Source organism: Schistocerca americana, chromosome 4 (genome assembly GCF_021461395.2).
Source record: "Schistocerca americana isolate TAMUIC-IGC-003095 chromosome 4, iqSchAmer2.1, whole genome shotgun sequence".
Classification (NCBI taxonomy): domain Eukaryota; kingdom Metazoa; phylum Arthropoda; class Insecta; order Orthoptera; family Acrididae; genus Schistocerca; species Schistocerca americana.
The window spans coordinates 760994444-761066532 of record NC_060122.1 but is presented as its reverse complement, the minus strand read 5'-3'; positions in this window follow the sequence as shown (position 1 = coordinate 761066532).

Below are 72089 nucleotides of genomic sequence, written 5' to 3'. Positions count from 1 at the left end.
CATAGACTATCCATACCAGTCAACTAAAAGGAAGCAAGACAGTGACTCTCTGGCACATGTCATGTAAGTAGAAAATTGATCTGAAATATTCCAAGATCACACGGAAGATCACTCACAGAATTGGATAAAGGTGTAGGCTTAACTTTGTCACCAACACCCACCCGAAAAAGGTGAGGTAACCAGACTGTCGCACACAATACCGCATTCATGCCTGTCGGGTACTGTACCAACCGCATACCGACATAAAAAATATTCGTCCATCTGCCGCTCCCCACAACAGTTTTGAACAACTGCGAGGTCGTAGAAAAACAGCTGTGAATGCAGGATTTCCAAACATGCTCGCAAAAGTATGCGACGATCGTGACTAACGTGTCGTTGGATGTTTGTCTTGCGTCCGGCGAAAGGGACATTTAACGTTTGTAAAAAGTAAATAAATAGTTTGATTCGAAATGTAATTTTGTAAAGTAGCCCTACGTTGTAGTAGGCGCAGATGACACGAGTTCGATAGTAATTATTACACGAAGTGTGACACTCCTTCATGAAAATGACGAAGAATCCAGTTTTATTATAAAAATGGAATATGTAACCTTGGTTGGTATGGAAACACTGTCTTTCTAAAAGGAATGGTATGCACTGAAGCAGTTCATAGCGAGCAATTACGTTATAATGACGTAAGAGCACGAAATCGTGACTCTAGGGATTAAATGTACTTAGCATTCGTCTACACGTAAGTTTCGACCTTTGTAAAAGCTTTTTATAAGTCACTTCTTTGATGTATGAATCATATTTTTCATTAAGAGTTTGCCAGTGAATATCCGTCCAGCCCTTGATCTTCCTGCAACTAGGTCTATCTGCTCGTTTCACTCGAAGTCGCTCCGGATGGTTACCCTTGAGTATTTAACGGTTTTTACCACCTAGCATAAGGCAAGCTGATCAGCAAGTCAACCAGTTCAACATAAAATTAAAAGGATCAGGCTTAGTCATTCTTTCTGCAAATTATATGAATATCTGGATTCAGCAAATGGAAAGTAATATTGGCTACAGGACAAGATGCAGTGTCTGTTGGAATACTACCTAAAAAGTGGTTATGTATCGTAAAAAGAGATATGTATTTAGAGATGCAGTTAACTAGTCCCATGGAAAATTAACAATGTATTGAAGTAAATATTAAGCCGCAAATATGAGATAAACAGCACTTGTTTGGAATAACTTAGCAAGCAACTGCGTTTTTCTATGCAGCACTTTTCTTTCTAATTTACTTCATTGAATATTGCTGGCGCAAACTCGAGTAGCACTAAGCACCGTAGTGTTAGTTTATTGTTAATATGACTTACTTGTATTTTTAATGTAACCCTTCAGTCCGAAAAGTTGCGAGACTGGATTAGTAAAAAAATGCGTCAAGTGTACTCGCAGTAGCGAATACGAACACCATTTGCTGTATAAGAGCATGGCGAAAATAAAAAAATTTGGCACACCGCGACTCGAACTCAGATTTCCTGCTTTACGCGACTGTTCGCCTTAATCGTTTTGGCAATACGTGCACGACTCACGGCCACACACAAATTTCCATATGTCGTCGTTCCTGCGTTACAGCCTGTACTCGTACACACATTATGTGATTCCCGAACAGGGGAGGACATGGTAATTGAAAGTCACTGCCTGGTATCGGCGGATAAATAAGATATTACAGAAGCTGTGTTGTCAAGAAGGAAGATGAAATGTGCCTTCGGAAATGGACAAATTTTCACTGTCGTCATTCACTTATACAGCTGATGGTTGTTCGTATTCGCAACTGTGAATACGTTTCATACATTTCTTAACGGCTGCAGTCGCGTGCCCTTTTCCTTCGGATGTGCATGCATGTCGGAAGGAACATTGTACTGTTCTTCTTAACAACGCAGGCACTGCATTATAGTAATGAAAAATAGAGAAGCGTTAAGATGGCTGTCTGAATGCTTCAGGTATTCCACATAGTCTCCCCTCCCCACTTGAGTACAGCGCACAGAACATTCATACAACCGATTGAAACTGTCAGAAAAGTCATTCTCTGAGATGTTGTTCAACTCGTGCGTCACCTTGGTTTGTATATCAGTTATGACGTCAAAACACTGATTTCTAGAATGTGTCGTTTTGTGGCAGGTTTTGTACTGATAACACCAATTCTCGTCACCCCTGAAGATTTTTGCCAGAAATCAATTGTCCGCTTTTGCATTTCAATTAAATCGCGGCAGGCTCTTCTTCAAAACCTGCTGGAAAATGTCTTTAGGTTTAAAGATGTTGCTCCATTGCGATTTGTGACACAACATCGTTGGCACTCTACAGCCACACGTCCACTGTTTAACACTGCCTGCTCACAGCTGACTGGTACGATGCACGTCTAATAACAGTTGTTAGATCAAGCTGCCACCGTAGTTAATGCTCTGACGTTGTTTACACGCCAGGAATAAAGTCAGTCTCTGGTCTTTTTCTGCAAGAGATGTATACCTTGAGTCATGACACACCGCTTTTTTCTCGTTGGCGGGATGTACAAAACATAAATAATGAATGAGCGAATGAAAAAAATTCCAGTGTTTTATAGTATTAGTTGCAAACAGTCTTGGGTGCAATTTTAGTCTTTTTATTTATCGACTACTCGTTTCACCTTATTTAGGCATCTTCAGGCTGATCTTAATTTGGTATTTCTTAGGAAAATTTACGCGTTATGTAGGTCTTGGAGTCACTCACGTCCATCTACAAAGTATTTACTGAAGTTAACGAAGGCGATGTTGGCCTGATGTACTCGACGATGCCCTTTCGCTACATTGTCTAAAGGATCGTCCTAAGAAATACCAAATTAAGATCAGCCTGAAGATGCCTAAATAAGGTGAAACGCGCAGTTGATAAATAAAAAAACTAAAATTGCAACCAAAACTGTTTGCAGGTAATACCAAGTATTGGCCTTTGCTTACTCTGTCGGGAACGTTCAATTATTTATCAATATCAATCACGATATCTCTTTCTTATTTTACATGAAAGTGCTGCAACGTATACCCTCAGTAATTGGTTTGTAATGGTCGGCCAATCTAAAGATGGCTGCTTCCTACAGTCGAAACTAATTATTGGATGTTGTGTAATTCAAAATGGTGTTTGTCGTCCTGATAAATTAAATAAAGATAATTATTATAAAGATCACGGAATTTCCCGAAGCGACAAATTGCCTCCTTAAATAAAAAAGTTTATTCCGTTACTGTAATTCTGTGTCAGTTTTACTGCTAACGTATACCATAGTTCGTTATTTTAATTACACCTCCACTGTCCAACGCTATTCACATTCCAAGAGAGTGAAATGATGCTACTTTCTCCACTTTGTTCTTTATTAGGTATCCGAATTCCACTTAACAAAATTAGCATTCTGCTGCCGCAACGTTTATACCACACATCCGCGGAGTGCCTGTATCTCCTTACTTCATTTCGTGTGTATCTCCACTGATTTGCAATACTAAATCCTGCATTTTTAAATATTTCAAAATTAATACTGAACATATATAAGTAGTAGTAATTTGAAAAGAAATCGTCACTTCTCTCAATATGTGTTTGTCCCAATGGGGAAACAATTTTTGGAAATAATGCTGTATATAGCTATCCCGGTCACGTTACAAGCACGCTTCACCTGAACGAAACATCTAGCAGTCCCGGCAAACGGTTATGAATATTCATGTGCTTTGCTCTTCTAGCGTCTGACGTCATGCTCAGTATCGAAGTCTCTGTATGCAGACCGCATCTTGCCAAGCACCTCCATGCTCTTCTTCTTCCATTTGCAAGAGTGTCCCTTGAAATACAAGGATACTAGAACAGTTTGTCCACAAACAGCAAGAAAGAAGGACTTGATCACAATCGTTATAAACTTCATTAGCTTAGGAAGCGTAATATGATTTGTGAAATACCAACAAAATTTTGGACCATCTTCATAACAAGAATGATTAATGACTTAACGTGTGAATCTTATAAGTGAATGATTTTTAGCACATGATTTCTGTGATTAGTTTTCAACACTAGCTGATGAAATGTGAAAAATAAAAAGTTGTTGGCATTCCAACAAAGTTCTGGATACTAGTCTTAGTAGCAGCGAGCCTCAGCCGGTTTCCATAGTTTCGTTACAGCCTCACAGCGAAAGCAACGGACTCAAAATCTACATGCTACTTCTGTGCTAGAAGTAGAACATCACTTCGAGTCGCAATATTGGTGGACATTTTCATAATTTCTGCCTCTTTCTTTGATGCCACAATACATAGCTTGTCCCCTTACACGTCCTTCTGCTCTATGACAAATGGAGACAGTTAAGTGCCATCTGTGATAACACAGAAGGAAACAGGAAGCGCACTCGTTCTGATGACTGACTTACGTCATATTGAGTAATGGCGACGGTGTATTCTAATTTATCATGCGTTTATGGTGGAGGACAGCCTTAGCAGATAGTAATGGATGGGACACAATATCGAAATAAGAGGAAATTCTAATTCACAAAAGCTTAACCGGTTTACATTACTGGTACAAATTCCAGATGCAATCGTGCCTTGAATGAAGTAGTGTCAAAGCTTGTTCGGATTGTGTTTGGTATACCAGTTAGTTATGATATCCATTAACCATAAGACCACAGTGATCGCACGTACTTCAACTCGGCATGAAACTGAAAATGATAGAAGTTAAAACCTTCCAAGACTGAACTCATGTCCAGATATGCACTGGAATGCTTTTCTAGCTAGGAGCAGTCTGTATGTCCACTTTATACTTATCGCTAAGCAGATGTCATAGGATACCAAACACAATCCGAAGAAGCTTTGACGTCATCATTCTCATACTTCGACAGCCCATAGTGTCTAAATTATCCAGAACGCCCGGTTCCCTCTTTAAAATTGACGAGATTACCGTTCCGCACAACATACTAAGGATCTGGAGTATTTTTTTAAATGCCATACATGACCTGTGTGCATATAATGTGACATTTTGCTCTCAAATTTCCGACAAAAGGAAGATTGAGACGTACTCAAGAAATGCTTATTCTTTTGTTAAAAGTGAAGTTTTAAAGAAGTTCTTTAGCCATTCTTTAATAATATTTGTCCCTATAAAAAGGTGAAATACAGAACTAATAAGGAAGATAATTAAACAAGTAAATGCAGGTACTGAAAATGAAAACCATTGAAAAGATGTTGGTGAGAAAAAAGGTCTGTTAGGCAAGTAACAGTTGGCGAAATCCTTATCCACTATTGTGAAAAAAAATGAATAGACAGTTGGCCTTCAATTCCTTCATGTAGGCAGTAATCTCTAACAAACAAAAAAGAGATTTTTGAAATATCTTTCATTTCCGTGGATGTCAACTAACTGTTGGATAATTTACTCACTTATAGCTATTTATTTATTTCGGCCATTGCTGCTAACGGATACAAGTAATCGAGACTAGTCTTAACCTTTAGACATCCATAAAACAAACTAATAAAAAATATATAGTATCTTTACCACCAACATGAATTCGGGAAAGCTCGTCCACGTAAATAAAAAAAATTAAAGTAAAAATTAAAAAAAACTTCTTGCTTCATTCAAGCAGGGTACGTTGCAAATAACAGATGTTGGTGGACAGGTAGATTCTTTCTCATTAAATTTCTAAAAGTTATCCTATAATCTAGCACCTTATCTACTAGCAACAAAGATGTGATGATCATCACAGATATGAGACTGGCTCGAGGTTGTTTTGATTAACAAAACCAAGTACATTACAATGGACGCAGTTCAGCAGAAACGAAAGCAACATAGGATATGAACCAGGGAGCAGCAAAAGAAATTGTAATTTTCTCAATACATGTAAAATTGTTGTCAGATAGGATAGCCTCTAAACACACTGTTATCTAAAGAAAAATATCGACGTTAGACCGTGGAAAGGAAAAGCAGAAAGACTTCGGCAAAACAGAAAAGGTAAAGGTCCACATAAGCATTTCCGAGGTTGCACTTCATAATGGAGGGAAACTGAAACACCTTCACAAGATATCTCGACTGAGAAAAGCTGTTCGGCAACGGAATATGTGGCCGTATGTTTGTAATTGTGAGAAAAATTGATGTACGCTATAGGGAAAACTGATAGTATATAATTTGCACCAAGATGAAACAGTTATACTGGAAGACCAAGCCGTAGAGCGAAGAACCAATGGCGGAACTAAAAGAAAAGTTTCAGGATTGAGATTAAAATTATGAATAAAAGGGTATCAATCACAAGGTTTGATGACGACGTAGCTATCCTCAGCGAAAATGACGAAGTATTACGGAAACTGTTAAATGTAAAGAACAGTCTCACGATAGAATCACGAAAGTAATATGGAATAGCAGAAATGAATTTTAGCTATAAATTTCACGACGTCGTGAAGTAATTTTGTTACCTTGGAAGCAAAATATATCGCAGACAAAACAAGGAGAATATAAGAAGCAGACTAGCACAAGCAAAGAGGGAATTCCTCGCTAAAGGGAGTCTACAAAAATAGGCTTTATTTGAGAATGAAATTTCGAGAATGTAAGTCGGGAGCACGTGATTGTATGGAAGTATTATGAACTGAGGGAAACGGGAGAGTTACCAAGCTAGTGGGATGTGGTGTTACAGAGAGATGCTGAAAATTACGTTGACTAATAAGCAATGAAGAGGTTCTCCGCAGGTACGGCGAGGAAAGTAATATACAGAAACTACTGACTTGAAAAAGAGACAGGATAATAGTATTTGCGTTAGGCATCAGGGAATAACTTCCATGATACTAGTTGGTGTTGTAGAGAGCAAAATGTGTGGTGGTCCACAACTGTTACTTTGTGAGACTTCAGTCCGAAGTACTTAAAGGAACAATGATTTTGTCAGCTTTCCTTAAAGACCCCCCCCCACCTCGTAAAGCTCAGTTAAAACCGATCAGCCATCTTCCGCAGTCAAAGGACCGGTCTGGAACGCGTGCAACAATCGGAACCTGCCTCCTCAGTATTGATTTTCGCATCGCCGGATACAGCACTTGGATCACACGCCGAATCTCCTGATTATAACGGATACCCTTGAATTATCGTATCACTTTTTAATAATTTGTATACAATTGTAATAAACGCAGTTGGATTTGTGTATGAAATAGAGGTACAAAATATTCTCAGGCTTCCAACAGCCCCATGTGCCTGGAGGACTATAACTCCTCCTCCTTTAGTCTGAGTGTACTTAGATAGATTTCCAGGAATATCACCAGGCTATCTCAACTAAATCTATTGGTGTGCCGAAGTGACTACTAGATGTCACGAGAGGCCGACCCGCATGTACAAAATAAGACGCAGAAGTATTGTGTTTGCTCGTAAGAAATCAGCAAAAGCAGAATGTGCCTGCCAGGAGAGATCGTGACTTCGGAAATGAACTAGCCCTAGTCGGCCGTTGATGATATATGACCGCGAAAACTGGAAACGCGAAACAACAATCGCAGCTGAATCAGGATCATACTTACCTCATGCACTGACGGACAGCGGCCGTCAAGTATCCCTGAGGTTGACTGTACAAAATCTCATCAAATCAGCGAAAGGAATGACTCGTGAGTTCCGATTTTCTACCAGCACTCCAGATAGCACAAAGATTGTGTGCAGGCAGTTAAAAAGAATGCGGTACAATGCCCGATCAGCTCTTCATAAGTTACACATTTCGGAAGTCAGTACTAAGCGACGCCTAGCTGGTATAAAGAGAGCCGCCACTGGACGGTGGATAACTGGAAACAAGCGCTTTGGGTGAAGAATCACGCTATACCCTGTGACAGTCCAATGAATGGGTTTGGGTCTGGCGAATGCCTACAGAACTTCACCTGCCATCATGTGTAGTGCCAGTAGTAAAATACGGAGCAAGCAGTGTTACTTTGTTACAGTATGGGATGTTTTTTTGTGGTAGGTGTATGGTCGCTGCGTACAGTAGAGGAACAGTTCTGGGGCGATGACGATGACTCCATCAGCATGACAATGCACCCTGTCATAACGCAGCATCAATGATGTCATGGTCTAGAGGATAGTATCACTCCCAAAATGGACTGGCCTGCCCGGAATTCCAACCTGAACCCATTATAAGACTTTTGCGTTGGGTTAGAACGTCTACTTCGTTCTAGAACCCAGGGTCCAACATCATTATATTGTTTGGTCTTGGTCCTTGAGGAAGAACGGATCGTCATTCCTCCACATTCAGACTCCTCATTGGAAGTGTCCCTACCAGAGTTCATACGTCATAAACCCGAAGTCCGCAATATTAATGTCCACTCTTAGATGTCCATATACTTTTGATTTGATTTACACCCACTAGCTCCCCGATGAATGATCCTAGGATGTTGATAATGAAGAAGGTGCTGAAGATTCCAATCTAACAAAAGTAAAAGCACAGTAAATTTCAAAAGTTTTGCAAGCAATAATCTTGGGACAATGCCATACAGTAATAAAAATTGATTTACATATCATCGATTAATAATATTCCAAGGGCTGAGTTGAGATGGTTTTTGGTGAGTATAACCTGCATGAGGCAATATTTGGTTGAGAGTTTCGGTCCTGACCCCACTGAAAGTTACAGACCATTCAAGAGTTAATGGCAGCATTGCTACACAAGTTGTTCCAACATGCATCGACATATTTTTTTAATTACTTTGTTTACATAGACACCATACTGCGCTACCCTTAAAATAAACCCGGATATATTTGTGGATAAACCTGCTACCAACAGTCAGTAGAGAAATATGTGCAGAAGTAACAGTGTTCCCGTACAGATGTCATGACACACGTTGTCTTTAATTGCTGCACAATGAATAAGTAAATAGGTAGTTGTAAAGACTATGGCGTATTCTAAGTTAACTATACAGCATCATCAAGTAGTGAGTGTGTCTTGAAGAATATCGATCGCTGTCTAGGTACCATCCTTCGCAATCAACAAATATTTCTCGTGTTGTATCATCTGTACAAACACCGTATAGCTGCTCCATTGTGTGCGACTCGCAATCGTTTCAGCTATTATTCATCATTTTCTAGGTCAGTCGATATCACGGCAACCAGTGGCCAGTACAATACTGGCAAATTGTTCAATAATTCTCGAAAATTTTTGAAATGGTTTCTTGAGATGCAAGTAAATAGCGGGCGTTTGAAGGCAGCGCGTGGAGTATATGGTACACCTTATACGAGTGACTCTGCCTTCTATGGCTTCCATATAACGGCTCGGTACCTGTACAGTCGTTGCCGACACGTCTTCGCCGCCTGTACACCTGCTGCGCAGTGACGTCACACTGACCTGACGTCACCGACCCCTGCGGCGGCGTCTATTCATAATGACCGAGTGGACGTGGTGCAACCTTCCGAACAAATAGGATTTCAATCTTGCCGATGCTGTCATAGTTTGGCGTTGAGAATCGGTAATAAATAGCGGCTCGTGCAGCAATATCCCGAAGGCCTAATTAATATTAAAATCTCGATGGTGGCACCGAAAGTAATAGTTTCTTGACACCAACACCGCCAAGGATATATGCGACACTCCGGGAATTACAAATGCAAATTCTCGCAGCAGCTAGTAAATTAACGTTTAATGCCATATCGTTTTTTACTGTGAGGGTAAATACTGGAAATTGAAAACAATCACTTGAGGTTTAATGAGGAGAAACGTTGTAAATTCCACAGACGTTGGATTCGCTGAAATACAATCATTTTCTCCGTTTCAGTGGTAAGTGGCAGCACATTTGCTAGTGAGGACGAGTTGTAGCCTCGAAGCTCAGCACGTTTCACTACCAGCTGGAACAGAGATTTTCCGTATCTCACTACAACTTTCTAGTAGTCCGATTTCCCTACACTCAACAGTAAAACCCGTGAATAGGCTTTCGTACCTCCCGACACTATTCACGAGATCATTTAAATGTATCACGAGGAGTGATGGCCCCAAAACATTCCCTTGGAGTACTCCCTACGCTGCTGCGCATCTGACGATTCCTCCCACCTTAACAACCACATTTTGCATTCTGTCTACAAGAAAGTCTTCGGTGCAGTCTCAGTGCCGGTCTTAATGCCGGTCATACCACGTAAACTTTTACACTCTAAGGGAAAAAAAGACACACCACGATGGGATTATCCGACTGGGACAGAAATCGGTAAATGTGATGTGCGTGTACAGGCAAACAAATGATTACAGTTTCAGAAAAATTGGATGACTTACTTATGAGAGAGAGTTTAACAAATTGAGCTTGTCGTAACGCCTTGGTCCACCTGTGGTAACCATTTATTTGGCTTGTCACTAAATGATAGTGCTGTTGGATGTCCTTCTGAAAGGGGAGATCGTGCCAAATTCTGTCCGATTAGCGAACTAGGTCCGCAACATTCCCTATTGGGGAAAGATCCGGCGACATTGCTGGTCAAGGTGGGGTTTGGAAAGCACAGTCACAAGCAGTAGAAACACTCACTGAGTGCTGACGTGCATTAGTTTACTGAAACGTAAGACCAAGACGGCTTCCCATGAAGGGCAACAAAACAGGGCGTAGAATATCACCGACCTCTTGCTCAACGTAAAGTCCCGAGCGACTGGAAAGAAGCGCAGGTGCCCTGTATATAAGAAGGGTAGAAGGACGGATCCTCAAAATTACAGACCAATATCCTTAACATCGGTTTGTTGCAGGTTTCTCGAACATATTCTCAGTTCGAATATAATGAATTTCCTTGAGACAGAGAAGTTGATGTCCATGCATCAGCACGGCTTTAGAAAGCATCGCTCCTGTGAAACGCAACTCGCCCTTTTTTCACATGATATCTTGCGAACCATGGATGAAGGGTATCAGACGGATGCCATATTCCTTGACTTCCGGAAAGCGTTTGACTCGGTGCCCCCCTGCGGACTCCTAACTAAGGTACGAGCATATGGGATTGGTTCCCAGATATGTGAGTGGCTCGAAGACTTCTTAAGTAATAGAACCCAGTACGTTGTCCTCGATGGTAAGTGTTCATCGGAGGTGAGGGTATCATCTGGAGTGCCCCAGGGAAGTGTGGTAGGTCCGCTGTTGTTTTCTATCTAAATAAATGATCTTTTGGATAGGGTGGATAGCAATGTGCGGCTGTTTGCTGATGATGCTGTGGTGTATGGGAAGGTGTCGTCGTTGAGTGACTGTAGGAGGACACAAGATGACTCGGACAGGATTTGTGATTGGTGTAAAGAATGGCAGCTAACTCTAAATATAGATAAATGCTAATTAATGCAGATGAATATGGAAAAGAATCCCGTAATGTTTGAACACTCCACTAGTAGTGTAGCGCTTGACACAGTCACGTCGATTAAATATTTTGGCGTAACATTGCAGAGCAATATGAAGTGGGACAAGCATGTAATGGCAGTTGTGGGGAAGGCGGATAGTCGTCATCGGTTCATTGGTAGAATTTTGGGAAGATGTGGTTCATCTGTAAAGGAGACCGCTTATAAAACACTAATCCGACCAATTCTTGAGTACTGCTCGAGCGTTTGGGATCCGTATCAGGTCGGATTGAGGGAGGACATGGAAGCAATTCAGAGGCGGGCTGCTAGATTTGTTACTGGTAGGTTTGATCATCACGCGAGTGTTACGGAAATGCTTCAGGAACTCGGGTGGGAGTTTATGGAGGAAAGGAGGCGTTCTTTTCGTGAATGGCTACAGGGGAAATTTAGAGAACCAGCATTTGAGGCTGACTGCAGTACAATTTTACTGCCGCCAACTTATATTTCGCGGAAAGACCACAAAGATAAGATAAGAGAGATTAGGGCTCGTACAGAGGCATATAGGCAGTCATTTTTCCCTCGTTCTGTTTGGGAGTGGAACAGGGAGATAAGATGCTTGTTGTGGTACGAGGTACCCTCCGCCACACACCGTATGGTGGATTGCGGAGTATGTATGTAGATGCAGATGTAGACCTACGACTGTGCTATAAGAAGTACTGTGGATGAGAACCAAACGGGTCTTGCTATGAAAAGAAAGGGCACCCCAGCCCATTAGTCATTGTCGTCAGGCGGTCTGGCGCGCAACATTCACCGCCTTCTGGGGCGTCTCCACACACGCATTCGGTGGGGTTCTGGGCTCAGTTATGAGCGGGACTCATCACTTAAGACGATTCTAGTCCACCCAATGAAATTCCAAGTCGATGACGTGTCTGGAGGCGTTCCAGACGGCGATGGGTTACAAACCTGTGTGTCGCCCACCGTACAGCCATGAGTGTTGGTCTGGACTACTCTTTCTTTCTGTAATAGGACCCCATTGGTTGTCATCAGCTGCAGCCATACAGTATAGCGGCACTTCGACAATATTCTATGCCCCGTTTTGTCGCCCTTCGTGGAAAGCCATTCTGGGCTAGCATTTTAGAAAGATAATGCCCGCACGCACACGGCGAGAGATTCTACTTCTCTTCGTGCTTCCCAAACAGTACGCTCGCCAGCAAAGTCACGAAATCACTCCAGAATTATGAACGCTGGGAGGATAACTGGCAGGACGCTATACCAACTCGGGATTTTGACGATCTAAAATACCAGTTGGACAGAATTTGGTACGATATCCCTCAGGAGGACATCCAACAACCTGAAAATCAATACTAAGCACAATAGCTGCTTGCATAAGGGCCAGAGGTGGACCAACGCGTTATTGACCTGCTCATTTTGTGAAGCTGTTTCCCTTGAATAAACACAATTTTTCTGAAATTGTAATCACTTGTTTGTCTATAGCCTACATGTACATCACATCTACTCATTACTGTCTCATTTGGATTTTGTGTGTGTGTGTGTGTGTGTGTGTCTGTGTGTGTGTGTGTGTGCGTGCGTGTGTGTGTGTGTGTGTGTGTGTGCGTGCGTGTGTGAGGGGGGGGGGGGAGGGGTGTGTTAGTATGTACACTCATGGAAACGGAACGAACAGCTTCACAGAACGCTTTCACATCGACACACAAGTATTTCCATGGCTGTGGGATATATCCTTCAGTATTGAAGAAAGTCATTCCTGCAGATGAGTAGTCCACTCCAGTCCTATATGTCTCCGCCTGCAGGAATAACGTACTGCTAAGCTATTAGATATGGCAAACAGAGAGGATTTAGTTGTTGTTTAAGCAAAGCTAAATGTTTGATATTACGTGGCGAGAATACTGTACCCTGATGTCATACCCTTCATGACCATGATACAAAATGGTATATTCCAGCAGGATAATTCAAATCTCATATTGCTGCTCACACCAAATGACATTCCGATACTACTTGCCTCCATGCCACAACGGATACAAGTGTATTTGTGTCTGCGGTGGTCACTAGAGATAGGCAAACTGAACACATAACAAAGGAAACAGTACAATGTAAGGCTTCGAAACGCTGTTTCGAAACAGTGAAACAGTTTGTATTTTGTAATCGTATAGGCCTACACATTACCTCATCCTGACATTTTGAGTGTCTACTGTATAAATATTCTCATAAAAACACAAAGCCGCGCGGGGTAGCCACGCGGTCTATGGCGCCCTGTCACGGTTCGCGGAATGTTCTATATTATGTGGCGAGAATACTGTACCCTGATGTCATACCCTTCATGACCATGATACAAAATGGTATATTCCAGCAGGATAATTCAAATCTCATATTGCTGCTCACACCAAATGACATTCCGATACTACTTGCCTCCATGCCACAACGGATACAAGTGTATTTGTGTCTGCGGTGGTCACTAGAGATAGGCAAACTGAACACATAACAGACGAAACAGTACAATGTAAGGCTTCGAAACGCTGTTTCGAAACAGTGAAACAGTTTGTATTTTGTAATCGTATAGGCCTACACATTATCTCATCTTGAGATTTTGAGTGTCTACTGTATAAATATTGTCATAAAAACACAAAGCCGCGCGGGGTAGCCACGCGGTCTATGGCGCCCTGTCACGGTTCGCGGAATGTTCTATATTATGTGGCGAGAATACTGTACCCTGATGTCATACCCTTCATGACCATGATACAAAATGGTATATTCCAGCAGGATAATTCAAATCTCATATTGCTGCTCACACCAAATGACATTCCGATACTACTTGCCTCCATGCCACAACGGATACAAGTGTATTTGTGTCTGCGGTGGTCACTAGAGATAGGCAAACTGAACACATAACAAACGAAACAGTACAATATAAGGCTTCGAAACGCTGTTTCGAAACAGTGAAACAGTTTGTATTTTGTAATCGTATAGGCCTACACATTATCTCATCTTGACATTTTGAGTGTCTACTGTATAAATATTGTCATAAAAACACAAAGCCGCGTGGGGTAGCCACGCGGTCTATGGCGCCCTGTCACGGTTCGCGTGGCTCCCACCCCCGCACTCCCTCCCACGTCGGAGTTTCGAGACCTCCCTCGGGCATGTGTGTGTGTGTGTGTGTGTGTGTGTGTGTGTGTGTGTGTGTGTGTGTGTTGTCCTTAGCGTTGGTTAGTTTAAGTGACTTCAGCAGTTTGGTCCCATAGAACCTTATCAAAAACAAAAACAAAAAAATAAAAAAGTAAAAGAAGAGGCGCGAGAGCGCCAATCATATTGAAGAAAGTATGAAACTTTCACTTAGGCGTCTTGGCAGTTTCGTATTTCCTGTTTCAAATGCGCTGCTTTCGTGTCATGTGACTTTCATACTTTCCAATTGGCTGAGGACAGACTTTATATGTTTGACATAACAGATTTTGCCTAACTTGTTTCCCTGTATTCTAGTGGCTAATTTTGATAGGTATTATGAGTGGTAATCTGTATGTGCTCTTGAAAAAGACTATCATGAGATATAATTTATTGAGATAGCATTCTGGGAAGCGAGGCACTGAATTAACATTTTTGGGTGTGCCACTCACACTTTTCTTACTCACAGTTAAATTTTCTACTGTTTGTCACACAGATAAGGATGCAAGCGACTGATGCACACTGATTAAAAGATTACCATAATAGACTGGAGCGTATAGCACAATGGTCAAGTATGGCAGTTATTCATAAAACTTTCGCAAGTTAGCTGGATACAGAACATAACACGTACACTTCCTAGAACTGGAAAACATGTTAAAACATTTCACTGTAACTTAAATGCAGAGATCGGTATGTTTCCTTGAAGTATGAAGTCCAGGCTAAAATTTAAAACAATTCATACAGTGTAATGCCTTTGCGATACCTATATCATGGCAGATCCGGCCCTACACCACTTAAAATTCTTGTTAACGAAGTTTGTTTCATGTACAGGTATATGGAGTTCCCTCAAGTACTGAAGTTAAGTTACTGTTGAAATGCAATTTTTACCACAATATCTAAACGCCAAAAACAAAAGTATTAAATTTTGCTGATATGCTTGAGAATTATTTATGATACACAAATATTAAGATGCCTGTAGTGTAATAACCAAACATAGCACATTTACAGAAATAAACACACGAACATATACACACTTCAATCAGATAATTATTCTCAAACACATAAATGAATAACGTACTCAAAAAAATTAAACTCACTGAATGGTGAGCAAAAATAGGTGTGCAACAAATTGAAGAAAAACGTTCTTGTATGGTAGCTACTTGTAAGATTTAGTGGATTAAACAAAATATAGCCAAATACAAATTCAATGCACATTGTCCAGAGAAGAACAAAATCAACTGAAATTTTACTGTTTCGTTTCTGCGTATGTCTATTGTATCTGTTCTAAGTTGTAGCTTAGAAATATCTATTGCATCTGTTCTGAGTTGTAGCTTAGAAATATAATTTTTGATACTTTTTCGCTTGAAAGACGGGATCGTCTGTCTGTTATTGTTTGCCCCTGCTTTGAAAATATGCGCTCACATGGAGCAGAGGTGGCCGTAATATAAACACGCCCGCTTCATTATTTCAAACAGCATAGGAAACAACACACAATTTTCTTTCCACCACAGCAATGGGTCTTGTGATCTGCGTATCAGTGACATCTTCGTATATTTATCAAGCTCGACTATACTTGCAGCTTGTGGATTGTCTACACTTTGGTTCAAGCCTCCTACAGCTTGGTGAAAGTCTTGCCAGATGTTGCCACTGCTAGAGTTCAATGTGCTCACCACAACTGGTTTGGCTGGTGGTGGATTGTCTGTAGAACACCGAGTGGATTTCTGTCATATTGCACAGCACTTGTTAATTATGGCATCTTTTGTTTCTTTTAATCGATGGAAACTCATGCTCCCTGAAGCGATGATCCAATAATGTTGCTTCACAAACAATTGCTTTATCTGCAAACTTCTGAACAAGGCAAGTACAGATTCCATCCTCAAGTTTAGCAGTTACTGCATTAATGGCTTCATTGCTGTAATTCGAATTTTTTAGTCTCAGACAGCTTTTGACAAGGTTACATTTCTTTCGCTGCTAATCTCTGTTGTGACTTACTGAGGAGGAAACAGTATTTCACAAGATTTTTCAATAACTGACCAGTCCTCATTGGACAGTTTTGTTTGTGAATCCACACTGAGGATTGCAAGGGTGCTGTGCAAAGGCTCTTTGATTTTCAAAAGCCTGTCAAACATTTCATATATGGAATTCCATCTCGTAGGACAATCTTGTTTCGGTGTTAAAACAGGGAAGCCCGTTTGCTTCTGACTTCTGTATAATTTTTCAAGTGCTTGAGGACTTCTTTTGAAAAATTCCACTGTTGGCTTCACTTTTGTCCTTGTGTCTGTAATTGGTTCAAGGCTTGATTGCACAATTAAATTCAGTGTACTATGTGCAAAACGAGGTGCATGCCACCATTTGCGCATCATCATTGCCTTCACCATATCAGGTGCATTACCTGTCGTTCAAGCTACAATTTTATTGGTAATACTTCAAGTTTAAATCACATTTTGTAATTAACTGGAAATGTTTTCAGCTGTATGCTTGTCATGGAATTTAAAACTAAATAACAAATATGACTTCAGATTGCAGTTTTCATCAATGGAGTGAGCAGCCGTGCAATATAATTCTCATTCTTCACAGGTGTCCATCCACCAGTCGTAATGTAGATGGAAGATGCAGCTTACACTCTAGATCTCACTCGCACTGGTGTGTATTCGAACACTTGAGAGAGTAAACGGTTGGAAAGCGTTTTTCTACTGTGACGTACATAGTTTCCATTTAATAAATATGTCATTTTTATAAACTCTACACTTTCAACTACATTAAATTGAAGACATTCTTTAACAACAAGTCTTGAAAACTGTTCGTCTGTTTTGGCTCGTTTGGATGAAGGCACTGGTCTTGATGCAAATCCAGTAATCTAGCCAGAACTGAACCGGGTGAAGTTCTGGGTATTTCTTGCGCAGATTGTTCATCTTGACGCCCAAGCACTGAAATAATAGATTCCTGAACAGTTGCTGTGGAAGCTGAACTGGTTTCCTCACTGCCCGGATTCATAAAAACTAGTTTCGAACGAGTTTCACTTAAATTAACTGTAGGACGCATATGTCGCAAATGTCTGTTTAAGGAAGAAGTTGAACTACTTTTGAACGACAACACTGCCTAGCACAAGTTACATTTAATTTTCTCAAAATTCATCTTCATAAAATAATCCCACACTGGGCTTCGTAACGCCATAGCTGAAGACAGAAGAGCCAACACGAAATGGAGGCGGGAGCAAACTGCAGAAGCAACGGATACGCTACTGGGATTCTCACATCCCGTTAGTAGGGATAGTAAACCCATCCTGCTAATTTCTATGCACACAAAACGGATCATTGTGGAGAATAGACACATTGACTATAGACTCACAAATAACGCCACGTAATTCAAACAAATAACAAAAGAAAAGAAAAAAAAATTTTGTTACCCTAGGTGTTTCGGACCACTACTATAAATCCACCATGCTTCCCAGCCCTTCCCGTTCACCATTACACCATCAAAGATCCGTCAATCACATCGCTTGCAATTATAAATGCATCCAATTTATGTTTATGTCTGAAAACTACCACTCTACGCCTTTTTTTCTTTAAAATGTTGTAGGTATACTTGCGTTTTTTAATATGATTACTCTACATGGATAGAGAAGCGCATGTTATAAGAGACGTGTAATTTAACTGAATGTTTTTCACATTTTTATTATTTTGAATGCGAATAGTGTGGGTTATTTTATTATTTGTTAGTGTTTATAAAGCAGATACTACGTTATTTCCGAATAGGGCAGTCAGTTAGAAACGAAGCTTTATTTTCAGAAATCTTAAGCTTGATGCTGCTGTGTGTCAAAGAGATTTCGACTCTCTTGAAATTATTTTATGAAGTGGTATGTTAAATGCGTTTCAGTATGTGTGCCGTGCCCGAATCTCGTCCGAGACAGATCAGAATGAAACATCACTGTTTCGGTTCAATTACTCCGTTACAAGCACAAGTGGACTGAAACAGCATTATTTTGAAACAACTATACAGTTTCTGTGTCTGGCTCGAGATCGAATCTGGTCCCGTTATCCGAGACAGAGCGGAATGAAACACCACTGTTTCGAAACAGTGAAACATAGCCGTTTCGAAACACTGAAGCATTTCCACGTATAGATACACTGTATCGAAACATATAAACAGTGGCCAAGTCTAGTAGTCACACCTCACACTGGTGTTGGTGACAGACATTGGACCTTACTGTTGGTGGGGAAGCTTGCGTGGCTAAGCAATACTGATAGCTGTAGCATAGGTGCAACCACAATGGAGGGATAGCGCTGTTGAGAAGCCAGACAAACGTGTGGTTCCTGAAGAGGGGCAGCAGCCTTTCCACTAATTACAGGGCAACAGTCTGGATGATTGATCTGGCCTTGTAACATCAACCAAAACGGCGTTTCTGTGCTGGTACTGCGAACGACTGAAAACAAGGGGAATTTAGAGACGTAACTTTTCCGGAGGGTATGCAGCTCTACTGCATGGTTAAATGATGATGACGTCCTCTTGGGTAAAATATTCCGGAGGTAAAATAGTCCCACATTCGGATCTCCGGGCAGGGAGGATGTTATCAGGAGAAACAAAATAGGCGTTGCACGGATCGGAGCGTGGAATGTTAGGTCCCTTAATCGGCAGGTAGGTTAGGAGATTTAAAAAGGGAAACGGATAGGTTAAAGTTAGATACAGTGGGAATTAGTGAAGTTCGGTGGCAAGAGGAACAGGACTTTTGGTCAAGTGAATACGGGGTTATAAATAAAAATTCAAATAGGGGTTATGCAGGAGTAGGCTCAACAACGAATAATAAAATAAGAACGCGGATAAGGTAGTATGGAAATGTATGATGAGACAAAAGAAATTATTGAGATAGTTAAGGGAGAAGAAAATTTAATAGTCATGGGGGAACGAAATTCGATAGTAGGAAACGGAAGAGAAGGAAAAGTAGTGAGTGAATATGGACTGGGGGAAAAGAATGAAAAAGAAAGCCGCCTAGTAGAATTCTGTACAGAGCGTAATTCAGTCAGAACTTACACTTAGTTTAAGAATCATGAAAGAAGGTTGTATACGTGGAAGAAACCTGGAAATATCAGAATGTTTCAGATTAATTATACAATGATAAGACAGAGATTTCGGAACCAGGTTTTAAATTCTGAGACATTTCTAGAGGCAGATGTGGACTCTGACCACAATTATTCGTTATGAACTGCAGATTAAAACTGAAGAAACTGCAAAAAGATAGGAATTTAAGGAGATGGAACCTGGATAAACTGAAAGGTACCAGAGCTTGTAGAGAGTTTCACAGGGAGCGTTAGGGAACGAATGACAAGAACAGAGGAAAGGAATGCAGCAGAAGAAGAGCGGGTAACTGTGAGAGATGAAACAGCGAATGAACCAAAGGATCAAGTAGGTAAAAAGACGAGGGCTAGTAGAGATCCTTGGAGAACACAAGAGATATTGAATTTAATTGAGGAAAGGAGAAAATATAAAAAAGCAATAAATGAAGCAGGTGAAAGGGAACACAAACGGATAGAAAATGAGATCGATAGGAAGTGCAAAATGGCTAAGCTGGAATGGCTAGAGGACGTAGGGATGTAGAAACATCACTAGGCGTAAGACAGTTGCTGCCTACAGGAAATTTAGAGATCCTTGAGGAAAAGAGGAGCACTTGTGTGAATATCAAGAGCTCAAATTGAAAACCGGTCCTACGCAAAGAAGGGAAAGGAGAGAGGTGGAAGGAGTATGCATTTGAGAGGAATATTATGGAAATGGAAGAAGACGTAGATGAAGATGAGGTGGGAGATTTGATACTGCGTGAAGAATTTGACAAAGCACTGAAAGATCTAGCTCCAAACAAAGCCTCCGGAGTGGGCAACATTCAGTTAGAACTACTGATAGTCTTGGATGAGCCTGCCATGACAAATCTATTCCATCTGGGTGAGCAGCATGTATGAGACAGGCGAAATACCTTCAGACTTCAGGAAGAATATAACAGTTCTTATTCCAAAGAAGGCAGGTGCTGCCAGGTTTGAAAATTACCAAACTATCATTTTAATAAGTCACTGTTGCAAAATACTAACACGAATCCTTTACAGAAGAATGGAGAACCTGGTAGAAGCCGGCCTCGGGGAAGGTCAGTTTTGGATTCCGGAGAAATGTAGGAACACGAGAGGCAATATTGATCCTACGACTTCTCGTGGAAGACAGGTTAAGGAAAGGCAAACCTACGTTATAGCATTCGTGATCTTAGAGAAAGCTTTTGACAATCTTGATTGGAATGCTCCCAAATTCTAAAGGTGGGAGGACTAAAATACAGGGAGCGAAAGGCTACTTACAATTGTACAGAAACCAGACGGCAATTATAAGAGTCGGGTGGGGAGGGGGGGGGGGGGAGGGCACGAAAGGGAAGCAGTGTTTGAGAAGGGAATGAAACAGGTTTCTTCCTATCCCCGATGTTATATCGCGTACCATGAGAAAAAGATCGAATAATCAACGAAATGATAAGTTCTACGAGTCGGGACGTTGACTGTCAGAAGCTTGAATGTGGTAGGGAAGCTAGAAAATCTGAAAAGGGAAATGTAAAGGCTCGATCAAGGTACAGTAGGAGTCAGTGAAGTGAAATGGAAAGAAAGCAATATCAACAGCAGCAGAAAATGACGTAACAGGAGTAGGATTCGTTATTAATAGGGAGGCAGGGCAGAGAGTGTGTTACTGTGAACAGTTCAGTGATGTGGTTTTTCTTATCAGAATCGACGGCAAACTGACACTGAAAATGATATTTCACATACCAACATCGAAAGCTGGAGATGAAGAGACAGAGAAAGTATATGAGGGTATTGAAAGGGTAATACAGTACGTAAAGGGAGGTGAAAATCTAATAGTCATGGGGGGCTGCAGCGCAGTTGCAGTTGTAGGGGAGGGAGGAGAAGACAAAGTTCTAGGAGAATATGGGCTTGGCGAAAGGAATGAGAGAGGATAAAGACTAATCTACTTTTGTAATAAATTTCAGCTAGTAATAGCGAATACTCTGCTCAAGAATCACAACAGCAGGAGGTATACCTGGAAAAGGCCGGATGATACGGGATGATTTCAGTTAGATTACATCATGATCAGACAGAGATTCCAAAATCAGATACTGGATTGTAAGATGTACAAAGGAGCAAATATAGACTCAAATCACAATTTAGTAGTGGTGAAAAGTAGGCTGAAGTTTAAGAGATTAGTCAGGAAGAATCAATAAGCAAATAAGTGGGACACAGAGGTGCTAAGGAATGACAAGATACGCTTGAAGTTCTCTAAGGCCACAAATACAGCAATAAGGAATAGCTCAGTAGGCAGTACAGTTGAAGGGGAATTGACATCTCTAAAAAGGGCCATCACAGAAGTTGGAAAGAAAAACATAGGCACAAAGAAGATAACTGCAAAGAAACCATGGGCAACAGAAAATGTATTTCAGTTGATTGATCAAAGAAGAAGGTATAGAAATGTTCAAGGAAATTAAGGAGTGCGGAAATACAAGTCACTGAGAAATGGAGATGAAATAAATAAGAAGTGCTGGGAAGCTAAGACGAAATGGCTGCACGAAAAATGTGAAGAAATTGAAAAAGAAATTATTGACGGAAGGACTAACTCAGCCTGTAGGACAGTCAAAACAACATTCGGTGAAATTGAAAACAAGGATGGCAACATTAATAGTGCAACGGGAATTCCACAGTTAAATGTGAGCAGAGAGCGGATAGGTGGAAGGAGTACATTGAAGGCCTCTGTGAGGGGTAAAATTTGCCTGATGGGATAGAAGGAGAAACAGGAGTCGATGTAGAAGAGATAGGGAATCCAATATTAGAATCGGAATTTAAAATAGCTTTGGAGGACATAAGATTAAATAAGGCAGGAGGGATGGGTAACATTCCATCACAATTTCTAAAATCATTGGGGAAAGTGGCAACTAAACGACTATTCACGCTGCTGTGTAGAATTTACGCGTCTGTCGACATACCATCTTACTTTCGGAAAAATATTTTCCACACAATTCTGAAGACGCAAGAGCTGACAAGTTTGAGAAATACCTCACAATCACCATAGCAGGTCATGTATCCAAGTTGCTGACAGGGATAATATACAGAAGAACGGGAAAGAAAATTGATGATGTGTTAGATGACGATCAGTTCGCTTTAGGAAAAGTAAATGTACCAGAGAGGCAATTCTGACGCTGTGGTTGAGAATGGAGGCAAGACTAAAGAAAAATCAAGACACTTTCATAGGATTTGTCGACCTGGAAAGAGCGTTCGACAGTGTAGAATGGTGCAAGATCTTCGAAATTCTGAGAAAAATAGGGGTAAGCTGTAAGGAGAGACGGGTAGTATACAATATGTACAAGAATCAAGAGGGAATAATGAGAATGGACGACCATGAACGAGATGCTCGGATTAAAAAGGGTGTAAGACAGGGATGTAGCCTTTCGCCCCTACTGGTGGTGGTGGTTAGTGTTTAACGTCCCGTCGACAACGAGGTCATTAGAGACGGAGCGCAAGCTCGGGTTAGGGAAGGGTTGGGAAGGAAATCGGCCGTGCCCTTTCAAAGGAACCATCCCGGCATTTGCCTGAAACGATTTAGGGAAATCACGGAAAACCTAAATCAGGATGGCCGGAGACGGGATTGAACCGTCGTCCTCCCGAATGCGAGTCCAGTGTGCTATCGCCCCTACTGTTCAATCCGTACCTCGAAGAAATAATGATGTAAATAAAAGAAAGGTTCAGGAGTGGGATTAAAATTCAAGGTTAAAGGACGTCAATGATACGATTCGCTGATGACATTGCTATCCTGAGTAAAAGTGAAGGAGAATTACATGATGTGCTGAATGGAATGAACAGTCGAATGAGTACAGAATATGGATTGAGAGTAAACTGAAAAAAGACGAAAGTAATGAGAAGTAGCAGAAAGGAGAACAGCGAGAAAACATCAGGTTGATCGCCGCAAAGCAGATGAAGTCACGGAATTCTGCTACCTAGACAGCAAAATAACGCATGACGGACGGAGCAAGGAGGAGACCAGAAGCAGACTAGGAATGGTGAAAAGGGTATTCCTGTCCAAGAGAAGTCCACTAATATCAAAATCGGCCTTAATTTGAGGAAGAATTTCTGAGAATGTACTTGCATTGTTTGGTTGTGAAACATAGACTGTGGGAAAACCGGAATAGAAGAGATGTAAGCGTTTGAGATGTGGTGCTACAGACGAATGTGGACTGATAAGGTAAGGAATGAGGAGGTTCTTCGCAGACTTGGGGAGGAAAGGAATATGTGGAAAATACTGATAAGGAGAAGGTACAGGATGATAGTGAAACGGTACAGTAGTTTTCGCTCTGTAAGCAGCAGGTTTCGCAGCTCGCTCGAACCGGGAAAAACAAACGGAGGCTGCTCCGCCGCCAATTTTATTGCACGACGCTGCCGTCAGGCTTCTTAATACGTATTTATATGTGCCGTGTATTATGCATTTCTTGTACGTGAATGTAAATCTGCGCATGAACTTTCCTAATCCTCCTCACACCTTTCCATAAAACGTGGCCAAATCTTAGTTGGGAAGTAGTTCTGTAATATAGTAGTGTCAACATTACTCCTGGGTAGGAGATCAGAGAGACAGCACAGGCAGGGCAAAGTCAAAGACGTTCCAGTGTCACAAGATTTGGGGTGGAAAGGTTGGTCACGGCCAAGTGGTTCGACCATCTCCTCCACCGGGGCCCAGGAAGACCTCCGGGTGCCTGCGATATTCTGGGAGTGTTACAGAAGACGGGTAAGTGAGCAGACATGCCCTCAGTGAGTCTGTCTCGATGTTCACGCGTGGAAGAGAGGTATTTGAATATTTGCACTAATTTTTTTATTTCCAGTTTCGGAATGTGTAAGGAAATGAATGTTCTCGTTTAATTTCGGAAATCTGACCGCCCTGTGTTACTGTATCTGGTCCCCAGTTTGCCCGTTATCCTCCTCACGTAATGGATGTCCGATGTAAAATATTGGGAGACTTTGGTGGTATACATTTGGCCAACGCAATTCCGTCTTGCCCGTAGAAATGTGCGTGCAGATTAGTATGTAATATACCCGAACTATAAGTTGTAAAATTGTAGTATCTGTAAACTGGAACAATTGCTGCAATCGCTGTAAAGTCGAGTGATAATATTTTAAAATACATAGGTAATCAGTTGTCATCAATCTTAAACATACCCTAAAAATCACAAAGGAGTCAAGTTAAAGGAATTCATTTAAAATAAAAGATACAGAATGCAGGGCCCCACACATAAGCGTGTGAGCTCTCCAGCCCCTTGCCTAGTATCGGACAGAAAGGGCACGCTCTCTAGGTAGCGCTCTCAAGCTCCCCTCCCCAGTTATCAGTTGCGCGCAATTTTCGTTCAGGGCTTGACTACATCAGCTTTCATCTGGCGTCCCTAGGCAAGAAGGTTTGACGGTAATCTTTCAATATAACATCTGTTAAGACATGAGGGAATGATTTATATGGTACTAGAGGGAGCTGTAAAGGGCAAAAACTGTAGAGAAAGACAAAGATTGGAATACATCCAGCAAATAACTGAGGCTGTAGCTTGCAAGTGCTACTCTGAGATAAGAGATTGGCACAGGAGCGGAATTCGTGGCGGGCCGCATCAAACCAGTCAGAAGATTGATGACTCAAAAAAAAAAAAAAAAAAAAAATTGAGCGAGCAGCAAAGGAAAAAAAAAGGAAAGTTTGGAGTTGGAATTAAAGACCATGGAGAAGAACTAAAAACTTTGTGGTTTACCGATGACACTGTATTTCTGTCGGAGACAGCAAAGGACCTGGAAGAGAGCTGAACGGAATGGACAGTGTTTTGAAAGGAAAATATACACTGAAGAGCCAAAGAAACTAGTACACCTGCCTAATATCGTGTAGGGCCCGCTCGAGCACGCGGAAGTTCTACAACACGGAGTGGAATGGACTCGACTGATGTCTGAAATAGTGCTGGAGGCAACTGACACCATGAATCCTGGAGAGCTGTCAATAAATCCGCAAGAGGCTGGGGAGTTTGGTGGCCAGCGGAAGTGTTTAAACTCAGAAGAGTTTTCCTGCAGCCACTCTGTAGCAATTCTGGACGTGTAGGGTGTCGCATTGTCTTGCTGGAATTGCCCAAGTCTACCACAATGCACAATGGAAATGAATGCATGTAGGTGATCAGACATGCTTACGTACGTGTCATCCGTCAGAGTCGTATCTACACGTATCAGGAGTCCCGTACCACTCCAACTGCACACGCCTCACACCATTACAGAGCCTCCACTAGCTTTAACAGTCCCCTGCTGAGGTGCAGGGTCCATGGATTCATGAGGTTGACCTGATACCCGTACACGTCCATCCGCTCGATACATTTTAAAACGAGACTCGTCCAACCAGGCAACATGTTTCCAGTCATCAATAGTCCAATGTCGGTGTTGACGGGCCCAGACGAGGTGTAAAGCTTTGTGTCGTGCACTCGTCAAGGATACACGAGTGGGCTCCGGAAGTCCATTATCGATAATGTTTCGTTGAATGGTTCGCACGCTGCCGTTTGTTGCCGGCCCACCACTGAAATCTGGAGCAGTTGGCGGAAGGTTTGCCTTTTCAAACTGAACGATTCTCTTCGGTTGTCGTTGGTCCCGTTCTTGTAGCATCTTTCTCCGCCCGCATCGATGTCGGAGATTTGATGTTTTACCGCATTCCTGATATTCACGGTACACTCGTGAAATGGTCGTATGGGAAATCCTCACTTCTTCGCTACCTCGGAGTTGCTGTGTCCAATCGCACAGTCTGTAACACAAGGCTCAAACTCAGTTAAATCTAGATAACCTGCCATAGTAGCAGCAGTAACCGATCTAACAACTGCGCTAGACATTTCTTGTCATATATAGGCGTTGTCGACGGCAGCGCCGTATTCTGGCTGTTTTGAATATGCATGCCTATACCAGTTCTTTGGCGCTTCAATGTAAAGCAAAACGACGATAATGGAATGTGGTCGAATTAAATTAGGTGATGCTGAGGGAATTAGATTTTCTACAGAAGATAAATTTGTTAACATCGAGTGTAGATGTACGTGTCAGGAAGTCCTTTGTGAAAGTATTTGTATGGAGTGTAGTCATGTATGGACGATAACCAGTTTAGGCAAGGAGAGAAAATAAGCTTTTGAAATATGGTGCTACAGAAGAATGCTGAAGATAGGTAGATCATTTACTAATGAGGAGGTACTGACTAGAATTGGGGAGAAGAGAAATTTGTGGTTCAACCTAACATGAAGAAGCGATTCATTGATATGACACATTCTGAATCATCAAGGGATCACGAGTATAGTACCGAAGGGAAGCGTGGAAGATAAAAATCGTGGATTGCGACCAAGAGATGGGTTTAGTAAGCAGATTCAGAAGGTTGTAGGTTGTAATAGCTACTCAGAGATGAAGAGGCTTGCTCAGGATAGAGTAGCATGGACAGCTGCATCAAACCACTATTTGGACTGAAGACCACAACAACAACAGCCAGTTACGTGGAGAACAACTCCTCGGTGTTTGATAAATGTTGGCTGGTGTTTAATCGTGCTTTCATCCGCCAGTGTATTTCGGAATGTACCCTTTTTCACAACCATCTGAATCACATTGACGAACACACTCACAAGCTCTGGGTTTGTGAGTTTCGTGTTAATGCCCAAAGAAGAGATATTCGAACTCCAAAAAGAATTGCTATCGTAAAAGTGTGCCATAATTCAACAACACTCATGCTCGATACAGTCCTGCAGTTATGACCATGGCCCCTTGTTTTTTTTTTTTAAAAAAAAAAAGAAAAAAGAACGTAAATCACCGGAGCATTGTTCCCATTATTTGCAACGCTTCGTTGCTATTCTCGACGAACTGCTTTGGAAGAGAAGCAGGATCATTCACATAATCTTTGCAGGTTATCCAAAGGGGTCCTGACGTCTTTCCCATGCTGCTCAGTAGTTTCTGTTGCACATCTATACCGCGATCACTTACGACTCTATATGTCTTTTTGTTAGTGCAACGACTGAAAGGATAAATATCATTACAATATTTCACAATAAAACCACCTTTAGGGGTCGAGTCCAGTATTTCGGTCTCCTCTGTGCCATCTGTATTAGTGCGAGAATGAGCACAGAACGATTGGATAGATGAATCTGATACGTTTTCTGATTTTTCATATGACAAATAAACGAGTATCTTAGGGTTCTTTTTGTCATATCTAGTGATAAAATTTTACTTTCAACTTCATCGAACGTTTCTCACGTTACTCTCCTCACGATCGTCTATGCTTCATTCAACTTTTACTTCTCAACAAATCTGATGCCCTCTTTACTATAGCACTAACTTCTTAATACTTGTATTGAACCCCATCGAGTCTTTCATACCGATCAAAAATTTGGTCGGCACATACCTGCTAAAGTGTATTCTACATTGATCTTGAATTAATTCCATCGATGCTCCTTCTCCTAATCCGGAGACGAACTGTTTATGTTTGATGCTCAGTTCATATATTATCTGTTTCTTGGAGGACTTTTAAATGGAAATATGTTGCTTCATTTATTTAAAAACTCCGTTCTTGCTAGTACTAAGGACGCATATTTATTCTACCATACAAGTTGCGTTTTATTCTTTTATTTATAGCATAATGACTAATTTCGTTTTGTATGATTTTTGACTTCCATTCAAAAGTGTCGTTTACATGTTCATTTTCAAGGCATTCTTCCGTTTGGTACTAATTTTTTCGGCCTAGTTTCTCTTTCACTTGCAGCACTACACATTTCTTAGTATAATATACTACTAAATATCACACCACTAATGCTTTTTTAATTAAATAAACATTAGTGGAGAACAATTAAACATCAAGAAAAGATAGCGCTGCAAGACTAAGGGAAACTAAGCCGATGACACCAGTACCAAATGCAAGAATACCTGGAAAATGAGCACGGAGACGACATTTCCGAACGAAAGCAAAAATGAGACTAAAAACCAGTTAATAAAATGCCACACATATGGTAGAATAATTGCAATGGTAGAATCATTACAAAGTATTATTTTTAAGTGCCTTAAATACTCATACACCAACTACGGTCCAGCATTGCCACAGACGGGAAGAAGGAATATTTTAAATCATTCCTTAACGTCCCTATTACCATATGTAGTCGCATGTATCAACACAGCCTTATGCACAATAACTGCCTCGTCTACTTGAAGCGAAGAAACATTTTTTGTTTGGTTCCTTTTCTGTTTCCCTCTCGAGTGAATTACCTATATACCCTAGGTGATTCTCGGATAAGACACTTGAGTAATATCATATGTCCCCAGACAAGTCACTTGTTGATCACGTGAGACTACCATGCTGTACAATGTTTCATCTCATCCTAATACCACAACATGAACAGGAAATTTATTTAACCAGATCTGTGATTCCATTCCATTCAACTGTTCTTCCAGGTCCTTTGCTGTCTCTGACAGAATTACAATGTCATCGGCGAACCTCAGAGTACATAATTACTACTGCAGTAAATGCGCTGCTAATGTGTGTAGTATCACAACACACTATAGTGTTGGTCACAGAGTGGCATTTCCAGATACGGAGCTTTCCCTCCATTTCTGCTGGCGTCTGCGAGTTGCTCCGTTTGATTAGGGAGAGAAGGAATTTCACACAACCGAATCCCATATATAGGGTGTTGTAATCACTGGCTAACCCTGCCGGACAGATATCCCTTCCAGCGCCTTTGTGTTCCAAGTGACACGCTCTGCAGGTGACGGCATGAGTAGCGCAGGCCTCGATGGTTGTCCGAAGGTGTCACCTGTTGCAGGTGGACCACGTTGCCACACCCACCATGAACGCCAACCAGAGACTACGAAGACATCGTCCGGTCAGGAGAGCCAATGGTCAACGAGTTCGTTATCACCAACTGTGGTAGCCAGTTTTGTAGATCCGAAGTAGCACTCTGTGCAGTGTTGCAACCTCGAGCTCGATGACTAGAGTTGTTGTTGTTGTGTTCTTCAGTGCAGAGACTGGTTTGATGCAGATCTCCATGCTACTCTATCCTGTGCAAGCTTCTTCATCTCCCAGTACCTACTGCAACCTACATCCTTCTGTGCAACCTACATCCTTCTGAATCTGCTTAGTGTATTTCATCTCTTGGCCTGCCTCTACAATTTTTACCCTCCACGCTGCCCTCCAATAGTAAATTGGTGATCCCTTGATGCCTCAAAACATGTCCTACCAACCGATCCCTTCTTCTAGTCAAGTTGTGCCACAAATTTCTCTTCTCCCCAATTCTGTTCAATGCCTTCTCATTAGTTATGTGATCCAACCATCTAATCTTCAGCATTATTCTGTAACACCACATTTCGAAAGCTTCTATTCTCTTCTTTTCCAAACTATTTATCGTCCACGTTTCACTTCCATACATGGCTACACTCCATACAAATACTTTCAGAAATGACTTCCTTGCCATTGTCAGTCTACGTTTTATATCCTCTCTACTTCGACCATCATTAGTTATTTTCCTCCCCAAATAGCAAAACTCTTTTACTACTTTAAGTGTCTCACTTCCTAATCTAATTCCCTTATTCCATTGTCCCCGCTTTGCTTTTGTTGATGTTCATTTTATAACCTCCTTTCAAGACACTGTCCATTCCATTCAACTGTTCTTCCAGGTCCTTTGCTGTCTCTGACAGAATTACAATGTCATCGGCGAACCTCAAAGTTTTTATTTCTTCTCCGTGGATTTTAATTCCTACTCCAAATTTTTCTTTTGTTTCCTTTACTGATTGCTCAGTATACAGATTGAATAACATCGGGGATAGGCTACAACTCTGTCTTACTCCCTTCCCAACCACTGCTTCCCTTTCATGCCCCTCGACTCTTATAACTGTCATCTGGTTTGTGTACAAATTGTAAATAGCCTTTCGCTCCCTGTATTTTACTCCTGCCACCTTCAGAATTTGAAAGAGAGTATTCCAGTCAACATTGTCAAAAGCTTTCTCTCAGTCTACAAATGCCAGAAACGTAGGTTTGCCTTTCGTTAAACTATTTTCTACGTTAATTCGTAGGGTCAGTGTTGCCTCACGTGTTCCAACATTTCTACGGTATCCAAACCTTCCCCGAGGTCGGCTTCTACCAGTTTTTCCATTCGTCTGTAAGGATTACTGTTAGTATTTTGCAGTCTGGGTTATTAAACTGATAGTTCGGTAATTTTCACGCCATTTTCAACACCTGCTTTCTTTGGGATTTGAATTATTATATTCTTCTTCAAGTCTGAGGGTATTTCGCCTGTCTCATACATCTTGCTGGCTAGATGGTAGAGCTTTGTTAGGCCTCGCTCTCCCAAGGCTGTTAGTAGTTCTAATGGAATGTTGTCTACTCCCAGGGCTCTGTTTCGACTTAGACCTTTCAGTCCTCTGTCAAACTCTTCACGCAGAATCATATCTCCCATTTCATCTTCATCTACATACTCTTCCATTTCCATAATATTGTCCTGAAGTACATCGCCCTTGTATAGACCCTCTATATACTTAAATATCTTCAACATTTCGTGGCCCTGTCGGCAACTGTGTAAATATTAATTTTAATTTGAATAAATAACAGTCTCAATTGCACCGTTTGCCTAGAATTTACCTATGTTTCAGTCGGGATAACCCATCCTTCTTCAGAATAACAGTAACTACCGTCTTTCCATAGTGGACATCGTCAAGCTGAAACTACAAATCCATAAATTATCGTCAGACTATAAAACTTATCTGGAACTGCCTCGGCCCCACTTCGCGACCGCGATGCGGCAGCCACGAGTGCTGAACTGGAACTATATATACTCCTCCCAACTTTCTGCTTTCCCTTTTTTCCTTAGAACTGGGTTTCCATCTGAGCTGTTGATATCCATACAAGTGGTTCTCTTTTCTCCAAAGGTCTCTTTAGTTTTCCTGTAGGCAGTATCTATCTTACCCTTAGTGATAATAATTCTACTCCGTCAGTTGCAGTTCTGTTCTGAATCAATCTGCAATTGCAGTTATGAAGTTATCAGGAAGTGCCATAGACTATTGAGAGATGCCATACTGGAATACGTCGTATTGGTAAATACACTTGTTATTGGAACCACCACAGCCATAGTGCTGCATCGCAGATACAGACTTAGTGTCTGAATATTTACTACTGCAACTTTTAAACTTGTTACGGACTAGGTTGAAAGGTAGCAGGTTCTTTTACGCGCCTTTCTTCCACTTTATCTATTCAGTCGAACAGACAATAACAGGCTCTATGGTCAATGAGACTATTACAGAGGGCTGTCGGTGGTTTTGATACCGAATTTAATGGTAGCTAAATGCATGAAGGCATTAGCGGTGGAGGACTGAGCACTTATTTTATCAAACAACCATGGCTGTGACAGTAGTGGCTTAATGGTAACAATTCTGAGAGTATGACAAGTCACAGGTGTCTCTAGAGGGAGGTGAGACCCAAGCTGGCACCTCTGGACAGCGGAAGCCACTGCAGAGGTCTCAGCCTAAGGCCCAGTGGTTGGGAGGGGTGGGGACGGTCACTGGCCATAGAGAGTGGAAAGCCAGGAGCAGGGGAACAGCGTATTGCTCCTGACGCCAGAGGCAAAACATTTTACTACTGCTTTCGCCGAGCTGCGATGGACTGAGGACATGGAAATTATTCCCTGCCTAGCTGAAGCACATTCTGCCGTTTCGACAAGGATCCTTGTATTGTTATCTGGGAAGCTTTCTGTAAGATTGGTATCAGTTAGGCCGGCGAAAACATTTCGCCGGAACGGACGAGATACTGGGTGGCCGAGAGTGCTGTCGCACTTTTTTTCATATGTCATTGTAGATGCACGAGCTGTGCTTTGTGGTAAATAATAATGTGTTGATTGGGAGGTGGACGGTGACGTCAGAAAACGTAACAGTGTGAGCCGTGCGTGGCTTATGTTCCCCCCATCATGTATTTTACACCCTGTTTTTAACGTACTTCCACCTCACTACGTTAATTTAAATCACTGGTGTCACTGAGTTGCTGCTTTGCCTGACCGTGAGCGGCGCTAGCAGCGCGTATCAATATATCTCCTCTCTTTGCTGGACTGCTATTACTTCCCGGTCGTTCTCTGTCGTCGCGAGTTCTGGCTGCCAGTCAGTTGGAACATGTCTGGAGCACAGTCCGGACCTGCCAGTCGGGGAGTTGGAATGTGGCACTAGTGCAGTCGGGTTGGAGCAGCAGTGAGGTCTGCGTCGACATGGCTCGCCCGACCATTGCCGCCACGCATCACTTGAGCCGGGCCACGGTCTTGGTGGATAGTCGGTCGGTCGTCCTACATGACGACGCGTTTTGACTCGTCGATCGTTCATGAGTCTGGTGTGTGTGTGTGTGTGTGTGTGTGTGTGTGTGTGTGTGCATCGACTCCCGTGCTTAGTTACTGTTGGGTATCGTTCAGGTCTTCGTGCAAGTATTTGTCAGGTTGTATGTGTAATTGGTGTTATTTCCACTGACGACTATTTTAGATGTTGTCGGCATTCTGAGAGGAGTCGGTCGGTTGGTGTGGACCAGGGAAGTTATCTCCGCGCGGTGCAGTCGGCTGGGTCCGCTGGCGGTCCCTGCGCAGTGTCGGAGCGTGTATGGAGCTATCCGATCGCTACGAGCTTCGTGGCTCACCAAACCAGGACGTCAAAGTTGAGTGGTGTTTTAAGCATCCAAGCCACGTCCATTCATGTTGTGGTTCGTTTCGGTGGTTCGCTGTTGAGGTTTTGCTGTGAGCAACATCGAGTGTTTGTATTGCTGAAATTTAGCCGCCATGCGGTGGAATTAACTATATTGGTTGAGTACAATTCATGTATACCAGCGGAATTTTCTGCCTTGTGGCCGTTAGTGTTCCGGTTACACGCCACTAAATTTCAGGCAGTGTCCTTTCCTCATCTGTTGTCGCTGTCCAACACGGTGTGTAGCTTTGACAGCTGTTCCATTGCTTGAGACTTACTGTGATTAGCGGAAGGAGGCGGAAGGAGGCTGTACGGTATATGAAGTGATATACGACTGGCGCAGGAGTGCTTTACTAGATTTCAGTTGGTGGTTTTAGCTCCACGGTGACCTTTCGGCAGACTTGGACGTAATCTGTAGAAGCAGAAGATTCGATCGCAAAACGCGGAGGAGAGCAGTCAATTTGGTGTTGGAGAAGAGATTTGGTTTTGGACTCGGACCCCGAGTGCGAAGGTAGATCAGGACGAGAGGAGGAAATTGTGGTCTGCCGTTCGATCCGACGCTGACGCGTATTGGGCATCACATCTCGAGATTTCTACAAGCACTCGGTGAGCATTTCACAGCACTGGCACTAGGAATCTTTGCAGTGAATTTCTCTTGCTTTATCGCACGCCCACAGCAGCAGCAGTCGTAGTCTCATTTAAGGGCACTGTGGGTGTTTGTTTCAGGGTACAGTTTCACAGTCACTGCCATTCTACTAATTACAGTCAGATCGCGTTATCCATTTGTTCAACTTCGTCAGCTGTCTATAACAACACTGCACTTTATGAAAAGAAAAATATATTCTATGTGTTGTGTTAACCTATGTTCCATTTAATTCATGTCTTTTAGAAGTACATCTGTCGTTACATTGAATTCTACCTGTTATTCACACAGAAAAGGTCCCTTGATCACTTTTACTAATTTTACTTATCTAAGTGGGAAATACTAGGAGTAGTCCTGGAATAAAAAAATACAATTTGTCGTCTTCCGTTTTACTGCACAGGACACACTTATTGTTATTCACGTCTAAAATCTTTTGCTTACACTTTCCTCCATAGTGTCAATGAAGGGGTGGTTCTGTGTCTTAGAGATATTGAGAGGGAGAAGTTCATTAGAGAGACATTTTGTAAGGTTTGCGGCTCTATTGGAACACTTGAGTACCAGAGTTCACGTTGAGATATTCTGTAAATTAAAAAAAAAGATTTCTTGTACTTAGACTCATTCGTTTATGTAGTAGCTCCAGAACACTGGACTGGTGCAGTCGCTCATAGTACCAGAGTTCAAAAGGAGTAGACACCACGTCGCAGGAGTGGCAACTAGTACCGTGACACAATACCTATGCTTTAGTCACCATTGCCACAGGTGACCTACACGTTAGCTGCATTTCTCCATATATTTGGCATATTTATTGGCAGCCATTGAAGCAGTTATACTTCAGTGCATTTCTTTTGGATCGCACTGACAAGGTATTTCATGTGGTAATGTTATACAGCACAGTATACTTACTCCGGATTTTCTATCTTCTAGTGTTGTCCTCAGAACATTCGGTGTTTAGTGTGGACGGCAATGTTATACAGCACAGTGTACTTACTCCGGATGTTCTATCTTCTACTGTTGTCCTCAGAACATTAGGTGTTTATTGTGAACATAGCGGTCAACAATTTTTTTTCTCAGAACTCTGTTGAACATCCATTGAAAATAGGTTATTTGGTGGGCGTTTTGGACTTGGGCACTCACTCTTGCGGCCTTATTATATGGTTAAGAATTCTCACTGTTCGTGAACTGTTCCAAATGTCGCGAACACTTGACGTTATGAACATTTTCCAGGCACTCAGTGCTTCTGCGGAAAAATCAAGTCTTACTCAGGACTTATTGTTGCACCAGCTGAAGGACCAGGAACGACACCACCTAGATATTTAGCAAATGACATCTGCGTTCCATCCATTTGACGTGGCACAGGAACAATGGGCCAGTTACATGGTCAGCCTTGAACAACATTTTACTGGACACTGAACTTCAGGTCATATAACTAATGTACATTTCTCTTTTCTAATGCTAATACTTACTTGTATGGACTGGTTCAGCAACTTTTCCCAAATAAAGACTTGAGTGAGTTGAGCTGTTCAGACATTAAGGACAAGTTAAGTGAATATTTTCAGAGTAAACGTCTAGTTGAGGCGGCATGCTATACATTTTGGTGTACTTCTGAAGAGCCTGGCAAACACTTAAAGAATAGGTCTTTGCAATTGGAGGCTTCCCTCACAGCTGTCGCTTCAATTATGAAAACAAAGATTTTGCTCTTTCCTATGCAAATGCTGCAGTGAGATATATTTTCGTTATTTGTGCTCCTATCGCAGGGCTTCGTAATGATCTCATCAATTTTAATAATCTTACATTTGATGAGTGCATTCGAACAGTTAAAACAAGTGGCATAGGCTCTTGAAGAATATTTCAAACTTCAAGAGTAATGACTTTCACAAAGGAAAAAAGAACGGTAAACATCGCCAGGCACCTAGACTCTGCGCCTCAGAACAAGGCCAAATCATCTACTGGTGCTAACTTCTCTCATGTTAAATCTTGGTCTCAGTGTTTCGTGACTCGTAATTCGCAGTTCTGCTATTACAAGCGCACGAATTAATAAGGATGAAGTTAGTGTGAAGAGATTATGTCACACGATCAAGTGCTTCACTTGCACCGGTGGCACACATGATTCAGCAAAGATATTCTAATACTGATGGTTTTGAGAAAACAGTATACAGTGTGTTATTACGTGATAATTTTAGTAGTGATGGTTTTCAAGATAATTTATACAGTGCTCTCTCATATTAAAAGTTTCACCCTAATGTTGATGAATATGAAATGATTTGGATCGGGTACTTCCACATAATGATAAGGTTACGTTTGTGGATATCGCAGTTAATGGACAAATAATTCAGTTTCATGTGCGCATTGGCTCATATAAATCTCTTATCAATAGTGATACTTATGAGATAATTGGATCTCTAAATTTGTTCATGTTCCATGGAACTCTGAACTGTTACGATAAGCAAACAGCGTAAATCAGAAGTCATTGTCAAGTATGTGTGCAGTACAAATACAATCAAGTGTAAACTCTGTTTTTAGTGATGGAAAAGCATACAGTGGCCAATGTCTTGCGACTAGATCTCTCTCGCCAACTGCGTCTGGGTCCCTGATTCAGGACCCCACATCCTGACCATGGACGTTGACGTGGGCGCCTTCTTCCCTGCATGCGACAGAGCCATGTGAGCCATGGAACTGGCTCCACCTTCGATCTGTTGGGACCTCTGTGGGAATGCACTGGTTCGTCTTGCTGTAAGCTAGCATTGATAATTCCTATGTGGTATGTATGGACAATCTACCAGACGGTCTGGACATTATAATGTATTTTCGCTGTGAATGATCTTCCTCACGCCCTTGTGACGGATCATGGCATACAGCATTTGCACTGCTCTGCCGATGGTGTCACAGGCCTCTTCATCCAAACATTCTAGGATCAAATGTGGACGTTAGTGGCTGACTACCTTCTAAAGGGTGCTTTGCATTGCCAGCGGACAGGATGCACTCCTGTTATGAGCGACGCCCTGCCACCAGGACAACGTGGACGTTACCGGTTTCCATATTGGTAAACGGCAGTTCACCCTGGACACCACAGTTTCTAAGTCAGTGACTTGATTGGGACAGTACGGAGACGTACGCTGACCTCACACCACTGTTCTCTATGCATCAGGGCAGTCTTGTCTTACAGGCCTTACAGCCCTCTTCAGTTACAGGTGCCAGTTATGCGTCTTTTCATGTAGGGGAATGGGGAGTCTAACACAGCACCAGACCACTCTCACTGATGCTCAGACATAGAAAATGCTGCCTGGATGCAGAGACCCACAGCATCGGCAGGGAGGCCTGGATACAGACAGAAGACCAAAAACCATGGCCAATGAAGATGAGGCTTCACCTCACACTATCACAGGGATGTTGTAGCCCCTGGGTACCCCTGCTGCATAGATATCCTTCCCAGCACTTTTGTGTTCCAGGCTGCATGCAACGCAGGCGATTCAATGAGCAGCACAAGCCTCGGCGACTCTTCACAAAGGTCACCTACAGCATAAGGACCACACTGCCACACTCACCATGGACACCAGTCAGAAATCATCCAGTCAGGAGAGCCAATAGACAAGGAACACTTCCGTGAGTGGCAGCCAATCACCTGGATCCAGTGGAACAATTTGCACGGCGTTATAACCTGCAGCCCTTGGGCTGCACGGCAGTTGCAATTTTACTCCAGCAGTTGCAGTTCTACTCTGCACCAAAGTGCAGTCACAGTTACGATGTTACCAACATGTGCCATGGACTGTCAAGAGACACAGACTGGAATATACTGTATTAGCAAACACACTTGTTATGGAACCCACCGCAGCTACAGTGCTGCATCACAGATATAGACATAGTGTCTATATCTACATCTACATCTACATCTACATAGATACTCCGCGAGCCACCGTAAGGTGCGTGGCGGAGGGTACCCATACCACTACTTGTCACTTCGCCTCCCGTTCCATTCGCAAGTAGAGGAAGGGAAAAACGACTGTCTGTACGCCTCCGCATGAGACCTAATTTCTCGTATCTTATCTTTGTGGTCCTTACGCGCTATATATGTTGGGGGGAGTAGAATCGTTTGGCAGTCAGCTTCAAATGCCGGTTCTCTAAATTTTCTCATTAGTGTTTCTCGAAATAACGTCGCCTTACCTTAGGGATTCCCATTTGAGTTCCCTAAGCATCTCCGTAACACTTACGTTTTGTTCGAACCCACCGGTAACAAGTCTAGCAGCCCTCCTCTGAATTGCTTCGATGTCTTCCTTCAATCAGACCTGGTACAGATCCCAAACACTCGAACGGTACGCACCAGCGTCATATATGCGGTCTCCTTTACAGGTGATCCACTCTTTCCTAAAATTCTCCCAATATACCGAAGTCGACTATTTGCCTACCCTGCCGCAGTTTCCACATGCTCGTTCCACTTCAGACTTGACTGTGTCCAGCAAGACACTGATAATACTATATTCTAGCATTACATGTTTCATCATCCTACTCACGCGTATTAACTTAAAATTTCCATATGTAGGGCAAGCTGCCAAATCGGAAATTTTGTGTAAGTCTTTTTTTCCTACAGGCACTCAACTTCGACACCTTACCATACATCACGGCTCCATCATCAAACAACCACAGACTGCTGCCCACCCTGTCCGCCAAATCACAGAGAACAATAGTGGTCCTATCACAATTCCCAGGGGCACTCCCGAAGATACTCCCGTCTCTGATGAATACTCGCCGTTAAGGACAAGATACGGGGTTCTATTACTTAAGAAGTCTTCGAGCCATTCGCATATCTATGAAATTATTCCATATGCTCGTACTTTCGCTAACAGCATACAATGTGGCACCGTTTCAAATGCTTTCTGGAAATCTAGAAATGTCGAATCTGCCTTTTGCCCTTCACCCATAGTTCTCAGTACCGGTATATCATGAGAGAAATGGCCAAACTGAGTTTCGCACGAGCGATGCTTTCTTAAAAGATGCTGATTCGTGCTTCTTATTGGAAATGAAAATGTGTTCAAAGATTCTACAGCAAACAGAAGTTAGAAATATTGGTCCTAATTTTGCGGGTCCATTCTTTTACCTTATATACTGGAGTCACCTGCTCTTTTTTCCACTCGCTTGGGACTTTATGCTTGGCGAGAGATTCACGATAAATGCAAGCTAGGTAAGGGGCCAATGACGTAGAATACTCTTTTTAAAATCGAACTGGGGTTCCATCCGGGCTGATGATTTATTTGTTTCCAAATCTTCAAGTTGCCTCTCTATACCAGGCATGTTTATTTCTACGTTGTCCTTACGGGAGTCTATCCGATGGTCAAATGACGGTATATTTGTGCGGTTGTCCTGCGTGAACGATTTATTGATCGTGAAATTTAAATCTTTGGCTTTTGTTTTGCTGTCTTCAACCGCCACTGGTCAACAAGGGACTTAATGGAAGCCTTAGACCCGCTTAGCCGGTCCTCTGCCAGATTTTTTGCTGAAGTATGACGGTGGTAGTTGTTGTACACTTCGCGCACAGATATTTTCACAGACACAACAATCGCTACTAACCTTCGCTTATCGTCGTTTGTGCGTCCGCTTTTGAACGTGTTTGGAGGATATTGACTATTGCACCTGATAAACTTGTCACGGATTAATTTTTTGCCTGTACTGAAAATACTCGTGTACTGGAGTTAATGTTAACAAATTCTGTGACTCACAACAACCTAAGAGTTCGTGTACGTGGACTAAGTTATTCGTCTAGTACTTCCAGAACACTATATTGCGCAGTTGTTAATAATAATGCTACTTAACAGTAGAACAGAGCACATTACAGCAGAGGGTACTTACTTCGCTTCTGAAACTTTTTCATATGTTAAGGATAATAAGTCTGTTTTCACGTTTAAGAGTAGTCGCTAGCCGGCCGTGGTGGCCGAGCGGCTCTAGGCGCTTCAGTCCGGAACCGCGCGACTTCTACGGTCGCAGGTTCGAATCCTGCCTCGGGCATGGATGTGTGTGATGTCCTTAGGTTAGTTTCTATGGGACTGATGCCCTCTGATGTTAAATCCCATAGTGTTCAGAGCCATTTGAATCTGAGCAGTCACTATGGGCTCATGAAACTTCATGTTTTTGTTCCTTATTAACCAATGAATGTCAGATATCAGCTCGGTTTCTTCATATGAAACAATGCGGCTTTTTGTTTGCAGAAGGTTAGTTTTACTTCAGCTCTGTGCTCTCTAAGTGTTCTCACAACTTCGTTGTCAGCTTATTATAAATTATTCATCAAGGATCGTGTGTACATGCCTCCGCTACCAGCAGACCTCCCTCAATTAAGAAACCGGATTGAAGCAGCTGTTGCTACACTCACTGAAGACAGACTTATCAACGCTTGGGAAGAACTCGTCTATAGACTTGATGTGTGCCGTGTGACAAATGGTGCTCACATTGAACATTTGTAGGGTTCTTGGTAAAACTGTTTGAGTTGCTCTTTCCTTTGATATATTATTTATAGCTGTAAGTTTAATGTAATAAATATTATAAAGCGTTAAAACCCCGATATTCATTTATAAACACTTTGTATTAAAAATATTTCATCTGATAATCTCAAGCCTGGATAAATTTCTTGTTTCCGTGTTTCAATAATATCGTCAATATTTACAAAAAGTGTGGGTGATAAGCCCCGACTCCCAAGTTTCTAGATGGTTTCAAATACCATGGTTATCCTCTGTTAAGTAAGATCTTGGTCAGCTTAATCACTGGAAAATACGATTTGACAACAAATTAAAACATTTACATACATCATAAACGAACAAAAGAAAAATTCAATGGCATTTAATAATAGGTCTATTCGCTTGCAGCGTCAATAATTGCTTGGCCTTTCCGAGGCACTCTTGAAACTAAGTTTTCCGCTTATTCACGTCGAAGAGACCTTCAAATGCGTCAAATTTGCGTTGACAGATGGTTGGAAGTGAAGAACTTTTTTCCTTCCGACGTCTTTCTGATGTAAGACAATAAATTTTCAATAGGCTTTCAGTACCTGCATATCTTTCTGTTTGTCCCAGTCACTGCAAAGCCTGCTGCGGATCATTGTCCTTCTGCGGTATCACAGCTTCATTTTTGTCGATAAATCAACGTTTGGCAATCGACATAAGAAATCCTTGATAAACGCGACGCGTAGACTACAGTCAAGTCTCTTATTGTGTCTCTCAGTCGAGGATTCAAAGTAAACTATTGCTTCATGGACATTACGTGAATGACAAAAGATCCCTCTATTGGGCTGTGAAAGAACTAAGGCAACATCTTTTACCATCTATGCGTAATGGCGACCACGCTCTCAGTTAACAGACAGTAATCTTTATTCTTATTTTTGTACCTCTATATCTCTCTACCAGCTTTGTTATTTGCTGAGGATATACTTTCTCGTCTAATATGTTCCATAGGATTTTTCTATCCACTTTGACAAAAAGCTTTTTGTAAGTTTCCCTATTGATTTCTCTCTGGTCATCTATGTCTTGTTTAAGTGTGACAAAAATAATCAGTACAGAATCTTTTTCTGAAACCATTTTCATCAGGCAATGAATTTTCATCAATGATTTATAGACGCTGGTTTATTATCTTTGCGTAATTCTTAAGAACTCTGCCTGCCAATATACTATGGTAATTATTTCGTTTACCTTTTCTAAGACTCGTGTGGCAACTACAACTGTCCACAGTTTTGGGATTTAGCGTCTCTTCCAACGCATTGTGTAATTGAAGAAGTCTACATTCTAAAAATAGATCCCTGTATTTCGTAAATTTTAAGTTTATGCCGCCAGGTCCTGTTTCTTTCCGTTATTATTTTTTTCCCAGAGCCTCGTCATCAGAACGCCGTCATATTGGTTATCCATTTAAAAGGAGGCACTCGTCTAATATTTATTGTTTTTTCCACCATAACTTCCTAGTAATGAGGGATATTCCGCATGGGCTTCGGTTATCGAACTACACTACTGGCCATTAATATTGCTACACCAAGAAGACATGCAGATAATAAACGGGTATTCATTGGACAAATATATTATACTAGAACTGACATGTGATTACATTTTCACGCAATTTGGGTGCATAGATCGTGAGAAATCAGTACCCAGAACAACCACCTCTAGCCGTAATAACGGCCTTGATACGCCTGCGCATTGAGTCAACCAGAGCTTGGATGACGTGTACAGGTACAGCTGCCTATGCAGTTTCAACGCGATACCACAGTTCATCAAGAGTAGTGACTGGCGTATTGTGAAGAGCCAGTTGCTCGGCCACCATTCAGATGGTTCAGATGGCTTTGAGCACTATGGGACTTAACTTCTGAGGTCATCAGTCCCCTAGAACTTAGAACTACTTAAACCTAACTAACCTAAGGAAATCACATACACCCATGCCCAAGGCAGGATTCGAACCTGCGATCGTAGCGGTCGCGCGGTTCCAGACTGTAGCGCATAGAACCGCTCGGCCACCACTGCCGGCTCGGCCACCATTGACCAGACGTTTTCAATTGGTGAGAGATCAGGAGAATGTGCTGGCCAGGGCAGCAGTCGAACATTTTCTGTATCCAGAAAGACCAGTACAGGACCTGCAACATGCGGTAGTGCATTATCCTGCTGAAATGTAGGGTTTCGCAGGGATCGAATGAAGGGTAGAGACACGGGTCGTAACACATCTGCAAATGTAACGTCCACTGTTCAAAGTGCCGTCAATGCGAACAAGAGGTGACCGAGACGTGTAACCAATGGCACTCCATACAATCACGCCGGGTCATACGCCAGTATGGCGATGACGAATACACGCTTCCAAATTGCGTTCACCGCGATGTCTACAAACACGGATGCGACCATCATGATGTTGTAAACAGAACCTGGATTCATGCGAAAAAATGACGTTTTGTCATTCGTGCACTCAGGTTCGTCGTTGAGTACACCATCGCAGGCGTCTGTGATGCAGCGTCAAGGGTAATCGCAGGCGTGGTCTGCGAGGTGATAGTCCAAGCTGCTGCAAACGCCGTCGAACTGTTCGTGCAGATGGTTACTGTCTTGCAAACGTCCCCACCTGTTGACTCAGGGATCGAGACGTGGCTGCACGACCCGTTACAGCCATGCTGGTAAGATGCCTGTCATCTCGACTGCTAGTGATACGAGGCCGTTGGGATCGAGCACAGCGTTCCGTATTACCCTCCTGGAGCCACCGATTCCATATTTTGCTAACAGTCATTGGATCTTGACCAACGCGATCAGTAATGTCGTGATACGATAAACCGCAATCGCGATAGGCTAGAATCCGACCTTTATCAAAATCGGAAAGGTGATGGTACGCATTTATCCTCCTTACACGAGGCATCACAACAACGTTTCACCAGGCAACGCCGGTCAACTGGTGTTTGTGTATGAGAAATCGGTTGGAAACGTCAACACGTTGTAGGTGTCGCCACCGGTGCGAACCTTGTGTGAATGCTGTGAAAAGCTAATCATTTGCATATCACAGCATCTTCTTACTGTCGGTTAAATTTCGCGTCTGTAGCACGTCATCTTCGTGGTGTAGCAATTTTAATGGGCAGTAGTGTACTTCTGCACTGTGGCATGGAAGTCGTTCACTCGGAGTTCCGAACTACCGCTGTCCCCACCCCTACCTCATCGTCCTTTGCATTTATGGACCAAGTTATTTTCTACGAACCGTACCCTTGGCTCCTATACAGCTGCTTTGAGTAACACAAGAGCTAACCCGAGGGAACTCTGACTTAACTAGCCGGCTAGCAGGATCCTGTCACCACCGGTAATACTCGCGCCTTCGTCCCCGATTGCTCCTCTCCCTTGATGACATTCCACGCCGGATGGCATCGTGAGGCGGTGAAGGCTACGCGATCGCGTCAGTCCGCCTTCACGGCAAAGCGGCGGTGAATGCCATCCGCGAGCGCCCGCCGGGGTCTCGCGCCACGCCCGCCCTTGGGAGTCCGCCATTGCTCGCGTAACGTGGCGTGGAGGGCCGCGAGCACGCCTAGGTTACGCTAAGGCGGCGGCGCTACCTGGACGTCGCAGGGCGCCGATGAGGCGCGCCGCATCTAGGCCGACGCCGGAGCGAGGCGGAACGAATGTGCCTCACGTACTTGCCCGCTCAGCGCAAGTCACTTTCTCAGTAAAAAGCACTCCATAATACAGCTTCGCGAGTCCACCGATCACAGAGAAGCCTTAAAGGTAGACAACGCAATAGAAGGGGAAGTAGGACAAGTTCTTGTTAACGTGGGTATGTGACGGAACTGCAGTTCATCCCGTATGTCGAAGAAACAACAAAGGAACAAGTGAAAAAAATTCTAGGGGAACAGATACCGATCTTAAGTTAACAGACCACACAGACAATCTGTCATCTACTATCCTACTACAGTATTTCTTTTCTGCAAGAGTTGTCGAGTGCGATAACTATGATCTCATTACTCAATAGCAGCAACTACTGCACTTGGCTCCCATGTGCAGTAAAGATCTGTTCTGCGAGGTACCGAAAGAATAATTGATGAAAATGTGAAAAACTTTTCATTTGCACTGCTTAAGGACAATCATCATTTTTTACTTGGAATGAAGTGGTATAGGAAATTGTCATTGTTATAATGTCTGGTAGTACAGGATGGGGCAAATAAAAGTAGCCCAGACAGTTTGAAACCATTTGTGACGCTATTACGAGGTGCATTCAAGTTCTAAGGCCTCCGATTTTTTTTCTCCGGACTGGAAAGAGATAGAAACATGCGCATTCTTTTAAAATGAGGCCGTGTTCATTGTTAATACGTCCCAGAGATGGCAGCACCGTACGAAAGATGGAATTTTACCGCCAGCGGCGAGAATAAGAACCGTTTTAAATACTTAAAATGGCGACGTTTTCCTTACTTGAACAGCGTGCAATCATTCGTTTTCTGAATTTGCGTGGTGTGAAACCAATTGAAATTCATCGACAGTTGAAGGAGACATGTGGTGATGGAGTTATGGATGTGTCGAAAGTGCGTTCGTGGGTGCGACAGTTTAATGACGGCAGAACATCGTGTGACAACAAACTGAAACAACCTCGGGCTCGCACAAGCCGGTCTGACGACACGATCGAGAAAGTGGAGAGAATTGTTTTGGGGGATCGCCGAATGACTGTTGAACAGATCGCCTCCAGAGTTGGCATTTCTGTGGGTTCTGTGCACACAATCCTGCATGACGACCTGAAAATGCGAGAAGTGTCATCCAGGTGGGTGCCACGAATGCTGACAGACGACCACATGGCTGCCTGTGTGGCATGTTGCCGAGCAATGTTGACGCGCAACGACAGCATGAATGGGACTTTCTTTTCGTCGGTTGTGACAATGGATGAGATGTGGATGCCATTTTTCAATCCAGAAACAAAGCGCCAGTCAGCTCAATGGAAGCACACAGATTCACCGCCACCAAAAAAATTTCGGGTAACCGCCAGTGCTGAAAAAATGATGGTGTCCATGTTCTGGGACAACGAGGGCGTAATCCTTACCCATTGCGTTCCAAAGGGCAGTACGGTAACAGGTGCATCCTACGAAAATGTTTTGAAGAACAAATTCCTTCCTGCACTGCAACAAAAACGTCCGGGAAGGGTTGCGCGTGTGCTGTTTCACCAAGACAATGCACCCGCACATCTAGCTAACGTTACGCAACAGTTTCTTCGTGATAGCAACTTTGAAGTGATTCCTCATGCTCCCTACTCACCTGACATGGCTCCTAGTGACTTTTGGCTTTTTCCAACAATGAAAGACACTCTCCGTGGCCGCACATTCACCAGCCGTGCTGCTATTGCCTCAGCGATTTTCCAGTGGTCAAAACAGACTCCTAAAGGAGCCGTCGCCGCTGCCATGGAATCATGTCGTCAGGGTTGTGAAAAATGTGTACGTATGCAGGGCGATTACCTCGAGAAGTAACGCCAGTTTCATCGATTTCGGGTGAGTAGTTAATTATAAAAAAAGTCGGAGGCCTTAGAACTTGAATGCACCTCGTAACGGAGGAGGAAAAGACCTATAGTTACTTCTAACACTATGGGGCAACTGCCCTTTCAGCCGGCCGAACCTCGGAGCACCACAATTTTCACACCTGACACAGTTGTTAGCAGAGGTCAGTCTGGTCGCGGCCTTAGATGGCCACTCACGTCACCTGCTCTGTCAGTGTGCGATTAGTTTGTGCTGCGAGCCGTCAAGTCTAAGGTGTATTGCAACAACCCTCATAGTCTTCAAGGGCTGCAATAGAACATTTAGGATGAAATTGCAGCTTCGATCCTTCAGAAACTTACTGACCAGAGCCCAAAAGTGCCAAGAGCTGATGGTGGTCACTTTCAACGTCTGATATAGTCTCGTTAGTACTGCATTTCCTTTCCTGTTCTGTGTCCCTTTGTACCCTTGAAGTGTGTACCACTTTGATTCGTCCCACCACGTGTAATCCGATATAGATTAATTGGGATTCGACAGATAACTTACTGAACTGCTCCCGCCAGTGATACGCCATTCTCGACTCTCAGTGTGTTACAACATCCGTTGCGGTAGCTTCTTGCCTACTAGTTCCCAACTAGGAAACTAGCTTTTTTATGGTGAGAGAAAAAGATTGTGGCTCTGGCAAAGAGACGGAAAAGTAATAAATACTGCAAGATAGCAGTGTGTTATAGAAATAGTGAAGAAGAGAATGGTAGTGTGAGAGAAAGAGAGGGATCCAGTGGCAGTGGAACATGGTTGACAGTGACAGAATGGTGCTAGTATACGAGTTAAGGAAACAGTGCTGGGGGGAGAGGGAGGAATAAAGAGAAAGATGAAATAGAAAAGGGTGAGAGCTAGTGATAATCAGAGTATATGACAGTGACAACGAGTAAGACAGAGATAGTGACGGTGAGAAGAGATAGCCGCTGTAGGAAGGAAGGTATGAGATATTAGGAGTAAGAGAGAGCAAGAAGGAGACAGTGACAATGAGAGGAGAACTAAATAGGATAGAACGAAGTTGACTGTGGCTGTGACATAGGAGACAATGACAGATAGACGCGAAGAGAAAATTACTGTTTCAACTTCCTTTGCCGCGTCGCCAGTCTGTTTTAACTTCCTTGCACGCTGCGTGGTTCCTCAGTGGATACAGGAGCGAGGAACACTAGAGCAGGACAGGTTTTTAATGTGTTGTTCCGGTGTTTGGATGGAGACGATTATGTCGTCAAGATAATTAAAACAAGAAGGCAATTTGGACATTACTTGTTCGAGCAATTTTTGAAATAACGCAGGCGCGGAAGCACTTACGAAGAGCAAACGTTGATATTCAAACAAGCCGACATGACTATTCACAACAGAAATGTTCTTTGTCTCTCCGTCCAATGGTAATTGAAGACAGGTTTCTGCAACATCGGTTTTTGAGAACTGTCCTGCTGTCCTCAACTCGTGGGGGCAGGTAGGAATCAATGACTGTCTCTGAATTTACCGTGCGTCTGAAATCTGCACAAAGACGAATGTTTCCATTTGGGTTAAGAATGACGACTAAGGGCGATGCCCACTGACTTGATGACACCGACGGATTCCAGTCTCTGTATTTCTGCAGCCACGTCATCACGTCATGCATGCGGCACAGGGCGCGCGCAGCAAAATTTGGTGCCCATTCGCTTTCAGCGTAATGTGGCCGTGAAAATCTTTTGCACATCCTAGAGTACCGTCGCGCAAATGCTGATACTTGTCACAGAATTGTTGAACTGCAGAATTGTCACAGAATTGTTGAATTGCAGAATAGGAAACTTTTGTGTCAATGGCGTGCACAATGTCCTGTATGTCTAATCCGATAGAATCAAATGCATCCATGCCGAAAATATTTGTGTTCGTGTGTGAGTGGGCTACAGTGAAAGAGCTTTCGTTAATCGTTTCTTTTTTTTTTTTTTTTTTTTTCGAAGGTAAGCGGTACGCTCTAAGCACTGAAATGCTGTCGCCGTTATAGGCGTTGAGACTCACACTTGATGTCTGCAAAGGTGGTTAACCAATTTTTTCATGTGTATCAAGGTTAAGCAACTCGCAGAAGCTTCGATATCTAGTTGAACAGGCAATGGCTGGTTACAATTTTGCAATGTAATATCTATTTTGTGTGTCTGCCAGTTTAATAACATTTACAGACCTTCATATTGGCCAGGGCTAGTGATCTGTTGAACAGTTATTGTACTGAAGATTGACTGATTTGTAAATCTGCGGTATCTGCATATGTTTCAACATTCAAAGCTACTATTATCGACTGACGCTGCAACTACAGCTACAAAATTATATATTATTTTTTACTATTGATACTAGATGCAAAATCAAGTAATATCTGAATTCTCCGAAATCTGTATCCACTAAAGAACCACACAGCGTGCAAGGAAGTTATAACAGTGACACCGACTTGTGCAGAAAGAGTGAGCGAGTAAGGGCAGCTGGGAGTGGATGGGTATGAGCGACTCACACCGATGGACTAGCGAGTGCGAGTGAGTTGTAGTTGGGTGAGCTTGTGGGAATTTCACGTGAGCTGTATGTTAAAAAAACACGAATATGTTCACACACCAAAATTATTGGGAAAGTTTTTAAAGGTGCTGAGGAAGATAGAATGAGGCAGCTGGTACGCCATTTTTCAGTCAGTCTTTTAAATAAACAGGAAAAGATTCGCATTTTTTGTGCTCCGATAGGAGCATTTTTCCGCTTGTATGAGAATATATCTGAACAATAGGAAAATAAAACTCTTTTTCTAAAACTTGTACACAGGAAACGCAATGCGATATGCTGCTTTGAAAATTTCCTTTCCTGATCGAAGTATTTTAGTAAAAAACAAAAAATTATTACAGAGTGCAAGAGTTTCCACAGTATGACGTAATGGGTTTGAACCCGCTCCCCAGACAGCGAAATTTTAACAATTCCAAAAAATTGTCGTATCTCTAATAATGAGCTAACATTAAGAAAAATGTTTGGACATGCATGTAACACCACACCACAAGTAAAATTCAAATTTTCCACGCGATTTGTGTAGGAGACAGATATTTGAAAGTGATTTTCTATCGCCTGGAAAGTGTAGCGCAATGACAGTTGCCTGCCGATATTAGTGGTGGCGACGACACGTCGCGTTACGGAATTAAAAATCTTTGGTGTTATTGTAACCGGAATAAAATCCAGGTATACGTTTTCCAGTCAGGCACTCTGTCTATACTTAGTTTACTACCATACTTTTTGTGATTCGGAGATACTGACCCTTCCTCATAAATTTTAAAGATGTATAGAAAATTTCACCTTCAAATGTGCATACACAAAATAACAATTTGATCACAAAGGTACTTTGTTTTCAACATACGAGTAGTTATCGTTGTTGACCAGTCGATTCTCAATGGTTAGTAATACTTCATGGAAGATATAAGATTACTAAATAAGTCCATATTTATATTTCGCGTACTTTTTTTTATTTTTAGGAAGATTTTTAGTATACATCGAGCACGTTTCATCACCATTTTTTGAAGCTGTCGCTCTACGTTTTTATTGCTTACGGAATTTGATTTTATCGCTCGATATAGCAACTCAAATCATTTAATAAAAGCAAGTCTTCTGGTCAAGACTGTATACCATTTAGGTTCCTTTCCGAGTATGCTGATGTATTAGCTCCATACTTAACAATCATATACAACCGTTCGCTCAACAAAAGATCCGTACCCAAAGACTGGAAAGTTGCACAGGTCACACCACTATTGAAGAAAGGTAGTAGGAGTAATCCACTAAATTACAGGCCCATATCGTTAACGTCGATATGCAGCATATATTGTGTTCGAACACTATGAATTACCTCGAAGGAAACGGTCTATTGACACACAAAATGGCTCTTAGCACTATGGCACTTAACTTCTGAGGTCATCAGTCCCCTAGAACTTAGAACTACTTAAACCTAACTAACCTAAGGACATCATAGACATCCATGCCCGAGGCAGGATTCGAACCTGCGACCGTAGCGGTCGCGCGGTTCCAGACTGTAGCGCTTAGAACCGCTCGGCCACCTCGGCCGGCTATTGACACACAGTCAGCATGGATTTAGAAAACATCGTTCCTCTGAAACACAACGAGCTCTTTATTCACATGAAGTGCTGAGTACTATTGACAAGGGATTTCAGATCGATTCCGTATTCCTGGATTTCCGGAAGGCTTTTTGACACTGTACCACAAAAGCGGCTCGTAGTGAAATTGCGTGCTTAAGGAATGTCGTCAGTTATGTGACTGGATTTGTGATTTCCTGTCAGAGAGGTCACAGTTCGTAGTAATTGACGGAAAGTCATCGAGTAAAACAGAAGTGATTTCACGCGTTCCCCCAAGGTAGTGTTATAGGCCTTTTGCTGTTCCTTATCTATATAAACAATTTGGGAGACAACCTGAGCAGCCGTCTTCGGTTCTTTGCTGATGACGCTGTTGTTTATCGACTAATAAAGTCGTCAGAAGATCAAAAAAAACTGCAAAACGATTTAGAAAAAATGTCTGAATGGTACGAAAAGTGGCAGTTGACACTAAATAACGAAAAGTGTGAGGTCATCCACATGAGTGCTAAAGGAAACTCAAACTTCGTTTACACGATAAATCAATCTAATCTAAAAGCTGTAAATTCAACTAAATACCTAGGTATTACAACAACGAACAACTTAAATTGGAAAGAACACATAGAAAATGTTGTGGGGAAGACTAACCAAAGGCTGCGTTTTATTGGCAGGACACTTAGAAAATGTAACAGATCTACTAAGGAGACCACCTACAGTACACTTGTCCGTCCTCATTTAGAATACTGCTGCGCGGTGTGGGATCCTTACCAGATAGGACTGACGGAGTACATCGAAAAAGTTCAGAGAAAGGCAGCATGTTTTGTATTATCGCGAAATATGGGAGAGAGTGTTACAGAAATGATACAGGATTTGGGGTGGACACCATTAAAACAAAGGCGTTTTTCGTTGCGGCGGAATCTTCTCACGACATTCCAATCACCAACATTCTCCTCCGAATGCAAAAATATTTTGTTGACACCGACCTACATAGGGAGGAATGATCACCACGATAAAATAAGGGACACTCACACTATAAAATCGCTGAGCATAGCTTTTACAAGAAATTCTTGCTCCAGTCTCTAATTTATGTCTATGACACGTATCTTACAGTGAAGCATACTTTAACTGACCCGAGAGAACAGTGAAGCTACGTTCTCAAAAAAATTCAGTGAACAGCACAGCAGGTTTTTTAAACTTTTTCGAGTCGTCAGAACTACTCTCTAAAATATTAGGTAACATATTTTAATGTATTACAGACTGACCAGTCATACTGATATATGTACGAGGGCGTGCGGGAAAGTAATGCCTTCAAATTTGCTATGAGAAAATTCTTAAAGCTTCTTCAGTAAAACAAGTATAATTAATATTCTACACCTTTAACCTTCTTGTCTACATAATTTTCTGTTGTTGTTTTGTTTACGTTGATCCCTGGTGACGAACACATTTCTCTCCAAACGAGGGACCAGTTTGTTGATAGCATCACTGTAGAATGTTTGACTTTGTTGATGGAGGCACAGCTTCGCCTCTGCTTGCACCGCTTCGTCAATATCAAAGAGAAGTCCTCGACGGTGTTGTGTAAGTCGTGGAAACAGATGAAAACCGCATGGGGCCAAATGGGGGCTGTATGGAGGATGGTTCATGATATGATCCAAAGAAGTTGGGTTATTGCAGATGGCACAGTCCTCGGGTGTGATATGGCATTATCATGCTGAAATAGAGATTGCTCCATGTATGGTCGAGCCCTTTGAATTCGACACTCGATTACTACACGGTGCTTCTCAAGCACCTACATAAGAGAGGCCTTGAGTAAGTAATGCAACACATTTTTCTCGGCGTATTTCCGTTCAAAAAATGTGGAATTTGCTTTGGAACATTGTGGAATAATCACGCTTCAGCCCGTATAGTTTCATGAAGTTCCAATAGCTGAGGGCGTTATACGTTGCCATCAATGTGCCGACTCTGACGGAGATGCGCTGTAAGCACAGAGCTGTCAGTGAGTTTCTTTTGACGGAAAACCAAAGCGTCGCAGATATTGGTAGGTATCTGCATAATATCTACGGAGACATGGCAGTGAACAAAAGCACGGTGAGTCGAGCGCGGCGTCATCATCATCGCAACAAGGCCGCGCGAACGTGTCCGATGTCCCGCGTGCTGACCGACCGCACAGAGTTGTGACTGCTGCAATGTCGAAACGAATGGACACTCACATTCGACGTGATCGACAGATTTCAATCAAATAACCCGTTGGCAACTGCACATCTCTGTTGGTAGTGCTGACATACTCGTCCACCAGTTGGGTACTCACAGGTGTGTGCCGGCTGGGTTGCTTCTTTTGCTTCTTGCGTAACGGAAGTCCATAAAAAGCAACGAAGAACCATCTGTGAGGAATTGCTTGCGCGCTACGAGGTTAATTGTAACAATTTTTTGTCTAATATCGTCACAGGTGGTGAAACATAGATCGAGCACTTCGAACCGGAAACAAAACGGCAGGGTGCGGAGTAGCGCCACCCCCCCCCCCTCTCTCTCTCTCTCTCTCTCTCTTCCGAGGAAACAGTTGAAAGTCGCACCCTCAGCCGCAAATCCTGATGACGGTCTCTGAAGGGGTTTGATGCCCTCCCTCAACATGCAACGATCAACTATGAAGTGTATTGTGCTATCCTCAGAAAATCGAATAAACGAATTCAGCGTGTTCGTCGCCACAAATATGCAAACGAACTTCTCTTTCTCCATGACAACGCAAAGATTCACACAAGTCTGCGCACCCGAGAGGAGCTGATAAAACGTCACTGGACTGTTCTTCCTCATCCATCCTTCAGCCCGGATCTCACACCTTCCGATATCTATCTATCTGGCCCAACGAAGGATGCACTCCGCGGGAAGAAGTCAAACCAATGATTCTTATCAGATGGTCTGCCTCATGTGCCATGATGTCCATATGGTTTTATAAATGTTAATCCACGTTTCAGATCCGATGATGGCACCTTCAGAGTGCTGAAACCGCTCATCTAGTAAACGATAATGAAGCGATCGTGGCTTTTCAATTATTTAAAAACAGAGTGATCGCCCCACGACACACCATGTGTTCACTGGGAAATTTTGTATGGACTCTAGCATCTACGACATTAGTTCTCTGAATCCCATCTGGACTACAGTCAAATGTATTGGGTGGGGGGGGCACAAAAAATATCAACTGGCGATATTTTGCTACGTAATGTTTTTAAACGTGCAAATGGCGTTCTCAGTTGAGCAACTCGTTTTGAACTCAAACTATGATTTTAATTCATGGGGCACATCAAATCGAGCGAGAACGTAGAGGAGACATCGTACATATTTGCGTGTATAGAAGATGTGTTGCCACCGTACAATTCTCTCTAGCATTTGCGTATCGGACAGTCTAGAACAGAAATTTGAAGCAGGAGACTGTGACTGCCTCTAGATGCGATGTCCTTCACGGAAGGTGAACCTGCGCAGTTGCCTGGATGAGGCCTCCGGCTGCTATCGAGGGCCGGTGTACTCTGCAGAGATAAGACTTGTTTGCTCGCAGGTTCGGCAAATCAGCTCAGCTGGAGATAAGCGACAACGGCCAGCCTTCCCGCTCACTGGTCCAGGCTCACCTGTGCAGACCAGGCCCGAGAAACTAAACTGCCGCATTTACAGCCTGTACTTATCAGAGAACATTTACCCCTGTCTTCCTGGAAATCTTTTGTAGAAACAAGGTTAATTTTTTAGTGCCTTTTGGGAATAAGTTATGTACGTACGTACGAAACGTTGAAACAAATTACGACACGGAAAACAGAACTTATGTATTTGAAACAGGAATAAGGAAGTGCGTAAAAGAATAAACTGAAACAAGCGCCCGAGAGCCGCTAATAGCCAACGGAAGCGATATTTGTTACTGCTATATAACTATATCGTCAGAATTATGGAGAGCAGCAACTTTGCATCAGCGATCTATTGACATTTTTAAGGCAGGAATCAAAAATACAGAGGACTATGAAAATGCTACGTGCATAAAGGATAGCTTTGTGGAGAGAGGAACGATTTTTTGTAATAATTAGTCTATTACTTACATTATAATTTGGCTGTTCTCTGTGCGGGACTTCATTTCTTAATTTCTGGTGGAGATGGATGTATGAAAACGTGTAAAATAATTTATTAAATCAACAACAGCAGAAAGACTGCAAAAAAGTTACTGCTAATATTAAGAGTCTCAAGAGCGTTTTTTGTGTTATATTTCTTGTTTTGTTTTGTCAAATGCAACTACAAGTGAAGTCTGATGAAGAAAGGAAGCAGATAGAAATAAATACTTCAACGAAATATTTCATTGGTCTTGTGGAAAGATGTCGAGCTGTTTCGATCAAACAGCAGATTCGTGATCGTACATTCAAATTTGAAGTTATTGCGGTACTGTAGTTATTGTACTATTACAAAGAAAAATAGGTCAAAACTTTATATTTTTAACTTCTCGTTGCTGAAATTATCACTGTGGTAAAATTTTGTAAAAGACATCACGGCAGTCTTTGAATGTAAAATTCTCTATTTGACTAACCCACTATTGAAAGACTGCGTCTTACAGTTAAAGTCACAACACACGAATGCAACTTCGACATCCATATCTGTCACATGATTTTATTAGGTTCTTTACATGTGCTGAGGAACAATTACTTCCAGTTCCTAATGGCCAAAAGCCCGAAATTGCAATAGCGGGACCTGCAAATAACAATTTTATGGTTTCTACTGTCAAACGCGATAAAAAATGTATTTCACACAATTTTTAAGTGCAGTATCTTGGTACACTTTTCAAATAGGTGTTGATACGGTAATCCCTGCAAGCTCCCAGCATCCACACAGCCATAAGCATGCAGCTTTCCATTCGACGGTGCATCGCTACATATTGCTCTATTATTTGAACCAGCCTTTCAAACAGGGCTATCGACTATCGAACGTATCACTTCCAGCAATGGCTGTAGCTCTGGCCTGAATGATGATGAACTACAAAAAAATAAAACACATAACACTGTACCACTTCTGTACGCTGGCCAACAGCAATCACTCAGTAGTTACACAGCGTCTTGCAAAACCCCATATACTGGCAACATTTAAGACAACTTTCCAAAAAATTCTCGTAACTGCAGACCCGCCTTGTATAATACCAACAGCAAAGCAAAATTTTTATTCAGTAGCAAAGACAAATTGCAACCCTTGGCACAGAGCGATGTATATAAAATCACTTACAAGCAACGTGAAAAAGTGTATTTTGGTCAGTCAGGCAGAGCTGTGGTAATTATGCTACGTGAATATGAGAGAAGCTAGAGATTAAGGAAAAAATATTCATCCTTTGCTGACCACGTGTTAGCAGAAAACCATTCATACGAAGTAGAATTTGCAGTTTTACTTTCTGTCAAGGAAGTAGAAATATGACCCTACTGGAAACACTGCAATTCAACAAGTACATGACACAGAATGCCAGCCAAGTATTAAATGATCAGACTCAGTTTCCATTTTCGCTTTCGTTAAATTAAGTTTTCGTTACAAACACTAGAATCAAACTGTAAGGTTCGAATCCTGCCTCGGACATTGATGTGTGTGATGTCCTTAGGTTAGTTAGGTTTAAGTTGTTCTAAGTTCTAGAGGACTGATGACCTCAGAAGTTAAGTCCCGTAGTGCTCAGAGCCATTTGAACCATTTCATCAGCTGTCAAAAGCATCTCCACGTTGAAACCTTGTACATCCCCTTTTCTAGTTAGTGTTATTACTTCTGTGTGACAAAGAATGTATGTTTCTCCTACGTAAAGACTTTGTCATCTTTGTATCTCCTGTACAAATAATGTCTGTGTAAGTCACATGTTATGTTCAAGTGCGTTTGCGACTTCAGCTGTCACATGAAGATGACCTGAGAAACCGAAGGCTCGATCGTGACCAAATAAACATAATGTTGCAGAAAATTGAGAAGTATTTTCTTTTTTAATGTTAAAAATACATTTCAGCTATTCTCACTAATTGCAGGACATGGAAAGGAATGCTGGCATGCGTGTAGCGCTAAAAACTAGCGAACTATAGTCCATGGAAAAGGACGTACATTAACATGAGCTAGTGTCTCCTAGAATTTTATCATTCATTTACTTACTTTTAAGCACTTTACGCGATCACGACCAGAGGTCCGCGTTTTCTTGTCTTCAGGCCCTCAAGGTTATTACTTAAGTCTTTTTTTCGGACACTACAATTTTCGCAACCTTACAGTCCTACACGCTGGATCAGTATTTTGTGCAGCTGGAGTTTGAAATTCCTTGAGGAATTACTTAATTTAAAATGCTGACTTGGAAGGAATCCCTTGAGTGCGAGATCGCAAGTTCAGTCTTTAGTAAGGCTTATTTGGAAGCATTGTGTTAACTATTATGACAGGAAAAAAATCTTAGCTGCTAATGACACACCACGTCCATCAGGTGGGCGACAGAAAATGGGTATCCGGGAGGTTTAGATACCGACCTTCTATGGGATGTACGTTGCACTTCGCCCCGCAGGATTAGCCGAGCAGTCTAAGGCGCTGCAGTCCTAGACTGTGCGGCTGGTCCTGGCGGAGGTTCGAGTCCTCCCTCGGGCATGGGTGTGTGTGTTTGTCCTTAGGTTAATTTAGGTTAAGTAGTGTGTAAGCTTAGGGACTGATGACCTTAGCCGTTAAGTCCCATAAGATTTCACACCCATTTGAACATTTTTGAATTACACTTCACAAAATAGACATCGTAGACATCTACGAAATGTTCAAAACAAACCATTAGCTTGCACCCTGAACACCGAATGAAAGATGGCGCACCACAGTGATCACAAAGGTTCGCACCATCAAGATCGAGGGCGGACTCCTTGGGAGTTACAAACCGTGCAGGATGTTCAGCTAGGTATTCACTCTGAAAGAATTCATATAGAATTGTGTTTGTGTAACTGGCGGAAGAGAACTGATAGAATGTGATGGCATGCAACTGAATGCGAAATAATCTGTTGTGGAGCTTATCGTGAAACTGACTATTCTTTTAGACGTAGCTGCAGGCAGTGCAATAATATGTTTTATAGTCATGGAAAAAACAAACATATACAGACTGAATTTGTACAGTGTTCCAGTTGTATGAACTGCAATGTCACACACTTTTCAGGAGGCATACTGAGCTCTTAGAGAGTAGCATTTTTATTTACTGACCAGGAATCAAGTCAAACCAAGTTACTTTGACCAGCTATTGGATAAAAGCAGAGAAGCAGAGCTCATTCCATAGTTGTACTTCTCTTCCGCGTATTTTCCCACCTTTGCTTGCTGTGATGTACATCTATATCCATACTCCGCAAGCCACCTGACGGTATGTGGCGGAGGGTACCCTGAGTATCTCTATCGGTTCTCCCTTCTATTCCAGTCTCGTATTGTTCGTGGAAAGAAGGATTGTCTGTATGCTTCTGTGTGGGCTCTAATCTCTCTGATTTTATCCTCATGGTCTCTTCGCGAGATATACGTAGGAGGGAGCAATATACTGCTGGACTCTTCGGTGAAGGTATGTTCTCGAAACTGTAACAAAAGCCCGTACCGACCTACTGAGCGTCTCTCCTGCAGAGTCTTCCACTGGAGTTCATGTATCATCTCCGTAACGCTTTCGCGATTACTAAATGATCCTGTAACGAAGCGCGCTGCTCTCCGTTGGATCTTCTCTATCTCTTCTATCAACCCTATCTGGTACGGATCCCACACCGCTGAGCAGTATCCAAGCAGTGGGCGAACAAGCGTACTGCCCCATGCCCTTTCAAGATCACGTGCACGAGGAAGCATCGTGGCGGGCAAAGCACTTCCTACTTCTCGCAGCACAATAAATAACTTTCCAGCCAATTTACCATCCAGATTAACAGCCGGCGTAATTGTACGCGAATGGTCTAAGGCATCGATGTTAGTTGATCTTGATACAACTCTCTTGGCAGCTTTACATGCCAAGGTGCCTTTCATGTGAGTTTCCTCTTCAAACCCCAATTGGTCGGGGTTGAAAACAAATTCCTTACTGAACGATAGGATAAGTTTGTTTATCTCGTCTACAAATTTACTGGCCGATCCCGCAGTTTTCTGTGCATCGACAAATTAACACTTTGTTTGAGATTTAGTTATCTCACGTTTTCCAATACTGTAGCATTGTTGTTTGAAGTTATACAACCATCTACTGCTTCCCTTGAACTCACTGTAATATAGGTCGCGCGCAGTTTGATGTGCGTGACATACTAGGTCAGTGTCAAGCACATCCTGTAATTTGTATCCAGTATCCTTGAAACGAACAAACATCAGTTTTTGTAACAAGTGCGCCTTTTGCCCCCTTGAATATCCGAAGTTTATCTTATGCATTACACAGTCATACTTCTGCGGACTTATTCTAAATCCGTTCACAATCGTTCTTTTACTATGCTGCGGATGATCTTCCATGTACGTGGTTACGTTTAGTATTGCTTCTTGACTAACGACTGTCCTTTAAGGGTTTTCCTGGAGACTAGATATGTGGCTCCCTGTCCGAAAAGGATTATGAACTACATAGCTTGGTATCTGTTTCAATATCACTTTCACTTGTTAAGCACCAATCGTCATCATTGTACTCTTCACGACAAATAGATTGTCCGCACAGTCGAGCTTATACGACACCACACTTTCCACTACCCCGTCTTGCAGAAACGGTAATATTTCGTCTGCGACTTCTTTCTCACTCTGCGAAATACCTTGGGTTCTTTTCTGACAAAAAGTCAAAGTCGGCAACTGTTGTCATAGACATTAAGCGATGTTCGCTATGTTTATCGTTGCCATTGGTCTTCGCTATGTTTATCGTTGCCATTGGTCTGCTTTGTATCAACACCACTAGCACCGTAGCACTGCTGTAAGTTACTTGTCAACTAAACAGTTCAGCTACGCTCCGTAGCCTCATGCTGTGCGTGCCATTGGATTTCTGTCCACTCCCGCGCCCTGTTGCCATTAGCAGCTAGCGTCATAGTTAGATGGTAAACAACTTTTGGGCCGTCGAATATCGTAAACATCATTGGCCTTTTGCGACCTCGTATTCAAAGGGTTCCTCGTTAGACTGAAGTACGATCGGTTTCCATCTTGGATTCTCGCTTTGATTTCTGCCTCACACGATGTATCCTCTGTGAAGATTGCCCCCAGTATGAACCCTTTCATATGATCGGGTTCCGATTACCAGGCGCTGGAGACGGTCTCTTCACTAGGCATGGTTCCTGCTCATCACCATGTACTCTGTCTTCATTGTCTCACAAGGAACCGGTTTTGCTCGCTGCCGCCTCCATGCTGTCCAGCATTCGCACCAGTTCTCCCTTAGATCGGGACAACAGGGCCACATCGTCGGTTAACGCGAGGTGTGTGATTTTCACATCCTCTACATCAATCCCCTCAAAGTTTTATAGAAAGCTTTTCTCGTTCACTTATTAATAACTTGAATATACTGCATTAATGTTTCACAATCATTTGTTTAAGAGTTCACTATGAACCGGCTTTCGGCTTCTTATACCATCCTCTGAAAACGTAACACTAAACAGTGAATATTCACAGCTATAAAATGATTGTTGTACAAAGACATTTGACATTTTATGACTATATCGATACAAAACACAGACACAAAGAGAAAGCCTCTTAACAAATAAATCTTGGATTGAAGCATATTGAAATATTAAAACTATATGAATGTACAAGCCGGAAAACGTTCCACATGTGAGTAATGGAGCAGGCTACTATGTCATATGAACAAACTGTTGAATGTGATTGAACAGCCCAGAAAAGATTGGGGGGGGTGGGGGGGGGGGGTGGCGAGAAAGAAGTCTACGGAATGTAGGTGTGGAACAAGCATTATCTAACGGTGAGAGAAATAATAACTGGCTGCTGCTGCTTTAGTAAGGGTGATTAAACGAACAGTTGGTCATTAAGGAAGGGGTCATAGTTCTATGACTGGTTTTTATTTATGGACAGAATTTCGAGTGATGTTAGTTTTCTGATTTTGGTTCCTCTATAGAGAACTACACATGTAATATCATGTGAGTGACTTACTTCAGAGCATGTTCAGTAAAGGTGGAATCTTTATTTTTCAGTCTCCAACTCCTTCCATGCTCAGTCAGTCTAGTAGTTATAGCGCTTCCTGATTGACCTACGCATAATTTACCACACGGATTTGCAAGAAGTACTATAGATTCACCTCTGTTCTAAAGGCAAAGTCTTGTCTTTAATGCTGAACAGAAGTAGTGTAAAAAACCTGGAGTGTATTTCGTGGATTTTAGTTTCCTGGCAAAAACATGTGTAGTCCTACCCAGAAACAGCCTGGGAGCCTATATGTTATCGGTATGGTTTTGTGCTGTCTGTGGTGAATAAAAGAGTGCTGTTATTCTGTGTCTCATCTTTTTGCTGAATGTGTTTGAGCCGTGGCGCCACTGAATTAGTAGGCTGTTCTGTCTGGCGCCACTGGCTCAGGTGTAGTATCGACTATCCCTCTTTCGACCCCATTGCCAATATCTACGAAGAAAAGTTTCTGTCTGTGGGTTGTGTCCTTAGACGGTCTTTGCTTGCCGATATACATACGGGGTTCGCTGGCCCGAGAGGGAGGCACGAAGTTTGGGGATTGGCGGTAGCGCCGCAACAAGAGGTGGTCACGAGGTCCGAGCGGCCGAAGCCACGAGCTGCGCAAGGAGGGCCTGCGCAGAGCGAAGATATCGGAGTACTTCACCGGGCTCAGCGTCGACTACAAGCAGCAGGCCGACATCCCGTCGACTGGTTGGCAACATTCGTGTCGGACGACCGCTCGTAGCCTGGCTGTCCTCTTCTACCTGGCTTTCATCGGCACCACTCAGCAGCAGTAGTAGTAGTATCAGTAGCATTATTCACCCGTAGATCTCTTTTTACAAGGATGTAGGACATGTCAAAGTATTTACAAGTTTAGACCAATTTAAAATAAGCTAATTCGTACACACATACATTTACAGTCTTCTAGTTAGAGACACGCATTGTGCATCCATGCAACTGCTTGCTGGAGAAGGGGAGTAACATTCTGTAATCCTTGTGGTGATTTGTTTCTTTGCCTACCTGCCCTCCTCGTTATTTTCTGGTTTGTGCCCAACCCTCAGAGTTTTACTCGGTGGGCTCTTTGGTCGTAAATATAGGCAGTAGTATTGTACTAAGACATTAGTTGTTGTTTGAAAATTTGTCCCTCTATTACAAGGTGGAATCCAAAATTTTCGGGACTGGTGCTGCCATCTGGAAAGTAGAAGTAGTAGACCTTTTCACAGCTAGATGGCGATAGCTGCATATCTGATGAGTCAGTGTGCGGAGCGGCATTCAGCTGGGAGGACGTGTTGCGTGTCCACAGTGATTTCCGTAATACTCTATGTTTGGTGTGTGGCGATTTTACGATGGATCTGCAAACATAACAGCTCGTGTGTATCAAATTCTGTGCGAACCTCTACAGAGACCCTTGCAATGATTCCACAAGTATTTGGGGGACAGAACATCAGCCGTACACGTGTGTTTGAGTGGCATGCTCGGTTCAGGGCCTGCCGTACAGACGTCGAAGATGATGCTCACACTGGAAGGCCCATTAGCGCACAAACTTCAACAATTTGTTCGTGCGGATCGACTTCGAACCATTCCAGACCTTGCGGATGAAGTGAGTATTGGTTATGGGACATGACAACGAATGTTGACTGATGAATTGGGCATGCATCCTGTCGCCGCAAAATTTGTGGCCAGGATCTTGACCGCGGATCAGAAGGCACAGCGTGCTGAAGTGTGCATGGACCTTCGTCAGACCGCATCTGGTGATCCAACCTTCTTGTCACGGGTTATCACCGGCGAGGAGAGCTGGATTTACGGCTGTGACCCAGAGACCAAGCAACAATTGTCCCAGTGGAAGAGCCAGGGCTCTCCAAGACCCAAAAAAAGGGAGACAGGTGAAGAGCAAAGTGAAGAGCAGGATCATCGTTTTCTTTGATACCAAGGGAATTGTGCGCAAAGTATTCGTCCTACCCAACCAAACAGTGAATTACGCATACTACTGTGACGTTTCGAGATGGCTCCGTGAAAATGTGTGGTGACGATGGCCCAAACTTTGGCGTCAAGGGAAGTGGCTGCTGCATAACGACGACGTGCCCTGTCACACATTCTTGCTCACTAGGACCTTTTTGGTAAAAAACAACATGGCGGTTGTACCCCACCCACCGTACTCGCCAGAGCTGGCACCTTGCGACTTCGCGCTATTCCCAAACGTGAAACTCAAGTTGAAAGGCCGTTGATTCGACACTCTAGAGATGACTAAAGGAGCATCGCTGGCGGTGATAGACACCCTCAAAGAACAGGACTTCCAGAAAACGTTTGACCAGTGGCAGAAGCGCTGGGACCGGTGAGTATTTGCAGGTGGGAACTACTTCGAGGGTGATGGTAACCATTAGTCCAAAGGTAAGGTTTTCAACAGATGGCAGCACCAGTCCCGAAAATTTTCGATAGAACCTTGTAAATTGCATTCCCATTCTGGTTTGTACCCGATCATAAATGTTCAAATTAATCATCTCTTGGTTGTACATACGGCTGGAACAATTGTACTAAGGCACAGGTTGCCATTAAACAAAAGAGGGAACTCGTGGTTGGATTTAGCTGTTAACCAGCTCAATTCTTTGATTGTAATTGCATTTCTCAGCCATTAGTTACAATTTGAAAGACCTGTTGTATTAAGCTGTTTGTTTCCGTATTTGAAAGATCGGGTCATTATTGGTGTTTTTCAACTGGACCTTGTAGCTCCGTCGAGTGAGTTCTCTTGTAATAAGTGTTCGCAAATGGTGTTTTAAGACGTTCCTTCAGAGCGGTCTTAATAACTTAGAATCAGTTTAACCTTGAAAATATTAACAGCCAACTGTCACCAGGGCTTTAGTCAATTGTCAGACGTGTTGGGGCCAGTCGCCCTTTGTCGCCGATTGAAACTGAGAGGTAGGTTGCTTTGAAGCAAGCCTTATCATTGTCATATAGTTTGCTAATCTTTTTAATCTTTAAGCACAGGTGTGCTCTTAACCGTGAACTTTTCGACATACAGCTTTCAAACTAAAAGTTAAGTCATTTGTTTTGAATAATTGAACCACTCTTGTCATCAATGGGCTTGTGTTGTAGAAGGGCAGTTAATAAGACAGACTGTGCCCAGCGTCGTAGTAAACACCGCTGTTTCGCCCATAACGGGCGAGCTGCAGGTCCAGCCGTCTTGCAATCATTGTCATATTGTTTGCTGTTTGCAATATACCACTTCAGATTTCTTTTGCAAAGATTAAAAGCTTATTCAACTTAAGGTTTAAGGTCAAAAGAATTTTGCAAATTTGTTCATTTTGTTAAAGAAAATTTTATGGTTAAATGCTTCGATTATCTATAAAACACAGTTTATATATTGTTAAATAAACAGGTTGCGTGAAAAGAAAGTTATATTGGTGGGTCGTCCAATCCACGTTTTCCTTAATTCCAGTAAGTACCACGTATCAGTGTTGCCAATTGTGGTAGGATTATAACCACTGCTGTAAGCTATTTCTTTAATTATTTTCAATTCATTTTCAAAATTTGGTTTCGTTTGGGGAGCAGGCAGTAAGTGGTGCTCCAAGGAATGGAAGGCTGCTTGTTTGTGTGTTATGGGATGCTGGGAACTGGCTGGTATTACTGTGTCTGTTGCTTACGAATGTCAATGTTGAGATATAAAAAGCTGATAGTCTCCTCACAACTCCACTGTAAATTTGATTTTACTGTGGTGTGAATACGAATGTTGAAAAAAATTATTTCAACAACTGGTAGTACCCGTTCACAAGCACAGTACATCATACACGTCGTACCAAGTCCAATATTGTATTTTTGAACTTTTTGCTCAAAAATATCCATAAATATTTAAGCTAGTAAGGGGAGCAGTGGGGATCCAATTGCTAAGCCATCTGACTGGCAGTACAGAGTATGTTGAAATTGGAAATAATTTTATTTCAAGCATGTTTCAGTTGCCATCCTTATGTCTTCTGTTTCCACTGGATTTGTTCTGGCTTTATATAACAGTTTTGTTAAGCTTTTCATTGCCTCTGCAACAATTGGAAAACAGGCTGCTAACATCAGATGAGACTAGTTTTGCTCTACATCTACATCTACTTCAATACTCCGCAAGCCACCTGACGGTGTGTGGCGGAGGGTACCCTGAGCACCTCTATCGGTTCTCCCTTCTATTCCAGTCTCGTATTGTTCGTGGAAAGAAGGATTGCCGGTATGCTTCTGTGTGGGCTCTAATCTCTCTGATTTTATCCTCATGGTCTCTTCGCGAGATATACGTAGGAGGGAGCAATATACTGCTTGACTCTTCGGTGAAGGTATGTTCTCGAAACTTTAACAAAAGCCCGTACCGAGCTGCTGAGCGTCTCTCCTGCAGAGTCTTCCACTGGAGTTTATCTATCATCTCCGTAGCGCTTTCGCGATTACTAAATGATCCTGTAACGAAGCGCGCTGCTCTCCGTTGGATCTTCTCTATCTCTTCTATCAACCCTATCTGGTACGGATCCCACACTGCTGAGCAGTATTCAAGCAGTGGGCGAACAAGCGTACTGTAACCTACTTCCTTTGTTTTCGGATTGCATTTCCTAGGATTCTTCCAATGAATCTCAGTCTGGCATCTGCTCTACCGACGATCAACTTTATATGATCATTCAATTTTAAATCACTCCTAATGCTTACTCCCAGATAATTTATGCAATTAACTGCTTCCAGTTGCTGACCTGCTATTTTGTAGCTAAATGATAAGGGATCTATCTTTCTATGTATTCGCAGCACATTACACTTGTCTACATTGAGACTGAATTGCCATTCCCTGCACCATGCGTCAATTCGCTGCAGATCCTCCTGCATTTCAGTACAATTTTCCAATGTTACAACCTCTCGATACATCACAGCATCATCTGCAAAAAGCCTCAGTGAACTCACGATGTCATCCACAAGGTCATTTACGTATATTGTGAATAGCAACGGTCCTATGACACTCCCCTGCGGCACGCCTGAAATCACTCTTACTTCGGAAGACTTCTCTCCATTGAGAATGACATGCTGCGGTCTGTTATCTAGGAACTCTTCAATCCAATAACACAATTGGTCTGATACTCCATATGCCCTTACTTTGTTCATTAAACGACTGTGGGGAACTGTATCGAACGCCTTGCGGAAGTCAAGAAACACGGCATCTACCTGTGAACCCGTGTCTATGGCCCTCTGAGTCTCGTGGACGAATAGCGCGAGCTGGGTTTCACACGACCGTCTTTTTCGAAACCCATGCTGATTCCTACAGAGTAGATTTCTAGTCTCCAGAAAAGTCATTATACTCAAACATAATACGTGTTCCAAAATTCTACAACTGATCGACGTTAGAGATATAGATCTATAGTTCTGCACATCTGTTCGACGTCCCTTCTTGAAAACGGGGATGACCTGTGCCCTTTTCCAATCCTTTGGAACACTACGCACTTCTAGAGACCTACGGTACACCGCTGCAAGAAGGGGGGCGTGTTCCTGAAATGTGCACGTCTTTTAATTTTTTCACTAACGCAAATGGATTAGGTATTCCAAATTTTTGTTGAAATTTAGTTTTTGTTTTAATTAGTGAATCTAACTTTCGCTAATTTATGGCAAAGTTCTGAAACTGAAGACACTGCAAGTCTTGTTGGAAGACCTTCTTTGTGAAGCTTAGATAACCTGCTTGCTCCAGGTGCTATTGGATTAATGTTTGTGAGGTACTTGGAATCACTATCAGTAAACATGGACTTGCAGGTTTTAAAAAGGTTCTTCACTTCCATAGCATATCTCATTGTGGGATCGCTAGGTAACTCAGGGAAGTCTAAAGGGTTGAGGAATGTAAACACTTTTTCAATATATTCTGATTTACTAACGCTAAACTGTTCCCTTGTCGCTCATGATGGCAATCACATCTTGAGAATGTGGACAACACTCTTTGCTCCCTACAACTAGAGTTGAATATAGCTGTGTTTATAGTTTTTCGTTCATGAGTTACCAAATTGAGCTACGTTAGCACATTTGATAATATTTATGGAATATTCCGTAGAGTTCTTCCTCGCCCCTCCTCCCCGCTTTTTCGGTGTATTCAGCAGTTTGTCCGTACGATGTAGGAGCCTGTGCCATTACTCACTTGCAGTACATTTTTAGCTTGTACATTCACATAGTTTTAATGTTTTAATATACAGTAAAACAAGATTTATTTGTTCAGTGTCTCTTTGGGTATTACATTATGCTCGTGTTTTGTACTGACAGAGTCATGAAATGCCACATATCTTTGCACAACAATCTTTTTACAACTATGAATTTTCACTAAAGTTGGGTGGACTATTTGTTTAGTATTAAGATATCTGACGATGGCCTAAGAAGCCGAACTATTAAACGAATCATTGTGGAACATAAAAACTATGTATTCAAGTTATTAATATGTCTATGTTCCCCCACAAACCGACGGAATATGCCAGAAATATTTCTCCTCGAGTGCCAAGTTGAACAATGTCGGTGACGTACCATCTCCCTGTCTCAACCCTATTTATGTAAAAGTTCTACGTGACCTGTTTCCCGAGCTTCACTTCGCCTTTGGAATCAGTGAGACAATCTCGAACTAGGCTGAAAAGCTTCTTAGGTATTTCAAACTTGGATGGACAGTTCATCAGGCTCTCCTGGTGGATTCAGTCATATGCCTTCTTAAATTCTACGAAGTGCACATGGAGGTCTTCGCCATATTCCTACATCATCTCGGTGAGCTGTCCCAGCACATAGATGTTATAGACAGTAGAACAGCCCTTTCTGAAACCCCCCTAATGTTCACCAGTCATTTCTTCTGCAAACGAATAGGTTGTATCCATCATACAGTCGGAGAAGATCTTATAGCGGCCTTCGCGAGGGCAATTTTCTGTACTTAGTGCAGACCATTGTGTCACCATTCTGTTGGGCGCAGCACATGACCGCTGCCTTCAAATCTTCTGCGATCTCCTTCAAAATCCAGAACCTCTTGATTAGTTTGTGAATTTTCTTATGGTCTCTCTCCTCCAGCCTGAATGATTTCTGCTGGATTCCATCTTCTCCTGGACTTTTCTTCTCTTCAGCTTCATTAGCTGAATATGAGTCCTCCAATGAAGGTGGGGGATTATCTAAATCTACAATATCAGGAGGTTAAAATTCGAATAGACCTTTAGGTTCGTCACAGTTGAGGAGCTCCCCGAAATACTGTTTTCATCTCTCAGCAATGTTGTAAGCGTTGGTGAGTATGATCCCATTATTGTCCTTGATAAAATTTTGGCCGCTCTGGAATCCCTTCTTACAGAAGTTTACTTTACAGGACATCTTTTGCGCTTCTTTTCCCGCGATATCTTGCAGAGCTTCTTCTACCAATCCTTTGGCGTACATTTCTTCGCTCTCGTCATGGTTTCTTTGGTAGGTTTTTATTCATCTTCGAACTATACTTTGCCTTAAGTAAAATCTGCGCCTCGTAGCCAGCTCTCCTCGGCTTCTCTTCTCTTGGCTAATGCCTTAATGCATTCGTCCCCAAACCGAATCTACTTGCCCCGGAACCGCTTCTTGATAACGGCATTTGCCACCTCAGTTACTGCATGTTTGGCTTCTTTCCACTCTTGTCCTTTTTTTTTTTTGCAAATTCTCTTTCTGCAGAGTTTCAAAGTGTTTTCTGAGCTGGAGTTTAAATTCGTCGGATTGTTTCTAACTCTGACTGTGGGCTAAGCATGTAGCCAGTTTTTTACTAGGAAGTGGTCGCTCCCTCACCCGGCGCTCCTTTCAGTCTTTACATACGACACCGCATGCTGTCTTTACATCCATCACCCTGTTCCTCGCTTTGATGTCAGTTGCCGTATGATTTATCTGATTAACTGTTTTATGATCTGGCGACACCCAAGTTCCTTTATGCATATTCTTACGTTGGAAATTTGTGCTGTTATTCAACATCCCTTTCGATGTTGCTAAGGGTATGAACCTGACGCCATTTCCGTTGCCATTTCTGAGTGTATGTAAACTGCGTCATCCAGTTGTTGAAAGGAATTCGTCTTCTCTTCCCGCCATAACATTCATAACACCTAGTAAAGCTTCAAAATTGCTTTTGCGGCTGACGTATATGGCAGCTTCCAGTTCCGCATAGAATTCATCCTTCAGTAGGCATGTGCTTTCTTCTGTGTGTACATGGCAGTTCATAAACATTTTTGTGTCTTGATATTTATGGTTAATACTGCTATTCTAACGGTCACTGACGAAAAGCCGGATACATTAGCAGCTAGAGCATTTCCCACATAGAATCCCATACCTAGTTTGTGTCCTGTCTCACAGCTTCCGTTTTAATATTATGGTTTCTTACGGGGGTTGATTTTTTTAACAAATTCTGTCAACAAAGGATCGCCCCAACGAAAGGAAGTGACGCGCACTTGTGCACGCATTAGGATTCAAACGCTCCCCACAGCTGGGAAAGGAAATTCACTAATCACAGAAAATCCTGACAATCCCTGCGAATTGCGAGTGTCTGCTTCCAAACTTGGCTTGTGACAGTTCTTTTTGTTCAAGAAAAATTATGAAGTAAAATAGAGAAATTCTGACGCTGGTGGATAATGAAAACAAGATTCCTTCGAGAACTAAGTTGAAAACAGGTAGAATGTACAAACACAGAATTTATTCGCAAATTTCCCTTGCTAACAGAATGTAATTACTGCATCCATTACCAACATTATCGAGAGAAACATCTAACAATAGTATCAACCAAAATGTTTTATGTTAATTGGGCTCAGAAGCAGCAGATGTTACTAATCACGTCAGAACACGGCTGAATATACGCGAAAAATTTTCTAAACTTCCCAGACTCTGTGGTATTGTACAACATTTCTGATTCGTGGCGGCGGACAGAAAATCGTCAGGAAAAACGACCCTGCGTGGCCAAAGGTTACGCCCAATCGAATGGACGCTAAAACAGTGAAGTTGATATGAAATAAAAGGAAATAAAATAAAGTTTGTTCCCTATGCTACTCGTTTCCCAGGCATCGCTATATGATAAGCAAACAGCAGAGGAGCAATCACTGGAGTAGGTGAAGTCAGGTTAGTCATTACAAATAATACTTTCGTGAAATTTTTCTTTTGTGTGGGGCCATAGCCTCTAGAAATTTTATGAAGGAAAGCATGGTCCATAGTTGTTGTTGTTGTGGTCTTCAGTCGTGAGACTGGTTTGATGCAACTCTCCACGCTACTCTATCCTGTGCAAGCTTCTTCATCTCCCAGTACCTACTGTAGCCTACATTCTTCTGAATCTGCTTGGTGTATTCATCTCTTGGTCTCCCTCTACGATTTTTACCCTCCACGCTGCCCTCCAGTACCAAATTGGTGATCCCTTGATGCCTCAGAGCATGTCCTACCAACCAATCCCTTCTTCTAGTCAAGTTGTGCCACAAACTCCTCTTCTCCCCAATTCTATTCAATACCGCCTCATTAGTTATGTGATCTACGCATCTAATCTTCAGCATTCTTCTGTAGCACCACATTTCGAAAGCTTCTATTCTCTTCTTCTCCAAACTATTTATCGTCCACGTTTTACTTTCATACATGGCTACACTCCATACAAATACTTTCAGAAACGACTTCCTGACACTTAAATCAATGCTCGATGTTAACAAATATCTTTTCTTCAGATACGCTTTCCTTGCCATTGCCAGTCTACATTTTATATCCTCTCTACTTCGACCATCATCAGTTATTTTGCTCCCCAAATAGCAAAACTCCTTTACTACTTTAAGTGTCTAATTTCCTAATCTAATACCCTCAGCATCACCCGACTTAATTCGACTACATTCCATTATCGTCGTTTTGCTTTTGCTGACGTTCATCGTATACCCTCCCATCAAGACACTGTCCATTCCGTTCAACTACTCGTCTAAGTCCTTTGCTGTCTCTGACAGAATTACAATGTCATCGGCGAACCTCAAAGTTTTTATTTCTTCTCCATGGATTTTAATACCTACTCCCAACTTCTCTTTTGTTTCCTTTACTGCTTGCTCAATATACAGATTGAATAACATCGGGGAGAGACTACAACCCTGTCTCACTCCCTTCAAAACCACTGCTTCCCTTTCATGACCCTCGAGTCTTATAACTGCTATCTGCTTTCTATACAAATTGTAAATAGCCTTTCGCTCCATGTATTTTACACCTGCCACCTTCAGAATTTGAAAGAGAGTATTCCAGTCAACATTGTTAAAAGCTTTCTCTAAGTCTACAAATGCTAGAAACGTAGGTTTGCTTTTGCTTAATCTTTCTTCAAAGATAAGTCGTAGGGTCAGTATTGCCTCAGGTTTTCCAACATTTCTACGGAATCCAAACTGATCTTCCCCGAGGTCGGCTTCTACCAGTTTTTCCATTCGTCTGTAAAGAATTCGGATTAGTATTTTGCAGCTGTGACTTATTAAACTGATAGTTCGGTAATTTTCACATCTGTCAACACCTGCTTTCTTTGGGATTGGAATTATTACATTCTTCTTGAAGTCTGAGGGAATTTCGCCTGTCTCATACATCTTGCTCACCAGATGGTAGAGTTTTGTCAGGACTGGCTCTCCCAAGGCCGTCAGTAGTCCTAATGGAATGTTGTCTACTCCCGGGGCCTTGTTTCGACTTAGGTCTTTCAGTGCCCTGTCAAACTCTTCGCGCAGTATCATATCTCCCATTTCATCTTCATCTACCTCCTCTTCCATTTCCATAATATTGTCCTCAAGAACATCGCCCCTGTATAGACCACCTATATACTCCTTCCACCTTTCTGCTTTTCCTTCTTTGCTTAGAACTGGGTTTTCATCTGAGCTCTTCATATTCATACAAGTGGTTCTGTTTTCTCCAAAGGTCTCTTTAATTTTCCTGTAGCAGTATCTATCTTACCCCTAGTGAGATAAGCCTCTATATCCTTACATTTGTCCTCTAGCCATCCCTGCTTAGCCATTTTGCACTTCCTGTCGATCTCATTTTTGAGACGTTTGTATTCCTTTTTGCCTGCTTCATTTACTGCATTTTCATATTTTCTCCTTTCATCAATTAAATTCAATATTTCTTCTGTTACCCAAGGATTTCTACTTGCCCTCGTCTTTTTACCTACTTGATCCTCTGCTGCCTTCACTACTTCATCCCTCAAAGCTATCATTCTTCTTCTACTGTATTTCTTTCCCCCATTCCTCTCAATTGTTCCATTACGCTCTCCCTGAAACTCTGTACAACCTCTGGTTTAGTCAGTTTATCCAGGTCCCATCTCCTTAAATTGCCACATTTTTGCAGTTTCTTCAGTTTTAATCTATAGTTCATAACCAATAGATTCCGGTCTGAGTCCACATCTGCCCCTGGAAATGTCTTACAATTTAATATCTGGTTCCTAAATCTCTGTCTTACCATTATATAATCTATCTGAGACCTTTTAGTATCTCCAGGGTTCTTCCATGTATACAACCTTCTTTCATGATTCTTGAACCAAATGTTAGCTATGATTAAGTTATGCTCTGTACAAAATTCTCCCAGACGGCTTCCTCTTTCATTTCTTAGCCCCAGTCCATATTCACCTAGTACGTTTCACCAATGACTATTAAATTTTCGTCTCCCTTCACTACCTGAATAATTTCTTTTATCTCACCATACATTTCATCAATTTCTTCATCTGCATATAAACTTGTACTACTGTAGTAGGCGTGGGCTTCGTGTCTATCTTGGCCACAATAATGCGTTCACTATGCTGTTTGTAGTAGCTTACCCGCACTCCTATTTTTTTATTCATTATTAAACCTACTCTTGCATTACCCCTATTTCATTTTGTATCTATAACCCTGTATTCACCTGACCAGAAGTCTTGTTCCTGCTGCCACCGACTTTCACTAATTCCCACTAAATCTAGCTTTAACCTATCCATTTCCCTTTTTAAATTTTCTAACCTACCTGCCCGATTAAGGGATCTGACATTCCACGCTCCGATTCGTAGAACGCCAATTTTCTTTCTTCTGATAACGACGTCCTCTTGAGTAGTCCCCTGCCCGGAGATCCGAATGGGGGAGACGTCCTCTTGAGTAGTCCCCTGCCCGGAGATCCGAATGGGGGACTATTTTACCTCCGGAATATTTTACCCAAGAGGACGTCATCATCATTTGATCATACAGTAAAGCTGCATGCCCTCTGGAAAAATTACGGCTGTAGTTTCCCCATGCTTTCAGCCGTTCGAAGTACCACAACAGCAAGGCCGTTT